Source organism: Schistocerca serialis, chromosome 1 (assembly GCF_023864345.2).
Source record: "Schistocerca serialis cubense isolate TAMUIC-IGC-003099 chromosome 1, iqSchSeri2.2, whole genome shotgun sequence".
Classification (NCBI taxonomy): domain Eukaryota; kingdom Metazoa; phylum Arthropoda; class Insecta; order Orthoptera; family Acrididae; genus Schistocerca; species Schistocerca serialis.
Window position 1 is genome coordinate 173,687,161 of NC_064638.1, and position 60,680 is coordinate 173,747,840.

The 60,680-nt window shown below is 42.4% G+C and overlaps 1 protein-coding gene across 1 annotated transcript; it reads right to left on the reverse strand.

Moving 5' to 3' along the window:
• Positions 1 to 2,842: 2,842 nt before the first annotated feature.
• Positions 2,843 to 57,986, reverse strand: LOC126465006 (cytoplasmic tRNA 2-thiolation protein 1). The gene is made up of 6 exons (XM_050096274.1): positions 57,657 to 57,986; positions 40,484 to 40,715; positions 38,947 to 39,065; positions 37,368 to 37,556; positions 37,063 to 37,267; positions 2,843 to 3,574 (listed from the first exon to the last, which is right to left on the reverse strand). Exons 1-6 carry the CDS (start codon positions 57,702 to 57,704, stop codon positions 3,363 to 3,365), a joined length of 1,005 nt encoding a protein of 334 aa, XP_049952231.1. The 5' UTR covers positions 57,705 to 57,986; the 3' UTR covers positions 2,843 to 3,362.
• Between the last annotated feature and the right edge of the window lie 2,694 nt (positions 57,987 to 60,680).

The window sequence follows — 60,680 nt, forward strand, 5'->3', positions numbered from 1 at the left end:
TTCCGATATGTCCATTCTCACGCGTTTTTGATCCAGCATCAAGAGTTGAGGCACCCATCTTGCAGTTAATTTTTCATTTCTAATTCTTCAGTGGTATACCATTTCAGATGACATCTGGCAAGCATGAGCAATTTCAGTCACTTTCAATCGGCAATCCTCCATGATCAATGTGTGCACTTTGGCAATGATTTCTGGAGTAATGACACATCTTGGCTGCCGGGGCCGAGCGGTTCTAGGTGCTTCAGTCCGGAACCACTGCTGCTACAGTCACAGGTTTGAATCCTGCCTCGGGTGTGGATGTGTGTGATGTCCTTAGGTTAGTTAGGTTTAAGTAGTTCTAAGTCTAGGGGACTGATGACCTCGGATGTGAAGACCTATAGTGCTTAGAGCCATTTGAACATCTTGGCCAACCACTGCATGGATCATCATCAAAGCCCTCCTGACCAAATTTAAATTCATTTGTCCACTTGGCAACAGTTGATTATGAAGGAGCAGAGTCCCCCAGTATATTCAGGATATCAGCATGAATGTCCTTTGCTTTCATACCTTTCTTTACGAAGTACTTAATCACTGCACAAATCTCGATTTTTTCCATCTTTGCAAATCACTACGCGGGAACAGCAACAGAGCCACGTCACCACCACAGCTCTCTTCCAAGAGCCCTGACATGGCACGTGTTTACAGGCAACAGTCCAATGTATATCACATGAACAACTCATTGTGCTAGTCCTGACCACTTGTGGTGATTCTGAGAACTTTTCAAATCACCCTCGTAATGCTACTGCTACTGACAACCTGATCTGGTCTCCTCCACTTCTTACAATAGTTCGAATCCTGTCATTTGGCCCCCAGGTAAAACAAGGGAGTCAACTAATTTTGTCATTACCTTTAGGTTTGACCTACATGTCACTCCATTCACTAATTTTTTTAAGAACCATTTGTACCTCATCTATTTTATTCCCCCACATTGCTGTTAGTTCCCCTTGCTTGACTTGGAACATTCAAAGTGCATAATAATGAATGGTTCTTCTGCTGGAACTATTATCCTCAAGAAATTTTTAGACATCTTTCTATTTGCCCAGCTGCTCACTTAGAGCTGCACCCTCACTTGTCCTGTTTTTTGCCTTAATAATTTGAACTAAATTTTGTGCTTCTCTGGCTTGATTAAATCAAAAGCAAAATCATTTTTTTGACAAATTCTCCAAGATCTTTTTTATTACCAACACTTGAGAGTTATAATAAAACACAATTCCTTCATGCTAATCCTACTTCACAATGAACTCATTTCCATGCCAAGGACCATATGAACCAATTTTACTCTGCTGAGTTAAAATATTTTCTATTTTTGCTGCCGCTACATGTACGCCGCTGTCCCTTCAGACTGCACCAACCCCATCACTTGCCATAGCTGCTGTTGAGTTTGTGACCCGGCCTCGAACCCTTGGACATCTGCATACCTCCTGCTGCTGATTGTTATCAGTATACTGCTCATCTCGGTCAGGAAACTTGGCTGCCTCCTAGACTGGTGTACCTCTGAAACTACATTACTGGTACTGCTGTTCTAGCCTCCTTTCTGCCAGAAAATAGCAAGTTGCCACAACTTCTTGCATGTGTGACAGTTGTAACCAACTTATATATTATACCCCACAACTGCCACAAGATTTATATTTATAGTGCATCTCAAGCCTTATTTGAGTGTTGTCTACAACTGAAGAACACAGTTTTGTGTTATGGAATTCAGCTGGGTAACCAAAGTGAGAGATGGATGGAAATTCATGAGGTATCTATTGTGGACTACATGAAAACAGGAAGAATAATTTACTCAAAGTTACATCCAACTTCTCGGTTTGTTCGATGGTTTCATTTGCAGGAAACGGGTCCATTAACTGAGGTGTCTCCACAAGAGTGGCCAAGCCTGCCTACTGAAACTCGTATATGCGATACCTGCAGGTACTGTAATCAAGTTTTGTGCTCACAGAATGATGACAAGAAGTCAGTTTCTCTTTTGTAAGGACTTGTCCATTATTGTACAGACAAAGATGATGTGACTTACCATACGAAAGCGCTGGCAGGTCGGTAGAAACACAAACAAACACATACATACACACAAAATTCTAGCTTTCGCAACCAATGGTTGCTTCGTCAGGAAAGAGGGAAGGAGAGGGAAAGACGAAAGGATGTGGGTTTTAAGGGAGAGGGTAAGGAGTCATTCCAATCCCGGGAGCGGAAAGACTTACCTTATGGGAAAAAAAGGACAGGTATACACTCACACACACACACATATCCATCCGCACATACACAGACACAAGCAGACATTTGTATATATATATAAACAAAGATGATGTGACTTACCATACGAAAGCGCTGGCAGGTCGATAGAAACACAAACAGACACATACGTACACACGAAATTCTAGCTTTCGCAACCAATGGTTGCTTCGTCAGGAAAGAAAAAATATATATATATATATATATATATATATATAATAGAGGGAATCATTCCACGTAGGAAAAATATATCTAAAAACAAAGATGATGTGACTTACCAAATGAAAGTAGTACCAGTGCAAGTAGGACTCTGACTACTAAGTTTTATATATATATATATATATATATATATATATATATAAAAACTTAGTAGTCAGAGTCCTACTTGCACTTATCCAATTTTTTCCTTTATGTATGTGACAGTAACTGACCACTTACGAGTACAGAAAAAGTAATATGGAAAGTACAATATAGAGGGGATAGTTGATACTACTCATTAAAGAGCTTTAGTTTTTCTTTCTAAACACATATTTACAGATTTATATTTTTACCAGTAAAGAATTGGAACAATAACTGAATAAAATGAAATTCTGCTGCTTTATTATTTCCTCCTTGTCAGGTACAATATACTGAAATGATCAACAAAATGTTTAAAATTTATAAATATTTCTGTACATAACTCCTCAGTTTACACATTCTAATTACAAAAATGAACACAAGCTCCTTATAAATTAGTTAGAATTAATGTTCATGAATTTAATAGTGACGCATGCCACTGAAATTTTCTTCCCTCCTTTTGTTTACGGCTAGCCTTCTTGCATACCACATGATTTTTGGTTTCTATCTGTTGGAAATAAAATCAGCACTGACTTGAAATGCGAACAATTTTTATTTTGTTGCTTTTTCACAGAAAAACATTTTTCTGCATTATATTACATGACATAATGGACAGAGGCACCAGAACAGCAGCATCTCACAGCAGAAGTTGAGACTTGTCTTCATACATATATTTTCCAGCAAAGACTATACTTTAGCTATTTGGGATTATGATGGTTCTGCTGAAATTCTCTGAAATATCTCCATGTCAGTACTGATCAAAAATCATCTGCTGCTACCTTGTTCTTTTCTCGCTCAAGAGCTTCTTTAACTTTACTACTTTTTCCGATACCCAATCGTGGCAGCCCACGATTGAGTCCATCCAGCAAGACACAGGCTTTGCACAGTTCCTGACTTGAAACATATCCACAGCGAGAACACTTGCCAACCTCAGGCATTCGTATGCCTTCACGGACAGAGAGACTTTCACCTGGAAATAATTAAGTTAACATACATTAGTACCCTGAATGGAAAATGTAAAAGAAACTATGAATTCAATTTCAGGATAAAAGTCAAATAATTTTCAAAACAACAAATCAATATTTTACAATTAGCAATATCACTCAGTTGTATTACATTAACGCAAATTAAATGCTTCAAACATAGATAGCTCAGTTATATATGATAATAGAGAAAGCAGAATCTTCTTTTCAAAGTAGCAACTTTTTTGAATATTTTGTATTTTGTTAACATGCACCTATACTCGTTCCACATCACTGGAAGGTTCTGCCTCTTGATGGGATCTATGGACCACAATGAATCAATTGATGGATCTGACTGCTGTGTATACAAGGTAAACAGTACATGTATAGTGAAAGTACTTTCTCCTGCTGTCAACATTTCTTTTCTTAGTGTTCTGAAAAGTTATAGATATGTAAATAATATAACTTATAATGGCATGCTGGAATTCATTTTCTGTGACTAAGAAGGGGAGACAATAGATAAAGTAACAATAATTTGAAGGTGAGTGCAGTGAGTATGATATGTAAGGAGTGCTCATTACTGCAGTTCACTGAGAAAATTGAGTCTTTTATAAAAAGCATTTGTTTCCTCTCATTCTGATGCCATTTTACTTTATTTTATACCACCATACAATTGTCATACCAACACATAAAATTTCAATGTGTTCAATGTACATTAATTAATGAAAATGATCAATAATTGTGGTAATAATTGTACCTAATTTCAAGTTATGATGAGAGGTATTTGCCAAATTCTGTTCATTACAATAATAATCATATGACCCACAGATATTTTAGATATTCACACAGAGAATAGAATGAATAGAAGAGGCTTGACAATAAGTGACATCCCTCAGTTCTTCCCGTCAATGGGACAGGGTTTTTAGAAATGTACAGTTCAAACAACCAGAGAATTGAAGAACCTTTTATCTCATACATTTCAGTAATGAAGAGTGAACTAGGAAATTGAGATCTGTTTTAGGACTGCACAATGAAAATTGTTTCCATCACATAATGACAGGAGCTGAGATGAGCAGCCAGAATAAACATTACTGCAAGAGAATATGTGAGTATTGTCTATCTGTAATTTACATTACCAGCTGTTGGCTCGAGGCCCCTTTTAAGATATGAGAAGTTGTTCAGACTTGGTAAGAGTTTACATGTCTTGCTTGTAGTGACTAACAATTATTTTGGTGTCTATTACAAAAGGAACAAATGGCCTGTGCAGAATTCATTTTTCAGCTGGTAAAATTGTAACTGATACTACTGTTGTGCTTCAGTAACATTAAAGAAATGGTTTTGAATAAACTAAGTTTTCATGATTGATAAATGAGACTAAATGAACAGATACCTTATCATGACCTACCCATTCTCAAAGTGAAAGGCAAATCTTCAGCAGGCAATCAATCAAAACTATCATAACAGCACTGATAAAATTCCTGAAGAAATAAATCTGTTGTGCAGTGCCCACTGGCAATTTTTATCAGATGATGACACAATGAAGCACCTGCACAGGAAATTTATCGTATATATCTGATTATAACATGACCCTGAATATACGACAATCCCCTGCCTCCTTTTTTTAAGAGGCTCCTTGAGAAAGCTTTATTTTTAACATAATCTGACTAATCAAAATTCGTGTTTTATTGATATAAAGTATCTCCCTAAAACAATTAACATTTCATCTAGTCTAAACTTATGTCATTTCTTGACATAATAAAAGGAGAAATGAAATAAACAAAAAAAAATTGATTTATCTTAATTTTCATTTCCACTTCTTTGTTTGCTTACAGTACTATCTCTGTGGTACCAATATTTGTAATCATCATCACGGGCATCACTATCTTCACTTGTAAGCCTCCTCTCATAATATGTTATCTTCTGGGCCATCCATAGCATCCAATATGCAGCAGTTTTGAATCCTTTCATAATATATTCACTCAAGATTCTTCCCTGGGCAGTAAGGATCCACTAGGCGAGTGTGGATGCTAAGGGTTTCCTTGAAGAAAGCACTCACTGTAAAGTTGTCAGAGATGAACCTTTAAAGGTCTATTCACAACAATACCCATAACTTGAAGTTGTTAGGTGATGCCACCGAGAATTATTACCAGGTCTGTGTTGTTCATTGCTATAGGATCCTTAACTTCCTGGGTAAGGTGTCCCCTAAAAGAACACAGCATCAACATTTTCCTAATGTTAAGCAAAGAGCTTGGTATACCGTTCCAAACAACTTCCAACCAGTCATGCCATTTGTGGTCCATCCCTTTCCTCTGCATTTAAAGATATGCTCTGCAGGCAGTTTTTTTAATATACGGGGTGTTACAAAAAGGTACGGTCAAACTTTCAGGAAACATTCCTCACACACAAATAAAGAAAAGATGTTATGTGGACATGTGTCCGGAAACGCGTAATTTCCATGTTAGAGTTCATTTTAGTTTCGTCAGTATGTACTGTACTTCCTCAATTCATCACCAGTTGGCCCAATTGAAGGAAGGTAATGTTGACTTCAGTGCTTGTGTTGACATGTGACTCATTGTTCTACAGTACTAGCATCAAGCACATCAGTACATAGCATCAACAGGTTAGTGTTCATCACGAACGTGGTTTCGCAATCAGTGCAATGTTTACAAATGCGGAGTTGGCAGATGCCCATTTGATGTATGGATTAGCAGGGGCAATAGCCGTGGCGCGGTACGTTTGTATCGAGACAGATTTCCAGAACGAAGGTGTCCCGACAGGAAGACATTCGAAGCAATTGATCGGCGTCTTAGGGAGCACGAAACATTCCAGCCTATGACTCATGACTGGGGAAGACCTAGAACAACGAGGACACCTGCAATGGATGAGGCAATTCTTCGTGCAGTTGATGATAACCCCAATGTCAGCGTCAGAGAAGTTGCTGCTGTACAAGGTAACATTGACCACATCACTGTATGGAGAGTGCTACGGGAGAACCAGTTGTTTCCGTACCGTGTACAGCATGTGCAGGTACTATCAGCAGTTGATTGGCCTCCACGGGTACACTTCTGCGAATGGTTCATCCAACAATGTGTCAATCCTCACTTCAGTGCAAATGTTCTCTTTACAGATGAGGCTTCATTCCAACGTGATCAAATTGTAAATTTGCACAATCGACATGTGTGGGCTGATGAGAATCCGCACGCAATTGTGCAATCACGTCATCAACACAGATTTTCTGTGAACGTTTGCGCAGGCATTGTTAGTGATGTCTTGATTGGGCCCCATGTTCTTCCACCTACGCTCAATGGAGCACGTTATCATGATTTCATATGGGATACTCTACCTGTGCTGCTAGAACATGTGCCTTTACAAGTACGACACAACATGTGGTTCATGCACGATGGAGCTCCTGCACATTTCAGTCGAAGTGTTCGTACGCTTCTCAACAACAGATTCGGTGACCGATGGATTGGTAGAGGCAGACCAATTCCATGGCCTCCACGCTCTCCTGACCTCAACCCTCTTGACTTTCATTTATGGGGGCATTTTAAAGCTCTTGTCTATGCAACCCCGGTACCAAATGTAGAGACTCTACGTGCTCCTATTGTGGACGGCTGTGATACAATACGCCATTCTCCAGGGCTGCATCAGCGCATCAGGGATTCCATGCGATGGAGGGTGGATGCAAGTATCCTCACTAATGGAGGGCATTTTGAACATTTCCTGTAACAACGTGTTTGAAGTCACGCTAGTACATTCTGTTGCTGTGTGTTTCCATTCCATGATTAATGTGACTTGAAGAGAAGTATTAAAATTAGCTCTAACATGGAAAGTAATGGTTTCTGGACACATGTCCACACAACATATTTTCTTTCTTTGTGTGTGAGGAATGTTTCCTGAAAGTTTGGCCATACCTTTTTGTAACAACCTATCTGGCAAGAATCACAAATAGGGTGAACTTCCTTCATCTGCTAGTGCACCAAATCTGGTACCGAGCGCCACGGGTTTTGAATCCACACCAGACAGCATGGAACTCTATGACCACTAGAGGTCTCTGCTTCGTAAGCCATGGCTGCACGTGCTCCTGGCCCCGAGTCTAATGTGAGGGCACCACTGTGGAGCATGTGGTCCCAGCGGCCAATAGTAACATACCCTGCCATGTATTTAGGCGGCTGCCTCTCACTCAGCGAGGCAGTCTGGTATTCGCATTGAGTTGGTCGATATCTCGCTTACAGACATCATGCTTACGTTGTGTGTGCTTACTTCCTATTTACGAGTGGACGTTGTTTTGATTTCGTGAGGTTATCTCTTGTGAACCCCGTTGCTTAATACTTTGTTGTTGATCTTGGTGTCTTGCTCAGTTGTCTGTCTGTCGTGCTTGTCCTTCCATTTCTGTTTGTCTGTCTTGTTTGTTCACGGGCCGCTCCCATTCGGTCCTGTCGTGTTTTCGTTAGTGGCCACCCCACGATTATTCCTGTAACGGTTACAACATTTTGGCGGCGAGGTAAACAGTAGTAGTTGTTAGCATGGAGACTAAGTTGGTCTGTCTTCTGGAACAACATCAGCAGCTCATGCAGCAGCAGCAGCTCCAGTTAGACATCTTACAAAAGTCAATGCAGTTGCTAAAGGACAAATTTGATGAGCGGGACGCATTACAACAGCGGCTTCCAAGTCCACAGGTGTCTGATGCTTTCCCACGTCCGCCGTCGTTCCCACCTTTTAATGACACTAAAGAAGACTGGGAAACATACTTACATCGGCTTAAACAACATTTCACGGATTTTCAAGTCACGTATGACCCCTTGCAGTGGTTGTTGTTTATGTCTTGGGCCTTCCCAGACACATTCTTTCTTCTCCGCAGGTTCGCACCATTGTCCGATCCTGTGGCTCTCTCTTTCCAGGAGATATGCCTTTTGCTGACAAACTATTATTCACAGCACTTCAATGTAGTCACCTGTTGGTTGGAGTTCCACCAGTGCCATAAACAGCCTGGTCAATCATATCATTCCTGGGTCACGGACTTGCAGGGTCTCAGCCGTCGATGCGATTTTACATGCACCAATCAGCAGTGTAAGGCTTTGTACGTGGACTCCCTGATCTGGGATGTGGTGGTGCTGCTGGCTCCCGATCCTGAGGTCCACACTGCGGTGTTGAAACTCGATTAACCCTCGTTGGAAGAGATTCTCCGTATTGCCCACTCGTATGAAATAGCTCAGGTGGCTAACGAGCGTCTCAGTGCGGCTGCAAGTGGCGGCGATTGATGCATCTCTGCGGGTTCCACCCTCATGATGTAGACGTGGCCTGGCCTACAGAGGCCAGCGCCATTGGAACTCCTCTTTGTTCGATGTCTCTATGGCTTCAGGGCCTCTGGTCGCCCCTTGTTGCCGGTCGCGCAGCCCGCTTCCATCTTGCCCACAGTACTTTACCGCACACTCTCGAGCTGATTGCTCCCACCACTGGAAAACATGTACACTGTGTGAGGAGGGTCACATCCAATCTGTTTGTCTTAGTCACTTGACTCGCTCCTGTCCTGCCCCTTCTGGGCCTCAGGATACAATCGGTCATCCCGCTGAAGGGCAATCAGTTGTCCTGCTGGAGGACCCATCAGCACAGAAGCTATTCCTCACACTCCGCCTTTTTACTGAAGATGTCAGTTTTCAGGTCAACACTGGGGCCACCATCTCCATGATTAATATTGCGACATAGCCTTGGCTCCCTTGCTTTGTCACCTCCCTCTCGGTGTTTGGTCACCTATGGCAATGGTTCCATTCCCCTTCATGGGCAGTTTGCCGCACAGGCAATGTACAAACGTGTTCCCTGGCTCCTTACCCTGTTTGTTGTCAACCATCTGTTGGCTTAGAATATTTTTGACCTAGATGCATTTCAACTGTTTGGCTTTTCAATTTCCAATGAAGTTAAGGTCATTTCCATGGCTTTTTCAGGACTTGGACGATCTGTGCTTGGCTTTTGCATCATTGTTTGTAACAGATCTCGGGTATGCTTCACATTTTCAGGCGGGTCGGCCGGATGCACAGCCTCGCTTTTTCTGGGCCAGACCCATTACAGTGGCCTTATGGCCAGCAGTCAAGCGCGAACTTGACTGGCTCCAAGCTGCTAGTGTCCTACAGCCTGTGAAATACAGTGCTTGGGTGACACCATTGGTGGTCGTACAGAAAACCAATGGGTCCCTTCGGCTGTGTGGGGACTTCGGTGCTACTGTCAATGCTCAATTTCCCGACAGGAAGACCTTCTCGCCAAGCTTGCGGGGTGTGAGTACTTTTCTAAGATTGACGTGGCTGAGACATACCACCAGTTCCTCTTAGATGCTGATTCCCAGAACATCATGATTATCAACACACCTTTTGGATTATACAAGGACAAGCACCTTCAATTTGCTGTCTCTTCGGCACCGGCAATTTTCCAGCGGTTCCTGGAGCAGCTTACGCAGCCTGTCCTAGCCTGCATGAATTATCTGGATGACATCTTGGTCACCAGGTGTTCCTGCCAGGAACATTTGCACAACCTCAGCACCTTATTTCATTTTCTGCAATCTGCACGTTTACGCTATCGGCTGGACAATTGTTGTGGAATACTTAGGCCTTAGCAAAGATGGCATTCGCCCTTTGGATTGCAATGTCGCGGCCATTGAGGCCCTTCCTCGTCCCAAGGACGAACTCCAGGTGTTTTTGGGCAAGGTTACCTATTACTTGAAGTTCTTACCCCAAGCTGCCTCCATTCCTCAACCCCTCATTCACTTGCATCGCAAAGGGGTGACTTTTGATTGGACTGCTGCCTGTGACCAGGCTTTTCTCTATTTAAAGACGATGCTGAAGTCCGCCCCTTGCCTTACTCCCTTCTTTCCGGATTGCCCCCTGGTTGTGGCAGCTGATGCGTCGGCATATTGCACTGGAGCAGTCCTCGCACATCGGAATACCAATGACTCAAAACAGCCCAGTGCTTATGCATCTAAAACATTAACCCCAGCACAACGGAACTACTCCCAGATTGAAAACGAGGCCCTGGCGATAGTGTTCGCCATCCAAAAATTTCACATCTGTCTCTTTGGGGCCAAGTTCACCCTCCTGGCGGACCATAAACCCTTAGTTACACTTTTTGGTCCCCACTCTCAACTTCCAGAATGGATGGCTCAACGTCTCCAGCATTGTGCATTATTTTTACGGAATTACACTTACACCATCCTGTATAATCCCACTGCCCACCATGCTAATGCAGACGCTTTGTCATGTCTCCCAGAAGGCTCCCATCGTGCATTTGACCAACAGGAGGTCCTCTGCTTTCACACTGATTCCGCCCGCCAGGATTCAATGGACGGTCTGCCTCTTATGGCTGCTCCCATTGCCACAGCTACACACTGAGACCCTGTCTTGTGGCAGGTTCTCCGGTACATGGTCCACGGTTGGCCCTCCTATATTACTCGTAGGATGCGGACCAACTTCAGCCCCTGGCGCCACCTGTCCTACAGACTCTCCGTGCTCCATGATGTCCTTCTGTTGGCCACGGAGTTGGATGCCCATCGGGTGGTCATCCCTCTGGATTTTTGACATCACGTGCTCAGTTTGTTACACCGCGGGCACTGGGGTATGTCTCGCACGAAAGTTTTGGCTCACCGGAACATGCATTGGCCCAGCATCAATGGCGATATTGACCACCTAGTCTGCAGGTGCACTGTATGTGCCTGTCACCAGGCAAACCCCCCCCCCCCCCCCCCCCCCTCAGTCATTCGCACCCTGGCCTGTGCCTCGCCAGTCCTAGGATCGCATCCATCTTGATTTTGCGGGCTCGTTTTTTGGGTCCATGTGATTACTTATTGTTGATGCCTACTCCAAATACCCATATGTCATCTGCATGCCATCCACCACCACAGAGGCTACACTCATGGCCCTGGCCCAGGTTCTTGCTACTGAGGGCCTGCCTCACACACTGGTCTCTGATAATGGCCCCCAATTCACGGCATCCTCCTTCCACGACTTCTGCCAGGCCAATGGTATCAAATATATGCGTAGACTGCCTTTCCACCCTTCCTCCAATGGCACAGTGGACAGGCTTGTCCACACATTTAAACAACAGTTGACAAAGGCAGTCAAAACATCTCCAATCATGTCGGCCCTCAGCCTGTTCTTGAGCACAGATCACACCACGCCAATTGACGTACATAGTCCGGCAGAGATCCTCCATGGGCGACAGCCGCAGACCCTGCTCAATTTGCAGATGCAGTCACCTTCCCAGCCCTGCTCCTGGCCCTCTCAGCGCTATGCCCCCGATGCAGCCGTTTGGGCCCATGTGTACGGCAGCAAGGCGGGTTGGATGCCTGCCACAGTTCTCGCGGCCCATGGACAGTGTGTGACGTCAGTGCAGATGTCGAAAGGGTTGGAGCACCACCATCATAACCAGCTCCACCCGCGTACCCCTGCGGGACTCCCGCCACCACCTCCTCCTCCACTACCTCCTTCGGGTACTGACGTGGTCCACGAGTCGCCACCACTGCCCCCGGTTGCTGCCTCCCTGTGAGCATGCCGCCAGCCTTCCTTGCCCCAGGTGGATCGGAGGCTCCCTCTGACGTTCTGCCCTCTGGGTCAGCCATCATAGACACATTGGACGTCCCTTCCTCCCCGACAACGACAGTTGCCGAGCCTGGGTCTTCTCCCATCTGCCAACCACTGTGGCACTGTCTGGGGCGTTTTTGCCCCTACACACAAGTTTCAAGGGGGGAGGGATCTGGTACTGAGTTCCACGGGTTTTGAATCCGCGCCAGACAGCATGGAACTTGATGACCTCTAGAGGTCTCTGCGCTGTAAGTTGTGGCTGCGCACGCTCCTGGCCCCGAGTCTAATGTGAGGGTGCCACTGTGGAGCATGTGGTCCCAGCGGCCAATAGCGACATACCCTGTTGTGTATTTAGGGGGCTGCCTCTCACTCAGTGAGGCAGCCTGGTATTTGCGTTGAGACAGTTGATATTTTGCTTAAGACATTGTGTTTACGTTGCATGTGCTTACTTCCCGTTTGCGAGTGGACGTTGTTTTGATTTCATGAAGTTATCTCTTGTGACCCCATTGCTTAATACTTTGTTGTTAATCTTGGTTGTCTTGCTCGGTTGTCTGTTGTCATGTTTGTATTTCAATTCCCGTTCGTCGGTCTTGTTTGGTTGTGGGCAGCTCCTGTTTGGTCACACCGCGTTTTCGTTAGTGGACACCCCGTTACCGTTCCTGTCGTGGTTACAACACCAAGCATTACTGTTATTCTGGCCTTTTTGTCACCATGTGTGTTTATAGGAATACTTTTAATGCCCTTCACATCGACAATAACATTTGACGGCATATCAAAATAAATAGGTGCCTGATCGATGTTGTCCATATGACCTAGCCAACAGTCATGCCTTTCCTTGAGATTGATTACATGGCATTGGTAAGCAAGTGGTTTTTCATCATACACCATCGGAAGTTGCTGAGCTAGTGTAGTCCTGTGCGTAACTTAATCCCTACCTTCTTTGTCATCCTTGCACACCAGCCAGTACTTGATTAGAATTCGATGATGCAGTTAAAAAACTCTTCATCTCCAGTGCTTCCATTAGGATAATTTATTGAGTAATCAGGAAGCCTTCACTGCATTTCTCTTGCACATACTGAACAACCTGCTGCTCCAAATCATGAAACCTTCCCTGTCTTGGTTCCCTGAAAGTTTGGCACGTCGTGCTGCACTGTTATGTGTTACATCAAGGAATGCATACTTCTGCAAAGTAATGTGGGGTTAGGCTGCAATCAACAGTGCCAAACAAAGGAATGCCTTGAAAAATGCAAGCAGATGGTCTTGTCTGACATGAGCAAAAATTGGACATAAAATACTTAAGTAAATTCAGCATCTTTTGTAATGAACTGTTTTTCAATCTAGAAAACAAGCCATATTGTAATCTTCCATTATAGACCACTGATGATGTTTTACTTCAATAAAGCGAAACAAATTTGGTGATGAAATACACCTTTGTTTCTTTTTTAGAATAAATTTATGTATTTCCACTTATGAGCACAAATTTGTCAGGTCCTCAGACCACCAGTTTCAGTCAGCAATGACCATCTTCACATCTGTTTAAAAACACATCCTAGTATAATGGAGCCATAGTGGCATTGTCAAAAGATAAACACAAAAATCAGCTTAGCATCATTGCGCATATATATATATATATATGGTTATATATAAAAACAAAGATGAGATGACTTACCGAACGAAAGCGCTGGCAGGTCGATAGACACACAAACAAACACAAACATACACACAAAATTCAAGCTTTCGCAACAAACTGTTGCCTCATCAGGAAAGAGGGAAGGAGAGGGGAAGACGAAAGGAAGTGGGTTTTAAGGGAGAGGGTAAGGAGTCATTCCAATCCCGGGAGTGGAAAGACTTACCTTAGGGGGAAAAAAGGACAGGTATACACTCGCACACACGCACATATCCATCCACACATACAGACACAAGCAGACATATTTAAAGACAAAGAGTTTGGGCAGAGATGTCAGTCGAGGTGGAAGTGTAGAGGCAAAGAAGTTGTTGAAAGACAGGTGAGGTATGAGTGGCAGCAACTTGAAATTAGCGGAGATTGAGGCCTGGCGGATGACGAGAAGAGAGGATATACTGAAGGGCAAGTTCCCATCTCCGGAGTTCGGATAGGTTGGTGTTGGTGGGAAGTATCCAGATAACCCGGATGGTGTAACACTGTGCCAAGATGTGCTGGCTGTGCACCAAGGCATGTTTAGCCACAGGGTGATCCTCATTACCAACAAACACTGTCTGCCTGTGTCCATTCATGCGAATGGACAGTTTGTTGCTGGTCATTCCAACATAGAATGCATCACAGTGTAGGCAGGTCAGTTGGTAAATCACGTGGGTGCTTTCACACGTGGCTCTGCCTTTGATCGTGTACACCTTCCGGGTTACAGGACTGGAGTAGGTGGTGGTGGGAGGGTGCATGGGACAGGTTTTGCATCGGGGGCAGTTACAAGGATAGGAGCCAGAGGGTAGGGGAGGTGGTTTGGGGATTTCATAGGGATGAACTAACAGGTTACGAAGGTTAGGTGGACGGCAGAAAGACACTCTTGGCGGAGTGGGGAGGATTTCATGAAGGATGGATCTCATTTCAGGGCAGGATTTGAGGAAGTCGTATCCCTGCTGGAGAGCCACATTCAGAGTCTGGTCCAGTCCCAGAAAGTATCCTGTCACAAGTGGGGCACTTTTGTGGTTCTTCTGTGGGGGATTCTGGGTTTGAGGGGATGAGGAAGTGGCTCTGGTTATTTGCTTCTGTACCAGGTCGGGAGGGTAGTTGCGGGATGCGAAAGCTGTTTTCAGGTTGTTGGTGTAATGATTCAGGGATTCAGGACTGGAGCAGATTCGTTTGCCATGAAGACTTAGGCTGTAGGGAAGGGACCGTTTGATGTGGAATGGGTGGCAGCTGTCATAATGGAGGTACTGTTGCTTGTTGGTGGGTTTGATGTGGACGGACGTGTGAAGTTGGCCATTGGACAGGTGGAGATCAACGTCAAGGAAAGTGGCAAGGGATTTGGAGTAGGACCAGGTGAATCTGATGGAACCAAAGGAGTTGAGGTTGGAGAGGAAATTTTGGAGTTCTTCTTCACTGTGAGTCCAGATCATGAAGATGTCATCAATAAATCTGTACCAAACTTTGGGTTGGCAGACTTGGGTAACCAAGAAGGCTTCCTCTCAGCGACCCATGAATAGGTTGGCATACGAGGGGGCCATCCTGGTACCCATGGCTGTTCCCTTTAAGTGTTGGTATGTCTGGCCTTCAAAAGTGAAGAAGTTGTGGGTCAGGATGAAGCTGGCTGGCTGGGTAAGGATTCCAGGCGTTACCCCCAGAAACCATCCTTGTAACCATTGATGCCACGTCCTTATACACTAATATTCCGCACGTCCAGGGCCTCGCTGCGATGGAGCATTTCCTTTCACGCCGATCACCTGCCACCCTACCTAAAACCTCTTTCCTCATTACCTTAGCCAGCTTCATCCTGACCCACAACTTCTTCACTTTTGAAGGCCAGACATACCAACAATTAAAGGGAACAGCCATGGGTACCAGGATGGCCCCCTCGTACGCCAACCTATTCATGGGTCGCTTAGAGGAAGTCTTCTTGGTTACCCAAGTCTGCCAACCCAAAGTTTGGTACAGATTTATTGATGACATCTTCATGATCTGGACTCACAGTGAAGAAGAACTCCAAAATTTCCTCTCCAACCTCAACTCCTTTGGTTCCATCAGATTCACCTGGTCCTACTCCAAATCCCATGCCACTTTCCTTGACGTTGATCTCCACCTGTCCAATGGCCAACTTCACACGTCCGACCACATCAAACCCACCAACAAGCAACAGTACCTCCATTATGACAGCTGCCACCCATTCCACATCAAACGGTCCCTTCCCTACAGCCTAGGTCTTCGTGGCAAACGAATCTGCTCCAGTCCAGAATCCCTGAATCATTACACCAACAACCTGAAAACAGCTTTCGCATCCCGCAACTACCCTCCCGACCTGGTACAGAAGCAAATAACCAGAGCCACTTCCTCATCCCCTCAAACCCAGAATCCCCCACAGAAGAACCACAAAAGTGCCCCACTTGTGACAGGATACTTTCCGGGACTGGACCAGACTCTGAATGTGGCTCTCCAGCAGGGATACGACTTCCTCAAATCCTGCCCTGAAATGAGATCCATCCTTCATGAAATCCTCCCCACTCCGCCAAGAGTGTCTTTCCACCGTCCACCTAACCTTCGTAACCTGTTAGTTCATCCCTATGAAATCCCCAAACCACCTCCCCTACCCTCTGGCTCCTATCCTTGTAACCGCCCCCGATGCAAAACCTGTCCCATGCACCCTCCCACCACCACCTACTCCAGTCCTGTAACCCGGAAGGTGTACACGATCAAAGGCAGAGCCACGTGTGAAAGCACCCACGTGATTTACCAACTGACCTGCCTACACTGTGATGCATTCTATGTGGGAATGACCAGCAACAAACTGTCCATTCGCATGAATGGACACAGGCAGACAGTGTTTGTTGGTAATGAGGATCACCCTGTGGCTAAACATGCCTTGGTGCACAGCCAGCACATCTTGGCACAGTGTTACACCGTCCGGGTTATCTGGATACTTCCCACCAACACCAACCTATCCGAACTCCGGAGATGGGAACTTGCCCTTCAGTATATCCTCTCTTCTCGTCATCCGCCAGGCCTCAATCTCCGCTAATTTCAAGTTGCCACCACTCATACCTCACCTGTCTCTCAACAACTTCTTTGCCTCTACACTTCTGCCTCGACTGACATCTCTGCCCAAACTCTTTGTCTTTAAATATGTCTGCTTGTGTCTGTATGTGTGGATGGATATGTGCGTGTGTGCGAGTGTATACCTGTCCTTTTTTCCCCCTAAGGTAAGTCTTTCCGCTCCCGGGATTGGAATGACTCCTTACCCTCTCCCTTAAAACCCACTTCCTTTCGTCTTCCCCTCTCCTTTCCTCTTTCCCGATGAGGCAACAGTTTGTTGCGAAAGCTTGAATTTTGTGTGTATGTTTGTGTTTGTTTGTGTGTCTATCGACCTGCCAGCGCTTTCGTTCGGTAAGTCATCTCATCTTTGTTTTTATATATAATTTTTCCCACGTGGAATGTTTCCTTCTATTATATAAAATATGGTACATACTTCAGTCATCTTGTTAACAGTGCTACTGTTTGTAACGAACATGTTGTTATTAACAGTAGCACTGTTAACAAGATGATATGATATGATATGATATATCATATTTTAGATTTGTGCTATGATGCTCAGCTATTTTTGTGTTGTTTTTTGACGATGCCACCATGGCTCCATTATACAGGGTGCTGCAGATAAGAGCAGTCCATGTTAAGTATAAAGGAAATGCAGTGATATTACAGAAATCAAGAGCTGAGATGGACTTACCATTTATTTACAATGAAAATACAGTGAAAAACACATTTGTACAAGATGTTTAAAGTGACTCTATACAACATCAATACACAGCTGTGCACTTCTAAGCATAGTCAGATACAGCCAGTGTGAAGTTTGGATATCAATGGCAGCAAATTCATGGTTAATATTGTTTTCAGTTCCTGTACTGCGTGTGGATTTGTTTCACAGACTTTGTCCTTCAAGCACCCACACAACAAAAAAATGACATGAAAGTCTCTTCGGATTTGCTGCTGGATCTTAAAATCAACTTGACTCGATATTTCGGCGATCCAACTGGTCGCCATCTTCAGGAAAATGCTGCTTCTGCTGATGAGTCCTGCTGAAAACTGACACCAGGTTGCAAATCGACGTCCATATAGAGGCACCATTCACTACACAGCGCATGCGCCGCCCATCACGGTTTCTGCCTTCCAAGACAGCTTAACCCAAGAACTTGAGCATTTGATGGCTGTTTTTAAGGAAAATACACCGAGAAGCAGATTTGTCGGGCTATGGAGTTTGGACCATCTCCGGAGGTGTATGAAGAGGAACGTAGATCTGTGGCCTTTCTTCCTTATGCTGGAGGCTTATCGTTTAAGATTGGTCGAATTTTAACATTAAGAGTGTGTTCCATCCACCTTCTAAGATTAGGGCTCTGATTGGCTCTGTGAAAGATGATTTGGGGCTTAGGAAACCTGGTGTGTACAAAATTCTGTGTCAATGTGGGAAACCATATATTGGCCGTTCGATTCGCACAGTGCATGACAGGTGTGTGGGACATCGCCGTCATACAAGGCTACAACAGCCAGAAAAATTGGCAGTAGCAGAACACTGCCTAAATGAGGGATACAGTATGAAATTTAATGAATCTGTGGTAGTCGCCAACATTTCCGTTTTTTGGAACAGTGTCTATAAAGAGGTGATTGAAATTAGGTTGACTGATAATTTAATCAACAGAGACAATGGGATTCCTCTTAGCATACGTGGAATCCTGTATTATCTCGCATCAAAACTGAATGTTCTTCAGTGCGGCCTTGATTGCGATATATCGTTGCCAGCAGTGTTTCACTAAGGGCGGCGCCACCTCCGTCTTGGAACGCAGAAACCGTGATGGGCGGCGCATGTGCTGTGTACTGAACGGTGCCTATATATGGACGTCGATTTGCAACCTGGCGCCAGTTCTCAGCTGGATTCATCAGCAGAAGAAGCGTTTTCCTGAAGATGGCGACCAGTTGGATTGCCGAAATATCGAGTCAAGTTGATTTTAGGATCCGGCAGCAAACGCGAAGAGACTTTCAAGACTTATTACACCAGGAAAGCCTACGTAATCACAAAAAAATGACATGTTGTTAGATTTGGCGAACATGGTGGCCATAAATATTTGCTGACAGTCCATTCCTCAGTGAAGAAATCATGAACGCATTCTAGGGATGACTTAGACTTGTGGCATGTTGCCCCATCTTGCTGGAAGAAGCAACATTGTCTTTCACATTCAGTGGGTTGAACACAAATGTATCAACGATTTCCATATATGCAACTGTGTGAGGGTAGTGTAAAAAATATTGGTTCAACAACATGCATTCCTGTACACCATATCAAACATCAATTTACTCATTATGGAGTGGTTGCTGATACATAGTGTTAGGGTTCTCCATTGCCCAGTACCTCGTGTTCTGTGAATTCACAGGATTTGAAAGATGAAACCATGCTTAATCACTCACGATGTAATGGAAAGGGTCTAACAAACCACTGCTGATATTATTCAAAAGCCATGTGTGGTAACCTACTCATCTCTAACTGTCATTCTCCCATAATTGCTGCACTCCCATCACACGATATGGCTTAAAATTAAGACTTTTCAATATCCACTTGCAACTCCTCCTACTTACATGTAAACTTCTTTGGGCTCTGAATAATTCTTCAGTGAATGTCTGCAATAACTTCTGGCATGAGAATTGGAGGAATTTGTTGTTGTTTTACATTTTGCACAGATCCATAAATACACTAGCTTTTATACAAACTCTGTATTGCTCTCTTTACTGATAGTCTTCTATCTGTATACTTGACCGCAAAAATTTTCAAGTTTCCGTAAGTGGACCTGTTTCACATATGCTTTCACAATTTCAATTCTTTCTTCTATCGAGAAAGTAATTTTGCAGACTGCAAAGAGAAATGTCTAACTTCACTGATGAAATAAACTGAAATACTGACAGAAGAATGCTTACGAATCGATTATTGCATAAAACTGTCCATTGTTGTAGCTGTTTACTCTATTTCAGAAGTTGAATATCGCATTCACAATTCAAAGAGGAGGTGGGCTACTTTTAACTGTCTCTCCCTATATTAGGACTTGTTTTTAAAATCTGAATATGGCCACTGCCCACCAAAACTGGTAGTCTGAAGGCCTAACAAGTTCGTGATCACATACAGAAATTAATAAGTTTATTATACACTGTATGGATCACTGTTTATTTGCGACCTGATTGCAGTTTGTGAAACGTTTTCTTGTAGTTGCAGAGACAGATTTAGAATACCTTCAATATGAAACATCAACCCTCCTTATTTTATTAATGTTACTTGCATAATGTTCTATAATATGACTGGCTGATGAGATCACATGTCCTGTTTTGTGACTGGTTAAGAGAAGCAAATCAGGCACTCACAATCTTTATTTCATTGTGTATGATGCTAACATAATGCCATACTTGCAGCTTTTTGTATTTATACTTGCATTTATGAAAGTGTGCAGTTTCCGTGATACAGCACATTAAAGACCTTTCCAAAACACATTGCTTTTAGTATGGTTTGTTGTACTAAACTGACAGAAAGTGTTACTTTGGTATATAAAACTTACTTTGGTATATGAAACCTTCAACTTAATCTATGAATGTAAGATGACCATGTATTCTTTTAATTGTGAATTTGGGAAAAAACTTCACCTTATAATCGGGTAAATACAGCATGCCTCATATATTGATATAGGCTCAAAACTGAAACAAATGAACTAATGTGTTAGTTCAAAGTGGCAACAGATTTATGTTTCTAACTTAACTGTGATTAAACAATGGACACTCCAGGTTGGAATATCAACAACATAAGGAAAAGGACAAATTGCTACACACTGTGAAGATGACATGTTGAATTGCAGCCAGGCACAGTGAAAAGACTGTTACACATTATGCTTTGTGGCCAAAGCCTTCTTCAGAAAAGGAAATGCAAACACACATTTATTCACACAAGGAAACACACCTCACACTCCAACCGGAATGTGTGCTGCTGAAGGTGGCAGTCATGTGTGCATGAGGTGTGTGTGCTTATGTGAATGAATGTGTGTGTGTGTGTTTCCTTTTCTGAGAAGGTTTGGCCAAAAGCTAAATATGTAACAGTCTTTTTTCACTGTGACTGTCTGCAACTACATATGTAATCTTCACGATGATCAGCAATCTATCCTTTTTCCCTATATTGTTAATTATGATTATCACTCCTGGGATGAGTCGTTTCACTATCACTATGACGTAGAAAACAAACAAACATTCAAAACCATCCTTACTCAAGGATGTTGAGATTAATGAGGCACATTCAAGGTAACATTGGCTTGTTTCTCTTGTGTGAACAGTGCCTTACAAAATGCATGTTTTCCTTTGGGATAAGGAGTGAACAGATGTTACATACTTCTTGATTGTTCTTGCTCCCTGTGGCCAACTTTTTCATAGTCCTAAAGATTATGTTTCATCTCAGAGACAATATCCAGAGATATGGATCAGACAACAGAAAATATAGTTGGTTCTGAGAAAAAAAAAATCCAGAATTGTAGTCTGAAGTGGGTAACACATTTGGAAAAGCGAATTACTGCTTATGGAAAATATCTGAAGATGTAAGAATTTAATGTGGAAATTCTTGAATAGAAACAACAAACAAAAGTGAGGACAGGCAACCATTCATCTGCAGGCGCATAGTCTTACAAGATCAGGCAACACACACACACACACACACACACACACACACACACACACACACACACACAGAGAGAGAGAGAGAGAGAGAGAGAGAGAGAGAGAGAGAGAGAGAGAGAAGTGTTTATAAATACAGAAAACATGGAGATCTTGTAAGTTATTGACATTTACCAGTCTCTCAAGTGTGCCTAGTTGCTGCCTACAAATCATCTGTAAGTGACTGGTTTTTCATTTTCTTTAAATGTTTGATAGATCCACTGTCAACGAATATTATTCAACATAACTGCACATGACCTATCATGTAACTGGCATTTTTGGTTGCAATGCTGAGCGAAGTTGGAATGAATTAATAAATTTGTAAATGTCTATGACTTTTATGAAAATAGCAGCAGCATAGAGAAATCACCAAAAAGCAATGAATGTAGTCCAAATATGACCTGCAACCAAACAATGCACTGATAAACTGTTCGCCGGCTGCTGTGGCCGAGCGGTTCTAGGCGCTTCAGTCCAGAACCGCGCTGCTGCTACGGTCGCAGGTTCGAATCCTGCCTCAGGTGTGGATGTGTGTGATGTCCTTAGGTTAGTTAGGTTTAAGTAGTTCTAAGTCTAGGGGACTGATGGCCTCAGCTATTAAGTCCCACAGTGCTTAGAACCATTTGATAAACTGTTCAGAGCAACAAAACTACACTGAGTACCCATAACTAATATTTGCTGAAGGATTACACTGCAGCACAAGCCCATACTCACTGTGTCATTGAATCAAACAGGCTTTGAATGTGTCCCTCAGGACTACAGTCCAGACAGCTTCTATCTATGTACAAAGCTCAACTGTACTGGTTATTACACATGTAAGAAGCAAACTGAAATGTATCAACTCAAAGGGCTTTATACTGGCATTTATCTTGCTTCTCTAGTCTATTTTGCACTACTGAGCCACAACAGATGTATCTGTAATCCATGTAAGGTCTTATTAGTGCACAATATGTGTTCATGCAGATTCTCGAGTCCATTCTCCAGCAAACACCTGTCACAGGGCAAAAGATATTTACAGCACCTTCACATTTTTGAATTATAAGATCAACGTGATGTGATCATGTTAGCTTACTGTCGATGTAAAGCCCTATGTACTTGACTACTCTTTTGACTGGGAATATAAAGGATCCTATTCTTACATTTCTTATTTTGTTAAGCCTACGTCTCGCATATATGCGCACAGCTGATTTATGAGATGATATGTCAAGGCAGTTCTCATTCAGCCATTCACTGAACACTATGACAGTATTATCCTTCTGCTGCTGACACTCAATAAAACTTCCACTACCAGTATAAATACATAAATTCCCTGCAGTACTTGCGCACTTGGTGAAATACTAATTTTAGATCTGATGTAACTAGACTGAATAGTAATGCTGACAATGCAGAGCCTTGTGACACGTAGTCTGTACTGGAGCAGCCAAATCGACACCAACTAATGCTTTGCTGGTGGAAGTAAACGAAGTGTCATTAGAACTATGCAGGAAACAAATCACCATCAAATTTCTGTTGAAACATTTTCACTTCTTAAATGACAATTTATTAACAAAGATTAGACATCTGAAGTGCTATGAGGCAGGTATTGGATTAAGAAGAATTTTACTTCGTCTTTCCACAAATACATCACCACTTCCCAAAATATAAGCTACTTCAGCACACCCTATGCTAACACTTTAGTGGTGCAGAATATCAAGACCATTCAGCCATAGTTCACTGAATCAGAAAATTTTAGCTGACAATCTAGCAGCATATGGCCATGGTCAAGACAGATCTACACAGATGGGTCTAAAAAAAGAAAACGGCAGGAAGTGCATTCATAGATGGCAAGACTAATCAAGGAGGCAAATTCAAGCTCCCTGAAGCTGTGTCCATACTCATTGCAGAACTACTAGTGATTTTAAACGGACTTCAATACACAAAAGAATTGCAAGAAGAAAATCATAATTTTATCACACTCACTCTCAGCACTGATGCTGTTAACATGCTACGACATCAACAACACCAAAAACTATTTAGTATATTGTATTACAGAAGCAGTGCACGAGCTTTCCTGCATACATAAGATGACCATCATGTTATGGGGGGAAAACACACAGCAGAGTAAAGGGAAATGAAAAAGTACATACTCTAGCCAAGGAAGCTGTACACACTGGTTCAGTGAAATACGATGAAGTGCCATCTGACTATATTCTTCATAGCAACAGGACCCAATTGAATGAAAATCTGCAACAGTCTTAAGAAATTAAAGGTACACAATGGACTGCAGTGGCACCTAATCTCCTATGACATCCTTAGCACCAATATTGCAGATACAGCAGAGACTTTATAGTAACAATGGCACAAGTTTGGTTCAATCACAAGAGATTCTGGCAACATCTCCACCACCTCAACAGGGACACATCTTTTTCATCTGAATGCAGCAGTGCGGAAGATGTTAATCAAGTTTTCTTCTGATGCCGCAGAAAGTCTCAGGAAACTACACTACTGGCCATTAAAATTGCTACACCATGAAGATGATGTGCTACAGATGCAAAACTTAACTGACAGGAAGAAGATGCTGTGATATGCAATTGATTAGCTTTTCAGAACATTCACACAAGGTTGGCACCAGTGGCGACACGTACAACGTGCTGACATGAGGAAAATTTCCAACCGATTTCTCATACACAAACAGCAGTTGACTGGCATTGCCTGGTGAAATGTCGTCGTGATGCCTCGTGTAAGGAGAAGAAATGCGTACCATCATGTTTCCGACTTTGATAAAGGTCCGATTGTAGGCTATCACGATTGCGGTTTATCGTATCGTGACATTGCTCCTCATGTTGGTCGAGATCCAATGACTGTTAGCAGAACATGGAATCAGTGGGTCAGGAGGGTAATACGGAACGCCGCGCTGGATCCCAACGGCCTCGTATCACTAGCAGTCGAGATGACAGACATCTTATCCGCATTGCTGTAACGGATCATGCAGCCACGTCTTGATCCCTTAGTCAACAGATGGGGACGTTTGCAAGACAACAACCATCTGCATGAACAGTTCGACGACGTTTGCAGCAGCATGGACTATCAGCTCGGAGACCGTGGCTGCGGTTACGCTGCATCACAGACAGGAGTGCCTGTGATGGTGTACTCACCGACGAACCTGGGTGCACGAATGGCAAAACGTCATTTTTTCGGATGAATCCAGGTTCTGTTTACAGCATCATGATCATCGCATCTGTGTTCGGCGACATCACGGTGCACGCACATGGGAAGCGTGTATTCTTCATCGCCGTACTGGCGTATCACCCGGCATGATGGTATGGAGTGCCATTAGTTACACGTCTCTGTCACCTCTTGTTCGCATTAGCGGCACTTTGAACAGTGGACGTTACATTTCAGATATGTTATGACCCATGGCTCAACCCTCTATTCGATCCCTGCGAAACCCTACATTTCAGCAGGATAATGCACGACCGCATGTTGCAGGTCCTGTAAGGACCTTTCTGGATACAGAAAATGTTCGACTGCTGCCCTAGCTAGCACATTCTCCAGATCTCTCACCAATTGAAAACGTCTGGTCAATGGTGGCCGAGCAACTGGCTCGTCACAACACGTCAGTCACTACTCTTGATGAACTGTGGTATCATGTTGAAGCTGCATGGGCAGCTGTACCTGTACACACCATCCAAGCTCTGTTTGACTCAATACCCAGGCGTATCAAGGCCGTTATTATGGCCAGAGGTGGTTGTTCTGGGTACTGATTTCTTAGGATCTATGCACCCAAATTACCTGAAAAAGTAATCACACGTCAGTTCTAGTATAATATATGTGTCCAATGAATACCCGTTTATCATCTGCATTTCTTCTTGGTGTAGCAATTTTAATGGCCAGTAGTGTACGAAACTATTACAGCAGCCAATGACCTCTCGAAAAGCTTTCTCTACAAACATTAAAACTCTTTTAACAAGATGAGGTACAAAAGTGTTTAATCTCCTATACAATTTTATAACAAAGGGTCAAATAAGAAAAGATAATTTATTACATGACAGATACTACCGATCACCTTGCTGTGTGGCCCTCTGAACATGGCCTACGTATTTGAAAGGATAAGGGGTGTTACAAAGTCTGTAATGTTCTTCAACATGTGTGGATGATTATTGGAAAACAAATTCAACAGTGTTCGATGAATAGTACAACTTTAGCTTACACAACAGGAATGTTGTGAAAGATACCTGGAGTTCCTGATAGTCATTTTGTTGCATGATACCCTAAGGCATGAACGCTCCATGAGGACTTTACTGAATGCCTTCTGGAAGTCGAGGAACATGTCATCAACAAAGCCGCCGTTCTTTGTGGTACCTCTGGGTATCATGAGCAAACAGAGAGAGGTGAGTTTCACAAGATCTCAGTTTGTAGTATTCTTGTTGATTCCAGAAAGGTTATAATAAGCGTGCATAAAATGTGGTCAATTTTCTACAGCAGACTGACATCAGCAATATAGGCTTACAATTAGGGCCTAAGTCCAGCAATCTTTCCTGTAAACTTACTACTTTTTCCAATCACTTGGTATGATAAAACTGGTGCTAGAAGAGGAGGAAGTTTTTGTAGCCTGTTCAATGTCAAGAAAATCTCTCATTGGCTCCATATACCTTTTGTATTGAACAATTGTAATTAATTTTCTATTCCACAATTACTTACTCAATATCTTCCATTTCTGTATCACATTATGATCTTTCACAGTGAAAAAATTTCTGAAAACCAAATTCAGTAAATCTGGATTTCTGTCTGTCATTTTCCATTCCAAACTTAGTATAATCACTGACTGATTGGATAACTAATTTTGATCCATTTTTTGATGTCAAGTAAGACCAAAACTTTTTAAGATTCTTCCTCAGAAGGCTAGTAAATTTTACTTTAAAATTCACTAAATGATTCTCTTTCTGTTCTCCTTATACTAAATTTCATTTTGTTCTACTATTGTTTGGCAATAAGATCAAACTCTCTAAAATCTGTGACAAAGCTCTCTTTGCCTCTGTAGTTAATTTCCCATCCCTTACAACCCTGCTCAGCACCAGCGATGAGTATTACTTGAATAAATTTCTATGTATACAGATAATCTTTCAAATAAATAAATAATTAAAAATATGTTGATCACAAATAAATTATTCACTGATAACAGGATTATTGCTCCCTGTCAATACAAATACTTGTTTGTCATTTGTTGTCTTCAGTCCAGAAACTGGTTTGATGCAACACTCCATGCTACTCTATCCTGTGCAAGCTTCTTCATCTCCCAGTACCTACTGCAACCTACATCCTTCTGAATCTGTTTAGTGTATTCATCTCTTGGTCTCCCTCGATGATTTTTACCCTCCATTCTGCCCTCCAATGCTAAATTTTTTATCCCTTGATGCCTCAGAATATGTCCTACTAACCGGTCCCTTCTTTTTGTTAAGTTGTGCCACATCCTCCTCTTCACCCCAATTCTATTCAATACTTCATCATTAGTTATGCGGTCTACCCATCTAATCTTCAGCATTCTTCTGTAGCACCACATTTCGAAAGCTTCTATTCTCTTCTTGTCTAAACTATTTATTGTCCACATTTCACTTCCATACATGGCTACACTCCATACAAATACTTTCAGAAACGACTTCCTGACACTTAAATCTAAACTCAATGTTAACAAATATCTCTTCTTCAGAAACGCTTTCCTTGCCATTGCCAGTCTACATTTTATATCCTCTCTACTTCAACTATCATCAGTTATTTTGCTCCCCAAATAGCAAAACTCATTTACTACTTTAAGCGTCTCATTTCCTAATCTAATTCCCTCACAATCACCCGATTTAATTCGACTACATTCCATTATCCTCGTTTTGATTTTGTTGATGCTCATCTTATATCCTCCTTTCAAGAAACTGCCCATTCCATTCAGCTGCTCTTCCATGTCTTTTGCTTTCTCTGGCAGAATTACAATGTCATCAGTGAACCTCGAAGTGTTTATTCCTGTGACTCAGTGCAGTTTCTATTTGATAAATAATTTATTAATGTGTTCTACAGTGTAACAAATATAACATAAAAATGCTTTCTTGGCAAACACCATAGCTGTTACACTACCGATGCACCTCAAACTGACACCACTTGCCAGTGCCTTTTTACAACTTGCTTCCGTAACCATGTCACTAACATCTGTGTCATGTTGCTCCACCTGCAGGTATCTGGTTCAAATCATACCAGTGGAATAATTTTTCATCACTAGTATTAGGCCAGTGAGGGGATAACCAAACTTTGCTCCAGTACCCTAAGTTAAGTACAGTGGCACTGTTGGTATTCTTCTTGAGGAGTAAGCTAAGTGACAGCACAGGGTTTCACCCTTCCCCTTCTATCTCATCTAATCAAAAACACAAATATAACACTATAAAACACACACACACACACACACACACACACACACACACACTGAATATCTGCAACTGAGACAAAACATTCACATTCAATGAAGGAAAGATGGCGATGTGCATGAAGAAAGGAAACCTTTCCCATTTGGTGGATTAACCTCTCTCTGGGGGAGCAGGGTTCTCAGTCAGTAACACTGAGTTACTTTACTTAGTGTGTGTACAGTCATCCAAAAAACCAGAAAGTGTTTTACGACAAACTTTGAGTAAGTGTGATATTACACTATGGAATGATTTGCACAATGCAATGACACATACAGGGTGTTTCAGAAATGACCGGTATATTTGAAACGGCAATAAAAACTAAACGAGCAGCGATAGAAATACACCGTTTGTTGCAATATGCTTGGGACAACAGTACATTTTCAGCCGGACAAACTTTCGAAATTACAGTAGTTACAATTTTCAACAACAGATGGCGCTGCAAGTGATGTGAAAGATATAGAAGACAACGCAGTCTGTGGGTGCGCCATTCTGGACGTCGTCTTTCAGCTGTAAGCGTGTGCTGTTCACAACGTGCAAGTGTGCTGTAGACAACATGGTTTATTCCTTAGAACAGAGGATTTTTCTGGTGTTGGAATTCCACTGCCTAGAACACAGTGTTGTTGCAACAAGACGAAGTTTTCAACGGAGGTTTAATGTAACCAAAGGACCGAAAAGCGATACAATAAAGGATCTGTTTGAAAAATTTCATCGGACTGGGAACGTGACGGATGAACGTGCTGGAAAGGTAGGGCGACCGCGTACGGCAACCACAGAGGGCAACGCGCAGCTAGTGCAGCAGGTGATCCAACAGCGGCCTCGGGTTTCCGTTCACCGTGTTGCAGCTGCGGTCCAAATGACGCCAACGTCCACGTATAGTCTCATGCGCCAGAGTTTACACCTCTATCCATACAAAATTCAAACGCGGCAACCCCTCAGCGCCGCTACCATTGCTGCATGAGAGACATTCGCTAACGATATAGTGCACAGGATTGATGACGGCGATATGCATGTGGGCAGCATTTGGTTTACTGACGAAGCTTATTTTTACCTGGACGGCTTCGTCAATAAACAGAACTGGCGCATATGGGGAACCGAAAAGCCCCATGTTGCAGTCCCATCGTCCCTGCATCCTCAAAAAGTATTGGTCTGGGCCGCCATTTCTTCCAAAGGAATCATTGGCCCATTTTTCAGATCCGAAACGATTACTGCATCACGCTATCTGGACATTCTTCGTGAATTTGTGGCAATACAAACTGCCTTAGACAACACTGCGAACACCTCGTGGTTTATGCAAGATGGTGCCCGGCCACATCGCACGGCCGACGTCTTTAATTTCCTGAATGAATATTTCGATGATCGTGTGATTGCTTTGGGCTATCCGAAACATACAGGAGGCGGCGTGGATTGGCCTCCCTATTCGCCAGACATGCACCCCTGTGACTTCTTTCTGTGGGGACACTTGAAAGACCAGGTGTACCGCCAGAATCCAGAAATAATTGAACAGCTGAAGCAGTACATCTCATCTGCATGTGAAGCCATTCCGCCAGACACGTTGTCAAAGGTTTCGGGTAATTTCATTCAGAGACTACGCCATATTATTGCTACGCATGGTGGATATGTGGAAAATATCGTACTATAGAGTTTCCCAGACCGCAGCGCCATCTGTTGTTGAAAATTGTAACTACTGTAATTTCGAAAGTTTGTCTGCCTGAAAATGTACTGTTGTCCCAAGCATATTGCAACAAACGGTGTATTTCTATCGCTGCTCGTTTAGTTTTTATTGCCATTTCAAATATACCGGTCATTTTTGAAACACCCTGTATTTATTTCATGCGAGATATGTCTATGCAGTTATACAGAGCATTAGCTTTAGAAAGAATATAGTAACAGACACTAAGTTTGAGCAAATTACAGAGTTTATAAAATATTCTGGCTCTATTTTATAAGTTCTGGATATAATGCAAGGTGAAAAAAATATGGTGTGTATTACGGACTTTCTAAAGCTTGGAGGTTCTGTGTAAAAGGTTTCTCCATCACTGAGAGAGCATGGAGCCATTGCAACAATACCTTACCACAATATAAAAACAGATTGTTAAGCTATATCACTATTCACAGTCAAGGCAGGCTTACAACATACTGACATATAGTAGTCAAATAAATACCAAAGAAACTGTATTACAAGTTGGACATTTAAGTTCTGACGGGAAAATAAATTTTGTTTTCCAGTTTAGGCAAATGTTGGAAGGTGAAAGTTACTTTAGGTCTCCATCAACTTATTCTACAAAAACTAGAGCAGGACTGTGATGATTACTGTAATGTAACAGCCCCAGATTTTCAAGTATAGGAGTAGGTGATATACGTGTCTAGTGAAGTAAATGATACATTATAATTTTTATTGTGATGATGTATATTTTATGATTATTTTTATGTCTGTTACATATATTAATTCTATTCCATCTCATAGTTTTAAATCTGGGAAGATGAAAATTTGTATTCATGTAATGAGATATTTGTATCAAATGTATAGAACGTTTTAGTGGACATTTCTGGAAAACATCATGAAATAACATATCTGAATTTTCAAAATATAAACATTTAGTCAAATGTTCAAACTGTAAACATTTAGCATATTAACAGCCTCCAGTACAATTTTAAAGACATTTAATTGTGCAAACTACTAAAACTTTAGTGTGGAAAGTTCTGTAATTGAAGCCAATTACAAAAATTTTAATTTATCTTACTAAAATTTGTATCTTTTGATACCAGTTGTTGAAATTAAACATTGAACAAAATACAGTAAAGGAAAATTTTATACTTAACAAATACATTGATAGAAAAAAACCGAGACACAAAGAAGCAGTTGTGTGACGAAGGTAAGTTTTTACATCTGAAAGAGGATACCTATCTACATCTGAAAGATGATGTCTATGCAAATTGTGTGCCAGTCGCATAAGAGTGGCACTAGTGGCACCACTATGCGGATGCAAATCAGGTTTGCTTTAAATAAACGCTATAACAGTGGTGAGTGTGCTACTTTTGATATTGGGCATGATGAGTTGATGTTAGTCATGAATACCAAGATGCCATTATCAACACCTCACTAAGTTTGAACGAGGTCATGTAACAGTTACGAGAAGCTGGATGTGCCTTCTGCGGTATTGCGGAAAGACTTGGCAGGAATATACCCATTTTACATGCTTGCTGGCAATGGTGGTAATGAGAATGCACGGTCACCAGGAGATCGGGTTCCACATGGCCATGTGGCAAGAAGGAAGACCATCGTGTTCAGCATATGGCTCTGGCACATGGTACTGCATCAGCAGCAGCAATCTGAGCAGCAGTTGGAGCACTGACCCAACAAACTGTTACAAAAAGCTTGAGTTATGGTCTTGGGTATGACTTCATATGACACCAGGAGCACTCTCATGGTTATCCCACACACCCAGACTGCAAATCTGTACACAAATCTGCTGCCACCATTCATGAACAGCATTCCTGGGGATGTTTTCCAACAGGATAATACGCCCCCACAATATGCTCTACAGAGTGCCAACATGTTGTCTTGGTTTGCTTGATCACCAAATCTGTCTTCAATCAAGCACATATCAGACATCATTGGACAATAACTCCAGTATCATCCACAAACAGCATTAACCATCCTTGTACTGACCGATGAAGTGCAACAGGCATGGAACTCCACCCACAAACTGACATCCAACACCTGTACAACACAATGCATGCACATTTGGATGCTTGCATTCAACATTCCAGTAGTACTTCAGTTATTAATGTACCAGTATTTCACAATTGCAATGGCTTACCTCGCATTTACATTAACCTATGATCTTGCACTGCTAATTACTTACATATGTCACTCAGACAAAGTATTCATAAAATTTCATTACAGTACATTGATTATTTTTTGGTGTTGTGATTTTTTACATCAGTATACCGTATTTACTCGGATCTAAGCCGCACTTTTTTTCCGGTTTTTGTAATCCAAAAAACCGCCTGCGGCTTAGAATCGAGTGCAAAGCAAGCGGGAGTTCTGAAAAATGTTGGTGGGTGCCGCCACAACTAACTTCTGCCGTCGAATATATGTAGCGCTACAAAGGCATGATTTGTAGGCACAAAGATAAATACTGGCACCAAAACCTCTGCGTCAGTAAATAAATTAAAAAAAAAGAAGGTTGAAGACGAGCCTTTTCCTCCGCCCCGAGTTTCGACCACTGCATTTTGGTACATTATCCAACGAAGTAAATACAAATTCTGTATTGTTCATCTTCGAATGTAGCTGCATTTCAATGTACTACAAAAATGCGACTGGCAAGACTGTTTGGGATGTTTGTCAATATGGCCAACTCTGGGTTCTGAAATTTTTCCTACCTGTGAGAAGAGATGGTTGCTAATAGGGACTTTTATGAATTGTGAATCACATGCGGTATTCTCTTCACCATAAGAGTAATACGAATATAAACATTTTGCCATGTATTGTTTCGTGTTTGCTACTATCTCATTTAAATCCTGTCTGCCTAATAAACTACGAAACTAGAGTGAGACAACAGCAAACGCGGAAGAATATACATATCATGTAATGTTTATATTCGTATTATTCTTATGCCTAATAGTGATACAGTCAGAAATGAAGCACGGCAATTGACTAGATTTTTAAATCTAAGATGACTCTAATTTCTGTGCAGAATGTAATGAACTAAAAAGCCGCCAGCAAAAATTTTCAAACGGAGAAAAATTTTCGCTAAAATTTCGTTCAGAACATCATCTATCATTCGCAGTCTATTATTGGGTTCTTGTTGATCATTATCAAAGAAAGCAGTAGTGTAAGTAACAACAAATGTTTCGCTAATGAGACGATTCCTCTCTATTTTTTATTTGTAAGCAGCGGTAGCGCGCACAAAAGCAGGCCACGCCGCGAGCGGCGACAGGCCGTAAACACGCACAATCAGAGTGCGACAAACGATGCATGACACAGTACAGTAATGCATTTTCAGCTTAGAGTGACGTAAACACCTATAACAAAGAAAACGGCACTTATCAGATCAAAGAAAAATAAGCAATCAATTCAAACCAGACGAAGCACGTGAAAAAGGAAGGGTACCCGTATAAATACGGATGGAGCGCCTGACGCATAGCAATGGCTACCTGGTAAACCTTAACTGCTAAGCTTACGACTCGAACTAAACTACTGCAGCTGTATCGTCATTCATTCGACCTAAATTGTGTCTCATATTACAGTTAGATGAACTTTGTTTCGATTTGGAGGTTGGACCTAAAACTTTTCTCTCCCCTTGAATTTCGAGTCTCAAATTTCAGGTGCGGCTTAGATTCGGGAAAATGTTTTTTCCTTGATTTCGAGTCTCATTTTTCAGGTGCGGCTTAGATTCGAGTGCGGCTTAGATTCGAGTAAATACGGTATATATATTTCAAATTTTTTATTTGTTTATGCTGAATACTTAGTCACACTTACAAGTTTGTAAATGTTTGATTCTTTATTGTAAATCAAGATAACTTGAAATTATAACAATACAAAAATAATTCATATCTGTTATTTGTCTATAAGAGAGCCAGTGCAAGGAAAATTAGTTAATTGTTTGAGGTCACTGACTGGTCAGGATAGCAAGGCAGTGAAAAAGTTATAGTTGAGCAAATAGAATAAGAAGATGTAAGGACCTGAAGATGCATCTTTACTGATATACACTGGTAGTAGTGAATCGAGCACTTTTATATGGCTCTGCAGCATTCAGAAGCACCTCATCACTCTAGACTTTTTAATTGTTGTAATTTTCATGATAATGTGAATGGTTATTGAGTACTGAGTGTTTTTATTGTTATTCACAAATAAATTTTGGCAATTTCACTCCGCATATACATGTCTAAAGTGTACTGCACAGTTCTTTTGAATTTTATCCACGGATGTTCCATACCTCCATCTCTAGAAATCCATGTTTGATGCTGACTGCTCAGATAATCTGTTTCCTGTTATATTTCCTAAGCAATATTTTGCTATCTTTGTTAATATTTCTTTTTAACACCTATAGTCACTGAGGATTGTCAAATATAAACAACTGCTCTATTCAATCTCCTTGTAGTGATTATGGAACACTTTGGCACTAATGAAGCATACTGATCTCTAACACATCTACTGATGTACACTATCAGATCAAAAGTATACGGAAATCCCTATATAATGCAGAACTTATAACTAGATGTCACAAGAGGTGAAACTGCCAGTGCAAACAGAAGCTGGGAGAATTGTTTTGCCAGTAGAAAAGCAGTAACAGCAGAATGGGTGGACCCGCCAGTGCAAACAGAAGCTGGGAGTATTGTTTTGCCAGTAGAAAAGCAGTAACAGCAGAATGGGTCAATCAGGAGAGATCAGTGTTTTCGATTGTGAACTAATCAGTGGATGTCACCCGAGTAATACATCAACTCTTCTAAAGATAACCAATTTGACTGTTGATGGTTTTATTGTGAAGTGGAAACACAAAGGAACAACCAAAGCTAAACCAAAAGCAAGCAGACCTCATGTACTGATGAACAGAGACCATCACACATTGCACAGGATGGCTGCAACAAAATTACATAAAATTGGTACTAGGAATCGCCTGTGAGTTCCAAAGTGCTACACGCAATCCAGCTAGCACGATGAATGTGCATAGGGAGTTTAAAAAGAATGAGATACGTTGGTTGAGCAGTTCCTCATAAGCCAGACATTGTTTTAGTCACGGCTAAGCAACGCTTGAGGTGGTAAAAAGAGGTATGCCACTGGACGGTGGATGACTGGATGACTGGCAATTTGGTGAGAAAGTTCAGGTTCAGCAAATGCCTGGAGAGCACTTAGCACTACCTGCCATCATGTGTAGTGCTAACAGAAGAAATGGGGGAGGTGGTGTACAGTATGGGGGTATTTTCCATTGCTTGAATGTGGTCCCCCAATTGCGATTAAGAAAATACTAAATGCAGAAGGATAGGAACATTTTCCACTGTTGTGTACTGTGTACAGTAGAGTAACAGTTCAGAGAACATAACAATGCACCCGTCACAAAGGGGAATCTGTGTGGCAATACTTTGTGGAAACAGACAGGCTAACCCAGAGTCCCAATTTGAATCCAATGAAACACCACTGGGATGAGTTGGAAGACAGAATTTGCTCCAGATCATGGATTCCAACATCACTATCTTCTCTGGCATTGGCTCTTCAGGAAGAACAGGTTGCCACTCTGCCACAGACATTCCGACACCTCGCTAAAAGTGTCGCCAGCAGGGTTCAAGCCACAAAGGATGGACACACCCATACTAATGTCCACTAATAGGTGCTGGATACTTTTGATCAGATAGTGCACAACATTTATCATTTGTGTACAGTTGTTTATGCATAAAATTAAAATGGCCGTTCAGAGGACACTCCCTAATACAGGCACCCAACACATAGCTCTGTAATTCAAATAATTTGTAAGTTATATAAAGCTCTGAATAAGTGTCACATAATATTCACACACTCTCTTCATGGTGCTGCAATGTTCAAGAAAATTTTTTTACTAACCTTTCAATGTTTCTCTGAATTGTTGATGATGTCACCCAATCTAGTGTGTTAGGCTGGTATTACACAATCAAATTTCTTTGTCAAAGATTTGATCAAAGACATGATCAAATATTTGTCAAATTTATTTGACAAAGATCTTTGATGTGTCGCTAAAAAGTTCAAGATGGTTGACAACAACAACTTGCTATTAACCACAGCAGTTGCATGTAGCACAATTGCACAGTGTGCACATGTGGAAGAGAAGCAGGGGAAAAAAAGGAAACATACCTGGGTGAAGCTGTGTGTTTTATGATGAGACAATAAAAGCATTAAACAAATCTTGTTACGTGAGCTTGTAGTGGAGGACGTCCAGTCGTACATAAATTACTTAAGAATGGATGAGTATACATTTCAGTATTTGCTCAGTGAAGTGTATCCTATCACAAAGTACAATACTCACTTAAGAACTGCTATATGTGCAGAAGACAGGCTCACTGTAACACTCTGATTCCTTGCTACAGGAGAGAGTTGGGTTGGGTTAGATTAGGTTAGGTTAGGTCTCCAATCTTCTTAATCTATTTTTTTATTCAGGGTGCCTCACATTGTAAAGCGCCTCATCAGCTTCATACATCTCTATTAATTTTGCACTTGTCGGTACACACCAATTGTATTTACTGGCCATGTTCATAAACACACTACAGATGACATAACGCTGCAGTGATGCTTGCGGTCCACGTGGTAACATGTCACATTGCAGAAGACAAGCGACTTTCATGATCAAATCTACAGCGAGGCCCTAGATCTGATCAAATTTATTTGACAACAGACAAGATTTGACAAAGTGCCCTATTACACCATCAAACTTCTTTGACATAAATATTTGACATATCAACTTTGACAAAGAAATTTGATAGTGTAATACCGGCCTTAGGAGCATTGCAAAATAAGAAATTATAGCCAAAAGAAGTGTGTTGGAGTGATTTTCGTTTATTTACAACTGTGATCAATGGTACATATTTCACAACCAACTGTCAGAGATAACTGTGGATGCCTGAAACTGAGAAAACATTACCAGTGGGTCGGTAATGGGACTTACACTATTAATATTTTTGCTGTGGCATTCATTTCTCCACCTTAGCACCTACCAGCTTTCTGTATATCAGTGCACACTTTTAACTGCTCAGACAGCAGTTGGCTGTTCATGTGCCTGCGTAAAAACTATCAATCCTTACTGGTGTTGTTAGTAATGATGATGATGATGATGATGATGATGATGAACAGCATCTCTCACAAAGGTAGTGTATACTCAATACTTTGTTCCCTGTAGTCACATAGCTGTGAGGTGGGTGTGTGGAAGAAATGTTCAAGATTTTTGTGAATGACAGCAATAGTGTTACTCATGCAAGTCCCACAGTATCTCAGAAGACTGTTAGGAGTCAAGAGAGTAGCAGTGTTTGAAAATGTTGATTCAACTGACTGGTCTGTTAATACCTGGAAAAAGCACATAGAGCTCTCATTCCAAAAAATGAATGTATCATTGTTTTAATGGAAACTTTCTCACCTGAGTGTATTATATCCATTATTACAGATGGTCTAACCTTCTCCAGATCTTTCAAGAAAGTTCTGGCATAGCCACGATATGCATTTGGTGAATACACACATTCAGTGGAGAAATAATGTAATCGTTTGAAATACGCATACATCACAATTTCTTTTTCATATGCGTATTTCAAAGGTTTGCAGCGAGGAATTGCGTCTTCGTTTGCCTGTAACATGTGAAACGTATATATCATACATGTTATTTGATTACAGGACACTATGTTTGAACAACTGCTGAGAAGAACTATACAGTTAAAAGAAGCTTACCGTAATGATTGCAGTGCATCTCTGGAGCCGTGCAATGTCTCCTCGTAGAATATTCATAAGTACTGTTTCTGCAATGTCATCTGCATTATGCCCCGTAGCAACACAGTCGACGCCAAGCATTGCTGCTCCTCTGTCTAGTGCCTGGCGCCTGAAGACACCACAGAACGTGCAATTATTTTTCTTTCCTATCTGTAAAACGTCAGCAAAAAAACAAAGAAATACAGGTTATTGAGCCGTTACACTATTTAAACACATTTTACAATTATGGTTTTCCACTGGTTTGTTATCCATGTAATCAGCCTTAATCACTTGCAGATATGAATCATTTAGATACTATTTATCAATGATGGGTTAGATTTATTTGTTTCACATTTTCATGAACATTTGATAATACTTCTGACTGATTAAAAACAGATATGAACAAACTACGAAAAATGAAACTTTCTCTATGCTGTGGAGGATGTGCTTCAGTGGTTCTTTCCGTTTCCTGAAAGTGTGCATCACACACACACACACACACTTGAATCCCTATCTTTGCTTTTTGTAGGTAAATCCTTGCACAACTGACAGCCCATCTCAGTATTTGAGCGTATCACATCCAGCTTCCAAATTCTCTTGTGGACACCATCTAGGATGAAAGCACAATAGTATTCTTGAGAAATGTGTGATGTTCCCATTTGTCTCTCAAGCTTATAAACTGAACAGTGGAAAGTTATTGCAGTTTCAGAGCTGTGGGCACCAATGTGCATGTACATAAAATATTTAGTGTAGGGCAACTTCATCTAGCACTTCCGTTGCTTTACAATCCTTTCTCCTAGAAGTTTAGTTTCCTGTACCTTACTGAAGTCTTTTACAGAGCTTAGAACAGCATGAGAAAGGCGCTGGCAAATTAAAACTCTGAGTCAGGCTGCTAGATATGTAGTGATGGCTCAATTGGTAACATTTTACAAGTGAAAGAAGCATCTGGATCCATCACATTGCTTTAATCCGTTACATACACATCTCATCTCAAATCGTTGTATCATCATCAGGCATGCATGAACTGTCTGGTCACTTGCTACATAAATTATATTGGTTTGTGACAAATTTACCTTCTGTACAATACAGGATCACCTATGCAGAATGGACATTTTTAGACTGGATAGTACACTGCTGTCGGTGGTGGGATATGAAATGTAGCAAAGTGAAATAAATCCAATTGCTACAATTTAACTACATAGACAACTATTTTTTTCTCATGATATACTGGTAGTAACAACAACATATTTACCCCAAATACTCAAATTTTTATTTAGGTGATATTTCATTAAAATTTCCTATTCAGCAGCTTCTTGGTACAATGTTGATTTTGATAGTATACTGATTCACCATAAAACAATTTTTTTTTTAAGAGAAATCTGTAATTTACTAGATCCCTGTTACTCATTTGATAGCAGGCTGAATGAACCTGGGGCTGACCTGGAGGGGCTGGAATAAGGGCTGGAGCCTGGTGCTCTACATGGTAGACCACCACAGTCACCATAAGTAAATGAATCAATTTATCAAGTAATGAATACCAAAAATCTAAACCTAAACCAACCTGTTTCACTATGGCATCCATGCTCCAACCATACAATTCTTCATATGACAAAATTTTCAGAGGCATCTCATATTCATCTCTGTTCTTCTTCACTGTTTCCAAACTATCATCACGATAACCTAGGGCAACAAATTAATTGTTAATTAAAAATTTGTTAAATGCAACACAGCCCAAACTTATCACATATTTTTTGTAGTACATCATCATTTCCACCCAGTTCTTAATTTAAATGAATACTTTATCAAGTATTACTCGCCAGTTTTGATTATTTTTAAGTGCGCAAACGGATATGAACACATCACTCTCATAAATGTATAACAAAATCAAAAACATGCATAGGTCTGCCTGTATTGCAGATTGAGTAATGTAACTAACTGATGAGAGAGATTTGGGATTTTGTTCCTAGCCCAAACACTGACTTTTAAAAAATGAGAATGTGAAAACACTCAGATGTGAAAATAGGCACAAAAATCTGAAGAGGAAGGACATGTATTAGGTTTTGAGCCACACTATATTTATCTGTTTACCAAAGCTTCCTTTGCATGGTTTCTGTTCTACAGGAGTAAATTCAGTGATTTCTTTAACATGATTATGAAAGTGGGAGAAGATTGATAACAGCTGAAATTCTAGTGTCTCACCTGTTAAGTAAATAAAATAAGCAGTTTTAAGCTGAAAGTCTGGCACCAGAAGACAAAATGTGACTACTTAAACATCCAAGTGGTCAGATTTTGGAGATTTACTGGTAGACACTGGAGCTCAACAACACTTTGTATATTCCAAAGTGAGCCAAAGAAGTAAAATGAATGAATTACACTAAGAGCACAAATGTACACACTTTCCTGAAATGTAATACATCAGAACGAGGTGGAAGTACCATCAGAAAATTACAGATTAAAAACCTGAACATTAAAATGTGGGTACTCACTTCATAAAACAAAGATAAAAGAAATATTTTATTATGTATTAGATTCTTCACATCACTGCGTAGGCTATTAAATGTTTATGGCTGAATACCCAACTCCTTTCTGTGTAATACCAACTCGTAAGATGGATAGAATTATTGTTACTGTGGTAGGTATTATGGAATATGAGTGATGATTGTCATATAGCACCAATATTTTCAACTCTTGCTACATTCAAAATGCATGACTCTTGCCTTTGGTTTCTGAACTGCTTTGCTTACACTCTATAACATTGCTGTTTTCAGCTAGGTTTTCTTTATTCATTCTTGTTAGTCAATCTTTTCCTCTTGGTTATCTCCTCATTGGCAGTCCCCTCCTGGAGAACTGAAGGGACACTAATCTGGAATCTTTTGCCAATGGAGATATCTCACATTATCTTTTGAATAACAGGCCATATGTCTTATGGATACACATTAAGTGTCTTTAATGCAGTGGTTCCATTGCTTCCCGGATCCTCATGTTGTTGATCATATTAACTCACAATGAACACAACGGTTTCTGTGCTGGAGCATAGAGTTTTTACTGAACTGTTAACACTAGCAAGTTAGCAAGTATCCAAACAAATCATCACTTACCTGTGATTCCTTCATCTACTGATAGCAAGACCAAATTCAGCCCATAGTTATGTCGTTCATTAAGGATCTTGAGAATATATGCAAGTACTGTAGAGTCTTTGCCACCTGAGGCTGCCACCGCTACTAACTGCCCAGGTTTGAAGAGGTGGCCATTGATAATAGTGTTGTGAACTTCTGTCTCAAACGCCCAAAAGAAACAATCTTTGCAGAGGGCATCACCTGTTTTTGGCCTCTACAAAAAGAAAACAAATTATTGATATTTCTGGTGATAAAGGCTGAGAAGTGAGGAAGAGCCTTCTGACCATAAAAAAGGAAACATATGTATAAATAATATGACAAATTCATTATAAACAGATATCAACAAGTTACTAATCAGTTATATGGTCCACTCATCATCGCCATCATCTAAACCATCAACACTGATACTGCTGTTGGCAGCATTTTCCCAAAATAAATGTGAAACTAATGTATATACCATGAAGTAAACTTGCTAAACATTCACTGTGGACACAATCAGTAAGTTAAGGTATTAACTTATGCTTATATTAACTCATTGAAATCTTACTGTATAATTCATTAGACCCAGTTGGACTCTGTCTTCAGTGGCCCGAAAATTCAGTGCTACACTAAGCTCAGCCAGTGAACTGTCATTAAATGAGGTGAAAATTTGAGAAGAATATGGCTAATTTCCTATCCCATTCTTTACAAATGAGGTTGTGCTTCATTACAAGTGAACACACAGTTGTTATTTATTTATTTATTTAGTGTATGGCAAAACGACAGAAAATTGTGATGTGTAAAACAGAAAAATAAGATATAAAACAAGCATAAAAACTATTAACAAACTCATAAAATTATAGCAAGTGAACTTTTAGAAATAACATTAATTTCATGGTGGCATCATAGCCCTATGTCCACAGTGCTTAACGACACAATAATCTTTGGAGGAGTCTTTATGAAGTTGTTCCAGTCTCCTCAAAATCTTCTTACAGGGCATTCACAAATAATGTGACCTATGTTTGCTCCCCTATGCCACTCTCTATGCCACTATCACATTCAGGGTTGTGTACAATCTCCCACTTATAAAGAAACGGATTTTCATTCTGCACACCTGGTTCTGCTGTGGTTAAAGCAATTCCAGATTTTTCTTGGCAGCTACATGCCTGTAGGTGGTATTGTTGGGCCAATCTGACTTGCTGCACTTTGTCCAGAAAACTGTGTCCAATTAGATCTCCAGAACTCTTCTGACTGCCGAAGAGCAGGGCTGGTGGAAATGGTTGAGATTCCATGCAGGCTTTCTAAATTTAAGACTGGTGTGTGTAATGTGAAAAAGAATTTACTTGAAGAAAGGAAGATTAGGATTTAACATCTCATCAACAACAAGATCATTAGAGTTGGCTCACAAGCTTTGGACTGTTGATGATTGGCAACATGTTGGCTGGGCAGACGAGTCTCATTTCAAATTGTTGTTGTTGTTGTTGTTGTTGTTGTTGTTGTTGTGGTCTTCAGTCCTGAGACTGGTTTGATGCAGCTCTCCATGCTACTCTATCCTGTGCAAGCTTCTTCATCTCCCAGTACCTACTGCAGCCTACATCCATCTAAATCTGCTTAGTGTATTCATCTCTTGGTCTCCCTCTATGATTTTTACCCTCCACGCTGCCCTCCAATATTAAATTGGTGATCCCTCGATGTCACAGAACATGTCCTACCAACCGATCCCTTCTTCTAGTCAAGTTGTACCACTAGCTCCTCTTCTCCCCAATTCTATTCAATACTTCCTCATTAGTTATGTGATCTACCCATCTAATCTTCAGCATTCTTCTGTAGCACCACATTTCGAAAGCTTCTATTCTCTTTTTGTCTAAACTATTTATGGTCCACATTTCACTTCCATACATGGCTACACTCCATACAAATACTTTCAGAAACAACTTCCTGACATTTAAATCTATACTCGATGTTAACAAATTTTTCTTCTTCAGAAACGCTTCCTTGCCATTGCCAGTCTCCATTTTATATCCTCTCTACTGCAACCATCATCAGTTATTTTGCTCCCCAAATAGCAAAACTCCTTTACTACTTTAAGTGTCTCATTTCCTAATCTAATTCCCTCAGCATCACCCGATCTAATTCAACTACATTCCATTATCCTCGTTTTGCTTTTGTTGATGTTCGTCTTATACCCTCCTTTCAAGACACTGTCCATTCCGTTCAACTGCTCTTCCAAGTCCTTTGCTGTGTCTGACAGAATTACAATGTCATCGGCGAACCTCAAAGTTTTTATTTCTTCTCCATGGATTTTAATACCTACTCCGAATTTTTCTTTTGTTTCCTTTATTGCTTGCTCAATATACAGATTGAATAACATTGGGGATAGGCTACAACCCTGTCTCACTCCCTTCCCAACCACTGCTTCCCTTTCATACCCCTCGACTCTTATAACTGCCATCTGGTTTCTGTATAAATTGTAAATAGCCTTTCGCTCCCTGTATTTTACCCCTGCCACCTTCAGAATTTGAAAGAGAGTATTCCAATCAATATTGTCAAAAGCTTTCTCTAAGTCTCATTTCAAATTGTATTGAGCAAATGGACATGTACAGGTATAGAGACAACCTCATGAATTGATGGACCATGCATGTCAGCAGGGGACTGTTCAAGCCAGTGGAGGCTCTATAATGGTGTAGGGCATGTGCAGATTGGAGTGATATGGGACACCTGATACATCTAGATATGACTCTGACATGTGACATGTACATAAGCATCCTGTCTGATCACCTGGATCCATTCACGTCCATTTTGCATTCCGACAGACTTGGGCAATTCCAGCAGGACAATGTGACGCCCCACACTTCCAGAATTGCTACAGAGTGTCTCCAGGAACAATCTTCTGAGATTAAACACTTCTGCCATTCAGCAAACTCCCCAGAAATTAACATTATAAAACATATCTGGGTTGCCCTGCAACATGCTGTTTAGAGGAGATCTCCACCCTTTCATACTCCTACGATTTATGGACAGCCCTGGAGGATTCACGGTATCAGTTCCCTTCAGCACAACTTCAGACATTAGTCGAGTCCGTGCCACATCATGTTGTGGCACTTCTGTGTGCTCATGGGGGCCCTACACGATATCAGGCAGGTGTACCAGATTCTTTGGCTCTTCATTGTATAATGAAGTGCTGACTGAAAGAAGCCACATAAATATTCAGTCAGATCTTGATAAGATTTCAAAATGGTGCAAAGACTGGCAACTTACTTTAAATGCTCACATATGTAAAATTGTCAACTTCACAAATCAAAGAAACACAGAATCCTACGAGTATAACACCAATGAGTCACAGCTGGAATCACCCAATTCATACAAATACCTGGATGTAACATTTTATAGGGATGTGAAATGGAATCATCACATAGGCTCAGGCAAAGCAGGTGGTAGACAGGTTTATTAGTAGAATATGGGAAAATGCAATCTGTCTACAAAGAAGATTGCTTGCAAATCCCTTGTGTGACCCATCCTAGAATGTTGCACAACTATGTGGGACCCATACCAAATAGGACTAATAGGGGATACTGAAGATATACAGAGAAGGGCAGCATGAATGATCACAAGTTTGTTTGACCTGTGGGAGAGTGCAACAGGGATATTGAAGAAAATGGATTGGCAGACTCTTGAAGATAGCCACAAAGAATTCCAAGAAAGCCTAAGTTTCAAGAACTAGGTTTAAATGATGCCTCTAGGAATGTACTACAATACCTATGTACTGCTCACATAGGGATCGTGAGGACAACATTAGATTAATTACAGCACGCATAAGGGCATTTAAACAAACATTCTTTTCATGCCCCACACATGAACTGAATGGAAAGAAACCCTAATAACTGGCACAGGGGGATGTACACCTAGCCTTGTACTTCAAAGTCTATGTACATTAAACTTAACTCTACCTTCACCGAAATATGTTGTCTGTGTATCTCTGAATTCCTAACTTGTTTTTTCATTGTGTTGTGGTACAAACAAAGTGCAATGCCATAAAGGTTTAGTAAAATTTGGAAGCCACAGCCAACAAAATCAAATTAATAATGTTATTTGACTACAACTACTTAAAGATACACACCTGAGCACATATCCGGTGTCAAGCAACAGTACACACACGAGGTCCACAATAAGTGACATTTTACACTTTACAGTTTTTTGACAGCATTAAGTAATTGAACATCAAAACATGTTTTTCAGTTGCAGGTCTGTTATGGAGCTATCTAATGTGGTGACAATTTGGAAGAGTAAGGTATTGCCATCAGCACTTGGAACGCAGTTACACTAGTACTCTTTTAGGTGCAAATTGGAACAGTGTAGTATTCAGTCAACGATTTCATCAAAAGTGGATGATGTGAAGTCACCCAAGATAGGAAAGGTAGGGGGAGCTGAGAAACCAATGCAGACAATATGTTCTAAGGCAATCGACCATTGGGAGGGAGATAAACATTACAGGTGGTAAAATCCTGAATTTGCCTTACCCTAATAGCCACAACGTCCAAAACCGTCTAAGAGGCACAAGTTTGCTGTGTATAGAATCCAACAGCATGTCATAATCAGCATGATTCTTAAAACATCCCTGATAGCTACGAAGGGCAGGGGTTCATGCTGCTGGAAACCAAGTTTCCTGAAGGGCAATGCACATAGCAGGGGAGGAGCTTAAGAGATGTCGCACCTCAGACAGATGGTGGAAAAAATTGCTACAATTCCACTGGGGAATCTTGCTGTCAGTATACTGTGACGGCATGAAGGCAAAGGAGGCAGGTTATGTCCCAGGGTCCCCTACTGCCACCAGTTGAGAGGTGATGTGATCAACACACATAGGATCTGAGAAATGTGTGATGTGATCTCTCTCTTTTTTTTTTTTTTTTTTTTTTTTTTTTTTTTTTTTTTTTTTTTTTTTTTTTTTTTTTGTTGGTAGGGTTTAAGGGCGCTCAACTGCTGAGGTCATTAGCGCCCAGTCACTGGTGTTAGAGCACATGGAATCTGCTAAAACTCAAGGGGATGGGGGGACACCAGAAGGACCTGACAAAGATGAAGATAAAAGAAGTAAAAAGGTTAGATGTCTTTGGACAAACCAGTCAAAGTTATAAAACGCAGAATACGAGCAGCTGCTCGAGCGTCATCAGCTAAAACATCCGGTAAAGTAGATGGCAGGGACAGGATAACACGAAATTGACTAAAACGGCGACACGACAATAAAACATGGCACACTGTTAATGCCTGACCACAAGGGCACTGCTGGGCTGGGTCACCGGAGAGCAGGTAGCGGTGGCTAAACCTGCAATGCCCAATCCGCAACCTGGTCAGAAGGACCTCCTCGCGCCGAGATGGTCGGGAGGATGTTGTCCAAGCAGTTGGGAGCGGTTTTACTGCCCGGAGCTTGTTTCCTTGGAGGGATGACCAAGCATCCCACCACAGCGACACAAGCCTCTTACATACATCCCCACGAACGTCAGATGACGGGACACAATGGGAGGCTGGCCGAGGCAGGAGGACTGCAAAAAGCTCGGCCGTAAAGCTGGAACATTGGTCGAGGAGCCGGTATTTAAAGGTGGCGGCCCCGACGACAAAGGCACAGCCGACACCATCATCAGTTTTGGAGCCATCGGTGTAAATAAAGGTGTGACCGGCAAGTCGAGCACGAAGTTCGACAAACCGTGAGCAATACACTGCAGCCAGAGTACCCTCCTTCGGGAGTGAGCTGAGGTCGAGATAAATATGAACCGGAGCCTGGAGCCAAGGTGGTGTCGAGCTCTCACCCTCTCTGAAGGTGGTAGGGAGGGCAAAATCCAATTGTCGAAGCAGGCGACGGAAGCGGACTCCGGGGGGGCAGCAGGGCAGACACATACAACCCGTACTGACGGTCGAGAGAATCGGCGAAGAAGGACTGGTAAGAGGGGTGGTCGGGCATAGCCAACAGCCGGCAGGCATACCGACACAGCAGTACGTCGCGCCGGTAGGTCAATGGTAACTCGGCAGCTTCAGCATAAAGACTCTCCACAGGACTAGTGTAGAAGGCTCCGGTCGCAAGACGTATCCCCCGATGGTGGATGGAGTTGAGCCGGTGTAAGAGGGATGGCCGAGCGGACGAGTAGACGAAGCTCCCATAATCCAGCTTCGATCGGATAATGGACCGATACAAGCGAAGCAGGACAGTGCGATCCGCTCCCCAAGATGAACCGCTAAGAACTCTGAGGACATTAAGGGAACGTGTACAACGGGCCGCCAAATAAGAGACATGTGCAGGCCAACACAGTTTCCTGTCCAACATGAGCCCTAGAAACTTAGTTGTGTCCACGAATGGGAGAACAACGGGACCGAGATGTAAGGATGGCGGAAGGAACGCTTTATATCGCCAAAAGTTGATACAAACTGTCTTCTCTTCAGAGAACCGGAAGCCATTTGCCACGCTCCATGAGTAGAGGCTGTCTAGACAACGCTGAAGGCAGCGCTCCAGGAGGCACGTTCTCTGGGCACTGCAGTAGATCGCGAAGTCATCGACAAAGAGAGAGCCTGAGACATTAGGTGGAATGCAATCCATAATTGGATTGATCGCGATGGCAAAAAGGGCTATGTTCAAGACGGAGCCCTGAGGTACTCCGTTCTCCTGGAGGAAGACGTCGGACAATACGGAACCTACACGTACCCTAAACTTTTGATCCGTTAAAAAGGAATCAATAAAAAGGGGCAGGCGACCGCGTAGGCCCCACCTGTGCATAGGGCGGAGGATACCTCCTCTCCAACAGGTATCATAAGCCTTCTCCAAGTCGAAGAACACGGCTACCGTTTGGCGCCTTCACAAAAAGTTGTTCATGATGAATGTCGACAAGGTCACAAGGTGGTCAACAGCGGAGCGGCGGTGACGAAAGCCGCATTGGACATTAGTAAGTAGTCGTCGAGATTCAAGAATCCAGACTAACCGAGCATTAACCATGCGCTCCATCACCTTACAGACACAGCTTGTAAGAGAAATGGGGCGGTAACTAGAAGGAAGGTGTCTATCCTTCCCGGGTTTGGGTATAGGAACAACAACGGCGTCACGCCAACGCATGGGGACTTGACCTTCGGTCCAGACGCGATTGTAGGTACGAAGAAGGAAGCTTTTGCCCGCCGGAGAAAGGTGTGCCAGCATCTGAACGTGAATGGCATCTGGCCCCGGAGCAGAGGACCGGGACAGTGCAAGCGCACGTTCGAGTTCCCGCATAGTAAAGGGGGCATTATAAGTTTCCAGATTCAGCGAGTGGAAGGAAGGTCGCCGAGCCTCTTCTGCCTCTTTCCTGGGAAGGAATGCAGGATGGTAATGGGCGGAGCTTGAAACCTCCGCGAAAAAGCGGCCAAAGGCGTTGGAGACAGCCACAGGATCAACAAGGACCTCATTACCTGAGGTCAGGCCAGGTACCGAGGAGTGGGCCTTAATGCCCGACAGCCGGCGCAGGCTACCCCAAACGACGGAAGAGGGAGTAAAACTGTTAAAGGAGCTGGTGAAAGAGGCTCAACAAGCTTTTTTGCTGTCTTTGATGACTCTACGGCATTGCACTCGGAGTCGTTTGTATTCAATACAATTCGCCAACGTAGGATGGCGGCGAAAGGTGCGTAAAGCACGTCGTCGAGCACGGATAGTGTCCCTATAAGCCTCGTTCCACCAGGGGATGGAAACGCGACGTGAAGAAGAAGTAGTACGAGGAATGGAACGTTCGGCAGCATTGATGATAACAGCCGTGAGGTATTCGACCTGACTGTCACAACTGGGAAAATCGTGGTCCGGAAAGGTCGCCAGGGAGGAGTAAAGTCCCCAGTCAGCTTTCAGTATGTTCCAGCTCGAAGGACGTGGGGATGGGGTGTGGTGCAGGAGACGAACGACACAGGGGAAGTGGTCGCTCGAATAGGTGTCAGAAAGGACATACCACTCGAACCGACGGGCAAGAGTGGTAGAACAGATCGAGAGGTCCAAGTGGGAGTAGGTATGAGTAGAGTCCGAGAGGAAAGTCGGGGTGCCGGTATTGAGGCATACAAGATTGAGATGGTTGAAGACATCCGCCAAGAGTGAGCCTCTTGGACAGGAAGCAGGAGAGCCCCAAAGGGGATGATGGGCATTGAAGTCGCCAAACAATAAAAACGGCGGGGGAAGCTGAACAATCAGGTGCATCATGTCAGCCCGACTAACAGCAGATGACGGTGGAGTGTAGATGGTACAAACTGAAAAAGTAAAAGCAGAAAGAGTAATGCAGACAGCTATTGCTTGGAGTGGGGTGGTCAGTGGGATGGGATGGTAATAAACATCGTCCCGAACGAGCAACATGACCCCACCATGAGCTGGGATACCGTCCACAGGGGTGAGGTCATACCGCTCCGAGATATAGTGGGTAAAGGCAATATGGTCAGTCGGGCGCAACTTGGTTTCCTGGAGACCAAGGACGAGCGGACAGTGCAGGCGGAGGAGCAGTTGTAATTCCTCCCGATTAGATCAAATACCTCTTATGTTCCAATGAAACAACGCCATCGCTAGTCAAAAGGTTCAGGGAACGAGACGGGGGAAGAGCTGGTCACCTCGACGGCCGCGGAGGGCCAGGTTGCGAGGGAACTATGCTACAACCAACGGGAGGCGGATCCGGTTCCATCGACTCGTCGCCAGCTGCGGCCGCTGTCCCTGGTTGTGTAGGACGGGCCGCATCATTTGCCGACGAAAGGCCGGCGGAGCGCCTGGCAGCAGAGCGTCCCGGCGAAACTGAGGACGGCCGGGAGCAGCGACTCACGGATGGAGCGTCAGACGAAACGCGCCGGGGTGGAGAGGGGGGTAGAGACTTCTTCTTGGAGGCCTTCTTGGAAGGCCGAGGAGGCACAGGGATGGTGGGCTGGACCCGAAGAAGGTCCTCACGCGCGGGGTCCGTTTTGGAACGCCGGACCTCGGAAGCTGGGATCCGGAACGTTTCCCCGATGGACGCCTGAGAAGAGGATCGCTTCTCAGGTGGCGTGGGGGGAGGAGGAGGAGGAAGAGTGGCTCCTGGGGCAGAGGGGGTGGGGGCCACGGGGGGGGATTTGGAAGGGAGGGATTTGGGAGGCGGAGGCAGAGCCCCCTGATGGGCGGAGGAGGCGGAGGGGGGACAGGATAGGGGTGAGGATACCGCGGAAGGAGTGGACACAACTGAGGCAAACGAAGTGGTCAACGGCACGGGATGGAGGCGGTCGTACTTCTTCCTGGCCTCAGAATAAGAGAGCCGATCCAAAGTTTTGATTTCTTGTATTTTCTTCTCCTTCTGATATGCGGGGCAGTCTGAGGATCTAGGGGAGTGGACGCCAGGACAATTAACGCACCGAGGTGGTGGGGTGCATGTATGTTCCTCACGAAGAGGACGTCCACAATTGCCACAAAGGGGCTCAGCCTCACACCGTGACGACATGTGCCCAAAGCGCAAACACCTAAAACAGCGCATAGGAGGCGGGACGTAAGGTCGCACGTCACACCGGTAGCACATCACCCTTACCTTCTCCGGGAGAACGTCCCCCTCGAAGGCGAGGATAAAGGCCCCGGTGTCGATGCGACGGTCTTTGGGGCCGCGCTGGACTCGCCGGACGAAATGCACGCCTCGGCGCTCCAGGTTGGCCCTGAGCTCCTCATCAGATTGTAGCAGGAGGTCACGATGAGAAATAACCCCCTGCGTCCTATTTAGTGCCAGATGTGGGACAATGGATACTGGGATGTCCCCTAGGCGGTCGCACGCCTGGAGCGCCGCCGACTGTGTGGCGGAGGTGGTCTTGATAAGGACGGACCCTGAACGCATCTTGCTGAGAGCCTCGATTTCCCCGAAGACGTCCTCAATGTGCTGAACAAAGAACATGGGCTTGGAGGTGGTGAACGTCCCCCATCGGTTCGAGAACAGACCAAATAGCGGGGGAAGTACTTCGCCCCAAGCCGGCGGGCCTGTCCCTCCTCCCATGGAGTGGCCAAGGGGGAAAGGGCAGGAGAACCAGAACTAGAAACGGTACCTTTTCTTTTGAAAGACTCGGCAGCAGAGCGACCTGATACATGTTGACGTTTCATCTGCGAAACATCCGCCCCGATACCACCCACTCCGACCAGGGGCTCTCCCCACGGGCGCCACCCAGCCGCAGCGAGGGCCACCTGGCAGGATGACCATTGCCGGGAGTCCTGATGCCCCAAGGAGACGGGCATCTACTCCTTGGCCGACGTGGGGAGGGTGCAGCTCAGGTATCGGCAGTACGATCCCTGTGTTGTCAGGGGGCTACAACCTAGAGGGTACATGACGACCCCACCACAACGGGCTGGCTACCGTGCTGGATTTCTGGTGCCATGGAAAGTCCATCATGATCGCTGGTGCAGATGGAGATGCACTATGGGCGTAACTTGGACAACCCATCAGGCGTTTAGGCCCAATTTGAGGAATAGTGGGTATGGTTACAACGCCGGTGCAAAGTGCCAAGGTCTTAGTGTACTTAGGACCAGTGGTACACCATGTAAGGTGTCCTTCCCCAAAAGGCTCGTACTTCTGTAGAATTTTGAAAAATGGAGGTCAAACCCCAAGGGGGACCATTACATGGAAGGCCGAAACGGTTGAAACTCCTTTTAGTCGCCTCTTACGACAGGCAGTAATACCTCGGGCCTATTCTTACCCCAGACCTGCAGGGGGGGTGATGTGATCTGGAGCCTTAGGGGCCCCGGGATTGTTGCTATGGTCACAGAATCAGAACATGTGGGATCTAGCAGTGTTGGGGCCACAGGAATTTCCTTCATCTTGGAATACTTATTGTTGCCTTAATTATCCTTAGTGAGTTTGAATGACTTCCCTGAATCTAATCCAAGGGCTGAAGAAGAACATGAAGCACTATGACCAGCAGCCTGTGGTTCCTTCAATCACTGGCTGGTATCCAGTTACACAGCTACAGAAACCACAGAGGGGAGTGTCTCGAGGCAATCCTTCTGGGTGTGAGAAGCCAGATGACGGTGATGTGTCTCTGGCTGGAGGTTGGGGATCGGTGTCCCCAGTGGGTGGGGAGTCATTGCTCCCAAAGTGGGTGTGGGCGAAGGCCCATTAGCGGGGGGGCGGGGGGGTCAGACATGGTCAGCAGCCCTGAGTGTCCACTGTAGGGTGCAGGGGTGCATACTGGGGGAGAGTACCAGCAGCAGGTCATGCATGCAGTATATAGACACACATACTTTTTCTTGACCTCTTGGTATGTCAGACTGTCCAGAGTCTTATGTTCCTATTTACAGTTGACATAGGTGGGAGGAGCACAAGGAATGTTTGTGTGCAATGACCATCCACAGTCTCCACAGCCACAGAATTTGGTTGGCATTGCAACATGAAGACATGTGGCCAAACTCCATACATTTGAAACACTACATTCGGGGGGGAGAGGGGGGGGGGGAGGAGAATGCAGTTTCACGTCACATAAGTATGCCACCACCCTGACATTTTTAGCCAATGAACTGCCCTCAAAGCCCAAGATAAAGGTCTCGGTAACAACCATATTGTCCTTTGGCCCCTTGTGGACATGAGGGATGAAGAGTACACCTTGTCACTCCACATTGGCGCATAGCTCATTGTCAGACTGCAAGAGGAGGTCACAACGGAAAATGATGCCTTAAATCATGTTTAGACTACTATGGGAAGTGACAGTCACCAGAATGTTATCCATTTGTCACAAGCAAGCAATACCCATGACTGGGCAGGTGATGCTGTTTTAACCAAAACTGATTCACTCTTTATTTTGGATATTACTGCAGCTTCCCCAAACCTATCCTCTATAGTCTTGACAAGAATAAAGACTTTGTGGTCAAAAAAGAATCACCATCTGTCCTTGTACAAACCTGGTATTGGGGGGTGTATTTCTCTGCTTGTTGCTTAGTCCTAAGTTCCTCGGAAGGCATATCCAAAGAAGGAAACATTTTGGTGTCTTACATCTCTGCACTGTACAAATTCTTTCCTTCTGAAGAGACTGCTGGAGCTGTGTGATCACCTTCATCCATTTCATATGTAGGTCATCCACCCATAGTGCCACCCACTCTAAACGGAAGCTCTCCCCATGGGCACCACACGGCCTCAGAAACAGTTAACTGGCCAGTAAGCTGTTGCTTGGAGCCTCCATGCCCCAGACATGATGGGCACAGTTCGGAAATACGGAAGCGTCCGATCCCACCCATCTGCTTTGACCCATGACGTCACAAATATGGCGGAAACAAAAACAAACACACACACTTTCCACAAGAAGCCTAATGACACTAACGAGACAAGCGCGGGAAATGGGGTGTTTTGGGTTGGGGGCAAACTAAATATAAACAAATTTAGACGCCTTGCGTAGCTACAACGTGTAAGTGAAGACAGCCATGCATGAATACCCACCCACCTCCCCAGGGGTCGTAACCCCTGCAACCCATAGAAGATAAAGATGCTTCAGTAGCTGATTACTGTTTTTTGTCTTTTTAAAAAAAAATCTCACGGGATAGAACGAACAGATCAGAAAGATAAATATAATAAACTAAAACAGAAATTCGAGGAAACAGATAATTAAAATAAGTAATAAGTGTTTTTAAATTTAAAAAAAAAAATCTCACGAGATAGAACGAACATATCAGAAAAGTAAATAAAATACGATAAAACAGAACTGGAGACAGCCACACTCAAACCAAACTCCGCGCCGTCATGACGCCACACACGACAACACCCTTACGTCACGGGTCAAAGCCGACATGTTGGATCGGACGCTTCTGTCGACCCCACAGTGCCATCCCCATGTGGTCACGAGGCTACCGCCATGCAGGTACTTTTTTTTTTTTTTTTTTTTTTTTTTTTTGTGGTTTTAGGGCGCACAACTTCAATGGTCATTAGCGCCCTGACTACTCTAAGAATGCACCGCGAGGCTCAAGTTGACCACAACAACTAAAAGGGAAAACACGATAAAAGACAGACTGACAGGCATAGGACTAAAAAACAGCATCATCAAATGTCCTTAGCGAGGTTTGTCAAATTGATAAAACGAAGAACACGAGCAGCTGCTCGTGGGTCATCCGCTAAAATGGCATCGAAAGTATTTGGCAGGTTAAGATCGAGGCGCAGTGTGTTAAGATCTGGACAGGACATTAAAATGTGTCTCACCGTCAGCAAGTGCCCACATGGGCAGAACGGCGCCGGCGCAGCCGTCAGCAGATGGCGATGGCTGAACCGGCAGTGACCAATTCTTAACCGGGCTAAAACGACCTCCTCCCGCCGAGAAGGGCGTGAGGATGACGTCCAAGCCACGGGAAGAGGTTTTAAGGCCCGAAGCTTGTTGTCGGTAAGTGCAGCCCAATCGGCATGCCACAGCGATAAGATGCGCCGACAATGCAGGTACTTGATGACCCCCTATAACAAGACGGCTATCACATTGGGTTATGGGCATATTGCCTTATTGGAAACGAAGGGTGCTAAGGTGGAAAGGCACAAAGGTGGAACAGACATCACACTGGGCGACCCTCCCTGCATGATGTGCAATTCTGAAAATTTTGGAACAGTGGTGGTAGGTCAAACCCAACAATGGGGACCACGTATTTATTAATGGAAAGGTGTAGAGTGTGTCAGAAGTGAAACGGAAAATTAATGTCCTGTATCATGTACAAGGTCCAGTAGGGGACTGCACGACAAAGACCTCCGATGGAAAGGAAGATAGGAAATGGGATAGTCTAAGTATAGGCTTGGAGCCCACAAAGGGAAGTAGTATTGCAGAAGCTGGAGCTCCATGGTAGGTAAGCATATACTCACAAAAGAGTTGTGAGCCCCTGGGGCATATGTTGATTTGACCTCCTTGATGGCAGAATAGTAGAATTAGATGTCTAGGATAAAATTTAGGTGTAGCAAACATAACTTCATATTTGTTTGTTACGCTGTTCTCAGTAATCACTGATTTGTCTATTTTCACAATGTGCTGTCACATCATGTGTGGCCAGTACAGAAGGAAGGCCTATGACAGCAATACCCAAGAATATTGTAGGTTCCACATACTCTGAAACCATAGCCTTTCACTAAGTGTAGTATCTCTTGCATCTTCTTGAGCAGTAAAAGGAGAGTAACTCCCTTTCTGTTTTCCAAAATGTATGCATGGAGAGAGGAAAAGACTCTGTATGTGATCTTTGAGAATTAGTTGGGCAGTTTACCATTTCAATCATTTCGAGAGCACTGTGTTTCATTTATCATAGCTTTCATTTTGAAACACCAGATTTTTTTCTGGGCCGGGTAATGGATGCTCCGCCTACTAAGGTATGGTAACATACATGTCAGTGTGTACTACTTTGCAATTAAGAGCAGTCACACTGTCCATCTTGTATTAAAAAATCGTCTAAAACAATTTTTTTTTTTTTTTCGCTTCTCATTTCAACTGTAACCTGATACGTATCAGAGTGCATGGTTTTCCATGTGATTGTTGAATGACAAAGATGGAGAAAAAGAAACCAAATTTATGGTAGTTCCTCATTACATTCCATAAACAGGCATCAGTTTCAAAAACAACAAATGCAAAACCCTGGCTTCGCTAATTAACATCCAAAAATTACTCTGATCTCCAGCTAATCTTCACACAATTGCGAAGATCCCAGGTCACTCACTTATATATAATTCCAAGAAAACATATAAAAATCCATGGCTAACTAAAGGAATAAGAATATCTTGCAACCGTAAAAGACAACTGTATCTAACAGCAAGAGGGAGTACTGCCCCCGAAATTATTCAATATTATAAAAACTATTGTGCGGTACTAAGAAAAGTTATTAAAAGTCCAGAAGCATGTGTATCATGCCTGAGATCAGTAACTCTGATAATAAAATTAAAGCAATTTGGAATATTATTGAAAGGGAAACAGGGCAACCAAGAGCACAGGAAGACTTTAGTGCCATAAATCTGAATGACAAGTGTACTAACAAACAATCAGAAATTGAAAATATTTTCAATAATCATTTTTTAAATGTTGTGGAGAAAATAGGATCTAGATCTTCACTAGAAGAGGCAAAGCTATTAATAGAAGAGGCCATACCTTTGCAGTTTGAAACAACTGTAATTCCACCAACCTCTCCCTCTGAAATCAGTAAAATAATAAAATCACTGAAAAGTAAAAGCTCTTACGGAATTGATGACATTTCCAGCAAGGTACTTAAAGCTTGTTCCCCACAGATAAGTAGGATTCTCAGCCACGTATGTAATAGCTCTTTGGAGCAGGGTGTTTTCCCCAATAGACTGAAATATGCAATTGTAAAACCATTGCATAAAAAGGGGGATACGTCGGATGTCAACAACTACCGCCCAATCTTTCTTCTGACAGCTCTATCAAAAATTTTTGAGAAAGTAATGTATTCAATAGTAGCCTCCCATATTTGTAAAAATAAAGTACTAAAAAAATGTCAGTTTGGTTTTCAGAAAGGCTTTTCAACAGAAAATGCTATATACGCTTTCACTGATCAAATACTAAATGCTCTGAATAACCGGACATCACCATTGGTATTTTTCGTGATATTTCAAAGGCCTTAGAGTGTGTAAATCATGGAATTCTTTTAGATAAGCTAAATCATTATGGTTTGAGGGGGGCAGTGCACAAATGATTTAATTCATACTTAACCGGAAGAATGCAGAAAGTTGAAATGAGTGGTTCATGTAATGTTAAAACAACAGCTGATTCCTCAAACTGGGGGGGGCTATCAAGTACGGGGTCCCACAGGGTTCGGTCTTAGGTCCTTTACTGTTCTTGATATACATTAATGACTTACCATTCCACATTGATGAAGATGCAAAGTTAGTTCTTTTTGCTGATGATACAAGTATAGTAATAACATCCAAAAACCAAGAACTAAGTGATGTAATTGTAAATGATGTTTTTCACAAAATTATTAAGTGGTTCCCAGCAACAGACTCTCTTTAAATTTTGATAAAAGACAATATATACAGTTCCGTGCAGTAAATGGCACAACTCCAGTAAAAAATATAGACTTTGAACAGAAGTCTGTAGCTAAGGTAGAATTTTCAAAATTTTTAGGTGTGTCCATTGATGAGAGGCCAAACTGGAAGCAACACATTGATGGTCTGCTGAAACGTCTGAGTTCAGCTACGTATGCTATTAGGGTTATTGCAAATTTTGGTGATAAGAATCTCAGTAAATTAGCTTACTATGCCGACTTTCATTCAATGCTTTCGTATGGCATCATATTCTGGGGTAATTCATCGTTGAGTAGAAAAGTACTCATTGCTCAAAAACGTGTAATCAGAATAATTGCTGGAGCCCACCCACGGTCATCCTGCAGACATCTATTTAAGGATCTAGGGATCCTCACAGTATATATATTCACTTATGAAATTTGTTGTTAATAATCCAACCCAGTTCAAAAGTAATAGCAGTGTGCATAGATATAACACCAGGAGAAAGGATGGTCTTCACTATGCAGGGTTAAATCTAACTTCGGCACAGAAAGGGGTAAATTATGCTTTGGTCACCTACCAAACAGCATCAAAAGCCTGACAGATAGCCAACTAACATTTAAAAATAAATTAAAAATTTCTAGATGACAACTCCTTCTACTCATTGGTTGAATTTTTAGATATAAATTAAGGGGAGAAAAAAAAATATCAACAACTTAAACATTAGTGTCATGCAATATTTTGTGTAATTTAATATCTTGTACAGACGTCTTTTATTAACCTGACACGTTCCACATCATTACGAAGTGTCGTATTCATGATCTACGGAACAAGTACTAATCTAACCTAATCTACTCAGAAATCATCTCACAAAGATTTTTCATCGCAATACAATGAAAATAAATAACTTCAAGTATAAACGCACAATAATACATAAATATATATGGATAGGACGTGTGGTCCGCAGTGGCCTTGAGGGAACCATCGCCGAATTTGCCTGAAACGATTTCGTTAAACCTTAATCAGGATGATCCGACATAGCAAACTATTTTCTCCTGAATATGAGGCAAACGACCTAACAATTGAACTAGCTCATTCGGCTGGTCCCTAAAGTACAACGTTTTTTTTCATTTACGAACAGTTAGTTCTACTCAAGTCTTCTGTTCTACGAGGCATTAACGCTACGGTAGATCTACAAAACCGAAAGATTCAAGCATTCATTCTAAGCATCGTGTCATCTCACTTACCTTTAAAATTGCTCTTTTGCCGCATCCAGAAGAACAAGTAACAGGCATGCCGACGGTCTTCTGTTATTCTTGTTGGTGGCCAATTAATGAACCATGTGTTTGCGTAAAACTTAGAAGCACTGCTATTCAATCACGTCCAAAGCGATAGCATAGTACTGTAATCACCGCTCCACCACCCAATCATGAAAACCGCCTCAATCAACGGTTAGGCTATCTAAAATGACTCTATACGGAATTTCAGACTTTGCATCACAAAAATATAAACACACGAATTGACAGCAGACAAAACACACGTAATAAATAAGGCAAAGATCTACTATAATGAAGGAGCGGAGCAAAAATAGTGAGATCATCTTTGGTTGGCAACGAGTCATGCGCACTGGCCGTCACGTACCGTCAAAATATTCTACACTGAATTTCAAATAGCGGCTTTCACAAGGGCCATCAACGGAGCGTAAGCCAAGTCAGAGTTTCTCGGGAAGCAAGTTATGACGACGTCGTCGTCTGCAAACATCGGAAGTTAACCTATTTTCGCTGCGCGCTCAGTTATAATAGTGGATAATGTGTTGATGCGTGTTCTTAAGGATACAGGGTACTTATAAATGGTGAAAAATAATTTTGTATGATTTCATTAAATCCTATAATATTTTTTGATTACAGTGATATACACATTATAGGGTTTCAAATGAAAAATGACGAATTTTAAAGATATGGTCATGTATGCCATCACGCCACCTTTATTTCTGTTACAGAAACCAATATTATTTCGAAAAGCACTGTGAACTTTCTGTTTCCAGCGATTGTATTGTATATGTTGGTGACAGTGCAGGTTTCTAGTGTATGTAAATGATTAACTTTGCTAGTATTTACTTTTGTTTCGCTGAAGCAGTTTGTTTACATGTTACTGGATGTTTGTTGCCCAAGTGCTACATATATTTGTGGACGTACATATCCATTAGTGTGCAATAAATACGAACTATTCCACAAATCAAGAAATTCAATAAAAGGAAATTCTGTTATGACCAATTCACAAACAAAGCAAGCCACACTGTTGAAAGTAACCTATGTATTAGTTCTTCAGGGAAGAAACTCCCACATGGCAGGCCTCGTTGTGATTCAAATTTTTGTGTTAACAGTGACGCTGTTTGTAGTGGATTTGTTGTTGTTGATGTGGGAAAGTTATCTTCTTTGATAAAGGAAGTAGCGAAATGTAAGCAATGTGATGGTGTAGACTGTCTGGAAATACCTGAACAAGAAAGTAGCAGGAAGGGTTTAGCGTCAAAATTTGTTGTTCTGTGTAGATCCTGCAATATATCTACCTCAAAAATGACTTCGAACATTGTGCATAATTCATATGATGTGAATTTGATGTTAGTGTATGCAGTGCTTGCAATAGGAAAAGGGGAAAAGGCTGCTCAAACGTTTTGTGGTTTGATGGATATTCCTCCTCCTCCCAAAAGGTTGAGCAAGTAGATAAAAATACTTTTAGGTGCCTTGACGGTTGTGTCTAAAGTATCATTGAAACGTGCAGTAGAAGAAACTGTAAATATTAGTGGAACCAGGGACATTGCTGTTGCACTTGATGGGACATGGCAATGTCGAGGACATTGTTCCTTGAATGGTGTTTTACTTCTGCTTCCCTGGAGAATGGAAAAGTTGTTGATGTTAAGTGCTTATCTAAGTACTGCTACACCTGTCATGGTAACAGTGAAGGACATGTCGAACATCAGTGGTCTAAGAATTAAGATGGTCACAGTGCAGGTTTTGAGTGTGATTAAGCTCTAAAAATATTTCAGAGGCCAGTGCCCGTTTATAAAGCTAGATATACGAAGTACCTAATCGATGGAAACTCTAAAGCTTTCAGTAAAATTAATGAGTTCAATGTTTATGGTAAGACCTCGGTAACAAAACTGGGGTGTTGTGGACATGTGCAAAGAGAATAGGTGTTAGATTGAGGAAGCTACGAAGAGAAATGAAAGGAAAGTTGCTATCTGATGGAAAATGTCTGTCTGGCCGAGGCAAATTGACAGAAACCGAAATAGACCTACTGCAGAGTTATAATGGACTGGCCATTAGACGAACTGCACCTCTGAATGATGTTACAGCAATGCAAAAAGCTGTATGGGGCACCTACCTCAATAAGTTGTCCACAGAATACCAGACCTCTTCGCGGACTTTGTCCTAAAGGAGTAGATTCTTGGTGTGGTTACCAAAAAGGAAAAGAAAGTGGTCAAATATACCATGATAAGCAATTTTTGGAGACCTGAGTGACCCTGTTTTGCTTAGTAGATGTCTTCATGTAGACATTCAGAATATGAATGAAAATTTCAATCATTACATATCGGAAAGATTACCCAAGAATGTTTTTGAAGGACTAAATACATTAAAAGTTCGTGTACTACATTCTGTGATATGTTTCAATGATTGAGTGATAGGACGATTGGAAGTTCTGAGAAATTTAGGCATAAAATGTGGCTCTAATATGGAAGATCAATTGCTTGCCTGTGATAGACAATAGGTGCATGAAGCTGGAAGATTCGCTCTTCAAGTTCCCAAAGAAGCAAGAAGCGCTAAAAGGAATGCCTAGTGGAAGATTGAAGATCAAGAAATGTTGCAGGATGAAGACTATGCTTCAGGACCATTCCGAGGCACAGTTTAATTGGCCTCATATCTTCATTTGCATTTTCACACAATTTTCAGCATTCAGGTACAAATATTTCCTATTTATAAAGCATTGCTCTAATTTTTTTCTGTAACTTGCAGTAGTCCATACTTATGTAGTACGCCTAAGCTTTATAGCAAAATCAACTAAATTATAGAAAAAATAATATTTTATTAGTAAAAAAAATTATAAAAATAAAAATGTAAGATGTGATATTTTTTATCCTTGTAATATACATTATTGGTGGAATTAAATATGTCGAGTACCTCAGTCATCATGCCATGCGTATCTGGTAAAAATATGGTCTCCTTCAAATGTATAACATTGGATTAAATGGTACCTCAGTCTGAGGAAGCATTTTG

Bases quoted from the DNA above. Each gene is read 5' to 3' on its own strand.
- LOC126465006 (XM_050096274.1), bottom strand. From the start codon at position 57,704: ATGCCTGTTACTTGTTCTTCTGGATGCGGCAAAAGAGCAATTTTAAAG. The intron at 37,268-37,367 runs GTAAGCTTCTTT...CACATGTTACAG, and splicing joins GATGCACTGCAATCATTACG to GCAAACGAAGACGCAATTCC. The intron at 3,575-37,062 runs GTGAGAAAGTTT...AATTATTTCCAG, and splicing joins AATGGATATAATACACTCAG to GTGAAAGTCTCTCTGTCCGT.